The sequence below is a fragment of the Ruditapes philippinarum genome, unplaced genomic scaffold (assembly GCF_026571515.1).
Source record: "Ruditapes philippinarum isolate M1 unplaced genomic scaffold, ASM2657151v2 ctg2680_1_1_1_1, whole genome shotgun sequence".
NCBI lineage: Eukaryota > Metazoa > Mollusca > Bivalvia > Venerida > Veneridae > Ruditapes > Ruditapes philippinarum.
This window is the reverse complement of record NW_026855094.1, coordinates 373,770-445,858: the sequence shown is the minus strand read 5'-3', so window position 1 is coordinate 445,858 and position 72,089 is coordinate 373,770. Positions and strand designations below refer to the sequence as shown.

The 72,089-nt window shown below is 31.0% G+C and overlaps 2 protein-coding genes across 2 annotated transcripts; both read left to right on the top strand.

Annotated features, from left to right (window-relative positions):
- The first annotated feature begins 43,357 nt into the window (after nt 1–43,357).
- On the top strand, nt 43,358–68,849 carry LOC132742099 (transient receptor potential cation channel subfamily A member 1 homolog). Its single transcript, XM_060730418.1, has 18 exons — nt 43,358–43,522; nt 56,342–56,389; nt 58,218–58,261; nt 58,593–58,700; nt 58,989–59,087; nt 59,703–59,799; nt 59,965–60,140; nt 60,922–61,091; nt 61,579–61,746; nt 62,273–62,343; nt 63,374–63,585; nt 63,973–64,192; nt 64,754–64,888; nt 65,197–65,400; nt 65,856–66,026; nt 66,597–66,665; nt 66,959–67,126; nt 67,556–68,849. Exons 2-18 carry the CDS (start codon nt 56,342–56,344, stop codon nt 67,688–67,690), a joined length of 2,295 nt encoding a protein of 764 aa, XP_060586401.1. The 5' UTR covers nt 43,358–43,522; the 3' UTR covers nt 67,691–68,849.
- On the top strand, nt 46,102–51,357 carry LOC132742088 (RNA-binding protein RO60-like). The gene is made up of 3 exons (XM_060730379.1): nt 46,102–46,155; nt 47,205–47,341; nt 49,872–51,357. Exons 1-3 carry the CDS (start codon nt 46,102–46,104, stop codon nt 51,355–51,357), a joined length of 1,677 nt encoding a protein of 558 aa, XP_060586362.1.
- Nucleotides 68,850–72,089: the final 3,240 nt, after the last annotated feature.

Sequence of the window (72,089 nt, the reverse complement as noted above, 5' to 3'; positions counted from 1 at the left end):
AAAACAACATAGATACATGTGGGAGCCCAAAAAGGCGCAACAATCAAAATGACGTCTAAACATCTTTAATTGGATTATATATAACTATGTTATTACTTCTCGATGTCATTTGGTATAATTGCGTAAATATAATTCGGCAGAAAGCCATAATCGCAAATGAAGTAAGCTTTTTCTTGTTGAAGACGCCATGAAATGTCGATGAGTTTGAAGCACAGACCATGATGACTTCTGTCATGTGTTGGCAGGGGGTAGGTAATAGAAAGAGCATTGACACACGAGAATAAATCAGATTACCAGTTTTTTATACTCTTTCTCTTTTGTATCATAAGCAAAATAAAAATACGTTCCTTGTTGTCATTATATGAAACCCCAGAAAAAAGTAACCGATGAAAGAGCATCTGAATATGACAATTTTGTCGCTATCCTCTTCTCTGTCGTCACAATAAGTAAAACCCAGAAACAATGAGCCGATCAATGGGCATGCTCTTGAGTGCGGGTAACTGATACCTGCACTTAAGTTAACGCACTGTATATGTATATGAATACAATTTAACTCGGGCACATTTTCAACGGAAGGTCCCCAAACTATGATACATGAACTTTCTACTTTGCATCGCGTACATATTATTATGCACCACGACTTTTTGTTCCATAATATCTAAATTAATTAATGTAACTACTGAATAAGATATAAATACGTATGTTGAATCAGCATCTATATATGTGATCCGAAAAGGTTCCTAGGATATATTGACGTATGTTGAGCTCCATATCAATCCATGGTGAAATAAATTCCATGCGCACGTGCTAAATGTAAATAAACAAAGGAAATCCCGAAAGTATGGATAATATATCCAATGAAAGTCAGGATACCGCCGTGACGTCACAATGACCAGTAGGTTCCCAATGAAAATAATAACTTGGTCAACACTACTGTTATTTCCAAGATGCAAATCTTGTATCTCGTTGTAAAGCAATATCGTCTGTTATTTTTTTCACCAATCATGGACTTTTTGCGCCATTGACGTAGGGCTGCTTTGCATGTCATTAGCTAGCTCAGACTCTTTGTACAAATATTTGGTAGATCGTTGGGTAAAAATTGTTAAAGTAAACTGAAAACAATATAATATTATCATAGATAATTTATTATATATAATTTAGATTAACGTCTACACAAAGTGAGAAAAGTGACGGAATTCCATGATGCATTCTTGTTTCCCTAAACATAAAACATGTAAACAAATAATAAGAAAATATGTATTATGTATACAGGTCTATAATTATTTAGGGTATTGTATTTTACTTATTTCCAAAGATTAATTAACCAATTTATTATATTAACAATATTTCACATACAAATTACATTTTAAGCAAAACTAGGAAGATATAGCATCAATTACCTGAAAACAATTTAATATTATCATATATATTTTTTAAATATAGATAGACGTCTGCACAAAGTGAGAATAGTGACGGATGCAATGATGCATTAGCGTACCAGTAAATATCACTTTGTATAAACACTTATAAACGGTTTGTGTATGTTACTATAGGAATATAATAATAGGATAACGGGACTATTAGTTATTGAATGACTGACGTAGAAAAGAGAACTGTGTTTGACTTAAAACCGATACAGTTTGCCTCCGAATTAAATGTATCGCGGCTTCTACTTTCATTACAGAGATACAAAATGTTTCTTGTACCACTTTGGCCTTTGAAATTCATACAATAAACTACTGAGAAGTTAACACCAACCTAGTATAAATAATGTATCTTCATTATTCAAATATACGCCAGCAGCTATTTTATACGACAAATATATAGCACTGTTCGTTAATTATTTCAACTGTTTAAACAATGGTCTTGTATCATCTATGCATTGATAACATGCACTTTTTCCATTTCTGTGCCTGCTCATCTTGTTTGAATTGAATCTTCTCTTAAATGTAACTCATTTTATATTCCATTTTAAATGATACCTTTGCTTGATTATTTTAATTTAAAAGAAAAAAACATTTTGTTTCAAAATAAAGTACAATACATATATCTTGTATTATTTTGGAATATCGTATTGCTCAAAAAAGCTTTATCTTATGTCTCGTTATATCTAAAGAATCTTTATCAAGAATTCACTTTAGTGTTGCATATTTACAATAGCTGACACACAATAGCAAGCATGGCGTTTTACAATTAAATGTTACAGACTTTCCTAGAATAGTCGTACTTTAGACAAAACCTACACACATTTCCAGTAATATGATAATTACATTTAATCACGGAGGCTTAATTTCTTTGCACCGATTTCAAAGCAAATTAAGATTAAGATCTCGTGATATTATTGCTTGTAGAGCAAATATATATCGGGCTCTAAAATGAGTTTAGTGTCTGAACTTTTTATTACCAGCTGGCGTTATAATGTGTGTCCCTTATAAGACTCCACTTGGATCTGTTTCCCTTCAACATGCAATAATTTCACCATGATGATATATTCATCCATCAAGCAGGTTAGATTTTAGTGCTCTTATTTTGTTTGTGTTGTGTACATTTTTATCTGCTTGTGTAAATATTATGTTTTAATCAGAGTTGTGTAGATTTTCCGATTTGTATGTTTTGAAAATATACTTTGTATATTATAACATATGTAATATATGAAAATGTGGAAATTACAAAAATCTTGGAGATTGCAGTTGTGTGATACCTTTTGTCACCAGTATACACATAGTCTTATCTGCACATCCGTGTCTAGGATTGTTACAGTTGGTAGACTTACAATGTTTATTTCTCCAAAGATTCAAGTCAGTCAAACAAATTATAATTAGCATGTTATGTGTAAATGTGTTCGTGTTTATTAATCTATAAATGTTTAGAATCAATGAAAGGCAGTGCCTACGGCGACGCTATACAGTACTGGGGTGTACTTTTTATTAGGAATGTGTGGATATTTAAACATTAGAAGCTGGGTGTACGGAAAACAAATGAAGATATATAAAGGCATTCAAACATGTTAGAAGGAAAACAATACGGTGATTTTATGTATTGACATTAATGTATTGCTATTCTATGAATTTGAAAGAAGTTTATTGCGAAAAAATGAAGTACAGTGTTAAGTTCTGCTTAAGCCGGTGCTAGGGGGCGTGGCCGGTAACTTGCACTTACCAGTGCCGTCCATGAACAGGCTCCTGCAACATTTTGACGTTTTGGCTTTTCCATAGGGATTCTTAATTTCCCTATTTTTTGCATAAAAATTTTACGTCCGATTGATTTGCCAATCATTACTTAGTCTAACCAATTTGAGTTTTATTACAGTACTGTAATGATTCATTTTAGTGCTAATTTAAAATACATTGGAAACAAAATGTTGATTGACGGAAAACGTTGATTTTTTAGAGAGACAAATTTATAAGCTGTGACTTATTTATCTGGAATTAAAGAATCCCTTTGACTTAACAAAATCAGCATTTTGAAAAATGCAGACTTAGTTAACTATGTATTAATACGTCACGTAGATGTTTGATGTTAACAAGACGTCAGAAATGTTGTTTTAGAGCCATATAATGTTTGGTCTTACAGGGATTGTTTAAAATACATACAACATTTTCAATCCTAGCTCTCAAATTGCATGCATTTTAGACAGTTAAATTAAATGCAGTATTCATGAAATTATGCAACAATTGTCTTACCAAAAGTTAAAAGTGAACTTCAAAGCATAACCTATCGTAGGATAACTGGAAAAAAAACAGACCGTGTGCGTCATTCTGTTTCCCATATGGATCTATCACACCAAGAATTCTTAATAAATAGATGTAGGTTTGCTGAATATGTACTTAAATTTATGGTCGCCTATTTTGGCTACTAATTCAAACTAAATATGGTAACATATATTATATACTTATTTAGGAAACAGAATATTTCTGGAATAAGATAGTCAATCAATTAGATTATCGATGATGATTTATTGCTGAAATGGGAAACTGTAGCAAGGATTTGTTTTGGGTTTTACGTCACATCGACACAGTATAGGTCATATCGCGACGTTCCAGCTTTATACTGGTGGAGGAAGACCTCAGGTGCCCTTCCGTGCATTATTTCAGGCACAAACGGGCACCTGATAGAACCCGGTCCGACTTTTCCGAAAAGCAAAGCTGGATAGTTTTCCCTCACATAAAAACCCAAAAGTCCCTGCCCGGGGTTTTCAAACCCCACCACAGGGGGGGAAAGGGGAAAGGGGTTTAAAAAGCCCAACAAACCTTAACCACCCCGGCCACGGACGCCCCCGGTAAAAAAGGATTTTAGGGAAAAAAACATTTGGTTAAATTTAAAAATTTAGAGTCCAACACAAGTTTAATTTAAAGTAATTTAAACATTAACAAAATGGTTTTTACTTTGATATGATAAAGAAAAATACTTGATATATATATAAACGTTTTAAATTGTTTTTTTGTCGTAGCATAACTTACTGTTAAAAAATTTTATTTTTAGAAAAAGTTTTAAAAAACCAAAAATTTACAAAAGGTTTAAAAAAAAAAAGAGTTTTTTTTTGTTTTTTTTTCCTAAAGCCCCGGGATAAAAATAGACAGCTTAAAACCCCAAAAAAAGGTAAAATCTCTAAAATATTTCTTTGAAAAAATTTTTACTGTCAAAAAATTTCCTTTTTCCCCAAATTTAAATTTACAAAAATTTGGCACAGCATGTGCGTGTTTATTTTAAATCGAGTCAATTACTTGGGAGAAACTTTTTTATTCAGTTTAAGCCCAAAAAACCCTAATCGATTTTTTTAAAAAAAGAAAAATTTTTTAATAGGATTTTCGCCGAGTACAAAAGTTTTTTCTTTTTAAAGGAAAGCCCCTTGGCCCACAAAATTTCTTGTGACACCAAAAGCGCGTAGCGCTCGATGTGTTTCTGAAATTTCGTAAACCGGTTTTTCCCTAAACAAAAGTGATGTAGAGTCGATACAAACTTACACACCGTTAAAAAATAATTTTGGCTTGAGAAATGGCTGATCCGCCCGCTTTTTAAATAAAAATAAAACGCATTTGATGAAATGCACAAATAGTATCTTTAACACAACGCATATATAGGTAAGCTTTTATCAACGTTCTGCTTAAATTCAATATATATTTTGCAATTAAATTTGCTGTCCTTTTAAGATAAAAAAAAAAAATCTAAATGTGCAATTTGTCAATAATAAAGTGAATATATCTGTAATAGAAGGTATGTTAAATAATGAATAATTATGTTGATAGTATTTCGTATTAGACAATGCAGATTCTAGGACATTTGCCCCCGGGAAGTTACCCCCGGACGTTTGCCCCCTTTTTTGCCGTTGTGACTTGTCACTTGTCATCTCGTGTATAGACTTTTTTGTATGCCAATGGAAACATTTTAGTTTTATTTATTTATGGATGCTATTTTGACTTTCACAAATTTGCACGAGAGTTTTTATGTATTTAAGCACAATAAAATTTCGACAATAGGCGATGAATTGTGGCAGCAAACAATTAAACAATAAATATTTTTAGAACAGGGAGGGGGAGGGGGCAAATGGCCGCCCTTCCAAAGACATGGGGGGGGGGGCAAATGACCGCCACTAGCAAAAAGGGTTAAGCAAACTTTCGGGGATGGGGCAACTGTCCAGCAATGTGTGTATACCCAGCAGACCACGAAAGACTTACATATGTATATTGTTGGAAAAAGTGTGGGATACTATATTTTATATAGCAGATTATAAAATGTTCTAGAATAAAATATGATCGTTCATCATAAAATGTTTTAAACTAAATCACTTATAACTTTATTTACATTTTGAAATTGTAATGAGTATGCAGTGATTTCTGCTATATAGTTTCATAGATATGAACTTAAAGCATCCATTTTGTTATATTATGAACTTAATGACATAATTACTATTACTTTAAAAAATGACGCTATAAAATATATGTTAAATGTTTCCTAACTTTGATATGCTATCCATTATTTTTATTGAAAGATTTAAAATTGGGATGCTGTAATGGTTGCTTAGTTAAAAGGATTTTAATTTTTGATTGCATTTCATGTTTTCTTTGTCTGCGCATAGGCAGATCTATTTTTTCACGTGTATTTCATGACCGGGTCTGTCTGACTAGAACAGACCTGTTCACGTGCAAAATATAGACCTCATAACGGACTTTCTTTTGTTTAACAGGTCTATCCGAAAAATATAGACCTGGCACAAACAATAGAGGAGGTGTGTAAGTACATATAACTAACTCTTGTGTACCAACTGTTTTTGGCCTAATTAGTAGGTTTATAAAAAATTATATTTCTTTACTATAACGTTGATTGTAAAAATTACTTTCAACATTATTAATCCTAGCTCTCAAAAAGCAAGAATGTTAGGCTGTTAAAATAAATGCAGTATTTATGAAACTTTGTAATAATTCTCTTACCGAAAGTTTCAAATCGATACACATGTACCAAAAATGTATCTGACAATCTGTCGTAGGAGATGTGTTGTATTCAATTTGAATACAAAGATCATATGCGTCATTTTGATTCTTTAACTACATCTATTAAACCAAGATAATTCTTAATAAATAGATGTAGGCTTTCTGAAATATGTTAAAACATACGATCACCTATTTCGGGCTAATAATTTAAACTGAATATGGTTACACAATTTCGAAACAAAATAATTCTAGAAAAAGAAAGTCAATCATTAAGATTATTAAAGTTAAATCATTGTTTAAATGAAGAGGCACTGGGTTATTTTGACTTTCGAGCAACAAACTAAGGCTCTTATGATACATAAAATGGTGTTAGTTGAACTTTGATATGTATGACAGATTGAGATACCAAACCGTTTTGATAATAATCATCGTAGCAGAACTCTTTGACAGAATATTTACTATAATTGTTTTAAAGTTTAAAGCATCAATCAACACTGAAAATGGGCATTTCTTCCTTAACTAGTCATCCAATTTAAAATGTATGTGTGTAAACGGTTGAAGAAAGTTTGCTGCAAGCAGTATTTGAGGTCAGGAATTATTTTTAGACAGCTGCATGTGTAATAGTTATCTCATTTAATAATTTATTTTACATTTTCTCAGAATAACATTGTATTAGTATTTCTTTTAATTTTTCAACTTTATTTTCTTCAAAACAATTGTTTTTCAACATGTGTGGTCGCAGTGTAAATCTTATTGTACAGTTCAACTTTATACTAACCAATCGAAATACAATGTTTAAATTTTCATTTTTCTTGTAATTTTGCCATGTTATATTTTTTGTTCTCCTGTCCAAGACACTTGTGTGTTATTTGATGTTTCTGCTGTAGGACCACATTTAAACAATTCCTAATTTAATAATTATATATCATAACAAAATTATTGATGCTGAAATAACAGTGATTTGGTATTTGATCATTAATAAGTAAGTAGAAACAAAACAAATAAACATACCGATCATCCACATATTAAAACATTGAATAGTTATCCCCAATCTGCTCATACATCGAGTGTTAACGCATAAGCTATTTACGTTTGTCTCATAAATATGAACAGCCTAAAGTCTAGATTAAACATTACTAGAATAGCATTGAACTTTGTGCTCAGGGATTGTTTAATGAAATGTACAAAGTTGTCCCGATACAATGTGGCGTTTATCTATTCACTGTTTTTATAGTAACCAAACTCTTGTCTGAAAAACAATTCTTAAACAGCATTGCTAAGTTTAATTTTGTGCCATTACAAATGCTAAAAAAAAGCATCGACTCCGTGAAGAAAAATTCAACCATTTTAAAATCACGCATCATATTATGAATATATCTACTTTTTACCAATTTATATTAACTGATTTTACCATCATTAGCATTGTGCCACTTCTGCTCAAATTTGGTGAAATTGTTTGTCATAGGTTAGTGAATACACATTTGTAGAATAATAGAGATGTATTATAGAATTCATTATTTTTATTTGCATCCTGAAGTGCAAACACTAACTCCGTTAAGCGTCATTGGTATTCAGCATCACGGATTCCATCATTCCAATAGGTACATGGATAATTTTTTCCACGAAATAATCAAAACACCCGGACGGGATTAGAACCCACAGTGGCAAAAGTAACACAATTAAAGTTACCACATGAAGATATGGAAAAAAAAAACAACTAAAACAATAAGTCAAAATATTAAAATAAAATATTTAAAAATTATATTAAATTAATATAGATATATAACACTGCAGGTGTGGTTACTTTTTAATGTACACTTATACCAACCGAAGCTTCTATCATTTTACTTGTCATTCAGTTTAAGTTATTCAAAGACTGTGCAAGATATTGTGACACTCAAAATTTCAACGGCACCAGGCATAACAATACATTACTGTAACAATGAAATCTCTGAAATGTCTGAAAACATTTTATACTTCATACCAAAACAATTTGTGGAATCGTGTACCAACATTCTTACAAAGAAAACACAAGTGAAGCAACAAAGTCAGACGTTAAAATCAAAGTTTCAATATATTTATTGGAGTATTGTCATACTTGCAGTAAAGGCAAAATAATTATATGCATTAAACCTGGCTGAAATACATTGTTAAAATAATTCAGTATCCAGAAGATATAAAGCTTTGAAGTTAAGAAACTAAAATAACTAGTACCAAAGGAAAAATAAATAGGAAATAAATGGTTTTATTCTGAATATTCTTTAAACGAATATACGTATATCTGTTCTAAGAAATTGTCTATCAAACTTTGATTAATTTCGTCTAGTTATTCATTTGTATGCAAACGATACCGAACACACTAGATCAGTCTTTCACGTGACATTTCTTCGTAATAAATTTTAATATATTCCTATTGAATACATAGATCTGATACCTGCTTTAACATAAAAGGTTCATATCTATGTCCAATGAAACAGCTAAATTAATGAAGAAGTGTGCATGTATAACTGTACAAATTATCATGTTAATTTCAAACTATTATTGGATCCAAGGATTTTCAAAAAAAAACATTTAGTATATTGTTACTGAGTTTTTGACATTAATTTACAAACGAATGTTTTGACAAGTCAAAGAGCGACATTGATGTTAAGATCAACATAGCTAAACTTTGAAGGTCTATTTTTTATAATGAATACCACACATCTAGATACTGTTTGCGCATTTCTGAGCATATGCCAGGGATGAAAAAATAACGCAACAATCAAACTGACATCAAAGGCATCTTTAATTTGATTATGTATTAAAAGGATTCCTTGATGTCATTCGGTAGGGTTGCGTAAAGAAGATAATTCGGTTAATAGCCATCATTGCAAGTATAGGTTAGCTTTTACTTATGGCAGACGTATGTATCACGCTATTTCTGTGTTTTAAGCATAGCACAAAGTTACTCCTCAACAAAAAACTGATTCCGAAGAGCAAAAGAGCAAAAGAGCACACATGACTCTGTAAGTTATAAATATTGTGATGACATATACTTTATGAGAGATATGTATGGTTACAATGCAATTATAATACAAATTTGAAACCATATTAGCAATACAAAAGTAATTTGTTAATCAATCGAGAAAGATAAAAGAAAAAGTTAAACAAAAAAAAAACTTGTTTGTTTTAAAGCGATCGTTCGTAAATGAACTTTATAATATTAATATAAGATAAAAGAGAAAAGAAAAAGTTCTACAAAACAAAACTCTTTTGTTGTAAAACAACTGTTTGTGCTAATATATTTTGAAATGTAAAACCTATTCGTTATTGATGATAAGAAAGAAAACGAGCTATTGTAATTTATTGTTATACGTTTTCTCTTATAAATCATTGCCAAGAATTAAATTAAGAAACAATATTTGTTAAACGTAATACGTCTATTGGGAAAAGCAACAAACGATTGATTTCACTGTATTATGTGAATTAGATATATCAATTAATTTTAATTACTTTATAAAAAATCTTATCATATTTGTGGCTTCTTTAACGTAAAAAATGTCATTTAGCAACAGCCTTGTGTAGTAGAGATAAGCTTGTATACACATTATGATAATACGGTCTCATTTTAAAAAAAGAAGCCACATTCCCATGCTATAATGAAATTGATGATGACGTTATTATTAACGTTTGCGTCCAATTTTAACTATTGAGAAACTAAAGGAATGACAAACTATGGAATGCCGTTTAGACTAAGAGGTAGTAAAAGATAGCACAGCTCAATAAGGGAGACCGGCTATCATTAAACGCAGGCCGGCAATATCCAGCGACAAAGAACCCATAAAACGTAACCTAGTGGAATACTGCACAAAAATCGAAAAAGCAAGAACGGCACGTTGTCATTGTAAACAATTAGATTAAGAGCCAAGTTGTGATTGACACTAAAGAAATATTAAAACACTTAAAAATGCTTTCAATTTGATTGCTGAAGGAGAATAGATTGAAATTGAAAATGAATATGAAGACGTGAACAAGAATGCAAAATAGAAAGTTAAAGTGATACAAATATGTGACATGGTACTCTTGAGAAATTATCTACACTGTTTCATCTCAAAAGAATATTTAATGGCTACTTTTGCGGTTTTGTGCATAACACAATTAAAACAACACATACATCATGAGCAACCCTGATTGGCACCGCATTGGAAGGTCATCGGCACACAGCATTACTGGGTAGTTTAAACTCGCACCAAACCGCAATAGTAGCCATTAAACATTTTTTTGAGATGAGACAGTATTAATAAAGATATTCCCCGTCTAGCTAAATTGTTTTGGTATCACAGTTACGATGATAAAGTTTAGACGAAAAATATTCGCGTTATTTACAAAGCGGTAGCCCTGCTGTAGTAGTCTACTTTCAGTGTATATATATCGTTCATGAAATTCCTCCATATGACTACACGCTAGCATGAAGCGAGTGATAAGCTTGACACACATACAATTAAAAGAAGTCAAAGACAATATTATTTGTATCATTAAAAACGTGATGTAAGCCTTTGTATACAGGGACTTTCCTGGTCTAAGCCAGTTTTGTGTTGCCGTTGAAGTTTAGCTTCAATAAATTAATTAGTCCCATATTACAATAAGATGTATGTATGAAATTGCCACAACTGTGCAAAATTTAATAGAAAAAATTTAATTAATTGAAAACAATTTTTGATCGAACATAACTATATATTTATAACAACAATAAAGTTTGCATAAATCTGAATTAAGTGTTGGTTTGACACTTATTTGAAAAACTGAAATCCAACATTTTTTTCTTTTTATAATTATAACAATGTAATTAACATATAACTGAAAACAGTATATTAAAAGGTGTAGCTATAAATCAGAGACAAGAAGTCGCTGGTTACCACTGTCTTAATCATATTAATACTTTTGTCTTAGCTGCAGTTGTTTAAATGACCTTTCCACTGTGTTTACAGGGATTGTTGACTGAAAAAGAGCTGCTGCATTGACGGTGTTATCAAAAAACATCATTTCCAGTTTATTTTTTGTTGTTTGGTTTTTCGTTCACTATTCTTTTCTTATGCCATGAATAAAAATGTAACAAACGTTTTTTTTCTTTCTGAAATTAATTATAGCGATATTATGCTCATTAAAAGGTTCAACTAAAAAAGTAATGAATTCAAAATGATCGATTTTTAAAATAATGATTGGTCAATAGTTTATTGTAAGACATATTGAGGTAAAATAAAAATACATCTGTATAACAAAAAGACTGATCTACTTTTTTAAAATATTCAACGCGACCGATACATTCTGGACGATATTTTTAGGAAAAAATCTATGTAGCAAAATAATCGGACTATCCATCAACTTTAAGATTAATTATTTGACTCTATTTTATTGAGTCTATTCATTGCAGATTAAGACATCAATCATTTACCATAAAGCAAAGGTTTATTCATAGAAACTAGTTCAGTCAAGTCGTTAGCTCAATTAGTTCCTAATAAGTTTCCTCTCCAATGGATTTTCTTTGTAAAGATTACATAATTCACAATGCATGTCAGCAGTTTAATTTTCCACTTCCGTACAATTCAATTTCAGATAATAATTAAAATTTTGATGTTGTGTAATCGAGTGTTTCGTCTTATGGTATTGATAATTCCCTATTGGCGTATAAGAGTAAGAAAATGAATCATCTTAAACATTATCATTAAATTAAGCTATCATGGAATGTGTTTAAATCGAATTTGATATATGCAGTGTGTGTATTGTAATATGTTTGAAGTCTTTTACAAAATATGTGCCCTAATTTAGCTACAAAATGGTACAAAAAATATCAAATAATGTAGTCTTAAGGCGGCCTCTTGTATTTTATCAATTTTATGTCTCTGAAACAAAATGGGTCTTGCTGTTGAATCTTTAAATATTGAAGCAATCGTAATGAAATGTATTACTGATAACACAATTTTCTTGATATGTTATGCCTCAATAAAAGCATGTTGGTACATAAAAGTTGATTACTTCGAATAAAACGTCAAAAATACCAAATGTAGGATGATTAATTTATCCTTATTGTACTAAGAATTAGTACAAATATATATCGGACACTAAAATAATCTTGGAAATGTCTGAAAACTTCTGCGTATTCCTATACAATTTACATTTTGTTAGCAGCTGGCTTTAGAATGTCTTTCCCTTGTAAGGACTCCATTGGATCTGTTTCTCTTAATAATGCATTTTTTTCATCATAATATTTTTATCCATTTATTTATTTAGGTTTCCAGTTGTCTTAATTTGTTTTGTTTTTCTGCATGTATACATATTCTATTTTAATTAGATTTGTGTTGATTTCCCGATATCTATTTAAAAAAAATAAAACAACTGTTATGAGAATGTTGAAATTACATAAGTCGTTGGATATTTGTCTTTTTCAACATACCGTAAACAGTGTGAACTCAGAAAATCATCGCCCTCTGTCACCATTATAGAGATTCAAGCCAATCAAACAAATAACATTAGTATGTTATATGTAAATAGTTTGTGGTTGTTTTTCTTATTAAGGTCTAAAATCAATAAATAGCAGAGCTTGCGGCGACACTATAAATTACTGATGTAACATTTTAATTAAGAACAGGTGGGTGGATACTTTAATAATCGGAGCAGGGTGTAAGGAAAACAAATGAAGCGATACAAGAGCATTTTAAAACATGTTAAAACGACACGATGATGTCATGTATTAACAGTAATGTTTAGTAATTGTATAAATTTGAAATAAATTAAATGCGAATATATAAAACGAATAACAATGTTTACTTCTGACTGATTTGTTAATCCGAGTCTGATAACAGTACCGTAACATTCATTTTAGTGCTAGGTAAGGAAATAATTGACCCAAGAAAAAGGGTGATTTTTCAGGAAGGTAAATACATAAGTTTTGACTTCGATATCTGGAACAAAGGGATCCCTTTGACTCAACAAAATCAGCATCTTGAAAAATGCAGACTTGGTTAGCAATGTCGTAATACGTCACGTAGATATTTACAAGACGTCAACAATGTTGTTAATAATGTTTGGTCTTACAGGGAATGTTTAAAATACATACAACATTTTCGATCCTAGCTCTCAAAGTGCATGCATGTGAGACAGTTAAAATAAATGCATTATTCGTGAAATTACGCAACAATTGTCTAAACAATGGTTAAAAGTTCAAATTTTAACGTACCTTGTATATTTTTTCTATAGCAGAAGAACATGAAATAGCAGACCGTGTGCGTCATTCTGTTCCTCATATGGTTCTATAACACCAAGAATTCTTGACAAATAGATATAGGATTGCTGAATATATATACCTAAAGTAATGATCGCCTATTTCTGGCTACTAATTTAAACTAAATATGGTAACATATGTTCTATAATTATTTTGGAAACAGAATATTTCTGGAATAAGACCGTCAATCAATCATCAGTGATAATAAATTGTTGAAATAATATTCAATTAAATTATCGATGATTATAGTTGAAATGGGAAAATGTAGCAAAGATTTTTAGAGAAAAAAAACACACACGGGGTTATAAAAGATTTAGAGCTACAAGCCAAAACACTTGACATAGTTTATCGGTTGATATGATATGGAGGATACTTGATTGATATACAAAACTTTAATTGCTTTTGTCGTTGCAAAACTTTCTGATCAAAAACATTTCTCGTACCACTTTTGGCCTTTACAATTCATACAATAAACGATTGAGATTTTGTTTAAACGTAAACACATGACCTAGTATAAATATTATATGTTAATCATTCAAATATATGCCAGTAGCTATTGTAATATAACAATAAAACAAATATGTAGCATTGTTTGTTAATAATTTCTACTTTTTCAACAATGGTCTTATATCTATGCATTGATAACATGCCATATTACCATTTCTATGCCTGCTCATCTTGAATTTGTTAATAATGTTTGGTCTTACAGGGAATGTTTTAAATACATACAACATTTTCAATCCTAGCTCTCAAATTACATGCATGTGTGGCAGTTAAAACAAATACAGTATTCATAAAATTATGTCACAATTCTCTTTCAAAAGTTTAAAGTTTAAAACTAAACATACCTTATACATTATTTCTCCAGAAATAAATTTGTAGCAGGAGAACGTGAAAGAGAAGACCGTGTGCGTCATTATGTGTCTCATATGGTTCTATCTAAATACATGGATGTAGGCTTGCTGTACTTAAAGTAATGATCCCTTATTTCTGGCTACTAATTCAAACTTAATATGGTAACACATGATCTATATTCATTTTGAAAACAGAATATTTCTGAAATAATATAGTCAATCAATCAGATTATTGATGATGATTTATTGTTGAAATGGAAAACTGAAGCAAAGATTTTAATGGGAAAAAAAGACTTTGTTATTTAAGATTTAGAGCTACAAGGCAAGACACTCATTAGCTAGATATTAACTTAAAGGCATTGATTATACGTAATATATATTACTCATTGATTAAACATATACTATAATTGTTTTAAAGATTTAAATATAAATCAACACTGAAAATGGGCATTTCTTCCGTTTACTAGTCATCCAATTTAAAATCTATTGTGAATGTGTAAACGGTTGAAGAAAGTTGGCTGCAAGCAGTAATTATTTTTAGATAGCTGTATGTGTAATAGTTATCTCATTTTATAATTTTTTTTACACTATTTTTTTTAAAGTAGAACATAGTACTTTTTTTAATTTTCCAACTTCTATTTTATTTTTAAAAAAATGTTTTTTCAACATTTGTGGTCGCAATGTAAATCGTATGGTATTATTCAAATTAATACCAACAAATCGAAATATAATGTTAACATTTTCGTTTTTCTTCTAATTTTTGCCACTTTATATATTATGTTCTCCTGTCAAAGACACTTGTGTGTTTTTTATGTTTCTTCTGTAGGACTACATTTAAACAATAATAAATTTACTACTTTAACAACAAAATTATTGATGCTTAAAACAAAAGTCATCATAATAGTGATTTGGTGCTATCATTAATAAGTAAGTAGAAACAAAACAAACCCACATAATGATCTTCCCACATTTTTAAATGTTGAATAGTAATTCCCAATCTGCTCATACATCGGGTGTAAACGCACAAGCTATTCACGTTTGTCTCATAAATATGAACAGCCTAGGGTCTAAATTAATCATTACTAGAATAGCTTTGAACTTTGCGCTCTGGGATTGCTTAATGAAATTTACATAGTTATCCCGATACAATGTGGCGTTTATCTATTTACTATTTGTAGAGTTGTTACGAAACTTTTGTCTGAAATGCGATTCTTTCACAACGTTTCTTCAGTATCATTTGGTGACGTTCGAAATGCTAGTGAATGAAATTATCGACTCCGTGAATTAAAAAATATTCAACCATTTTAAAATTAAATATCATATTATGAATATATCTACTTTTTACCAATTTATATTAAGTGATTTTACCAACATAATCAGTGTGCCACGTCTGCTTACATTTGGTGAAATAATTTGTCAAAGGTAAGTGAATAAACATTTGTAAAAAAACTGAGATATATTTGAGAATTCATTAATTATTTTCATCCTGAAGTGCATACACTAACTTCGGTATGCAGCATCACGGATTCAATCAATTTTTCTACAAAATAGTCAAAACACTCAGGCGGGATTAGAGCCCACAGTGGCAAAAGTAACACAATTAAAGTTTACACACTTAGATATGGAAAAACAACAAAAACAATGTGTCAAAATATGAATTTGTATTTATGTATAAAATATTAAAATTAAAATAAGTATATCAAATTAATAAAGATATATAACACTGCAGGTGTGGTTACTTTCTAATGTACACTTATACCAACCGAAGCTTTAATCATTTTTTTCTTGTCATTCAGTTTAAGTTATTTAAAGATTGTGCAAGATATTGTGACACAAAACATTTCGACGGCACAAGGCATAACAATACATTACAATGAAATGTCTGAAAAATGTTTTATACGTCATACCAAAACAATTTGTTGAATCGAGTACCAACAATCTTACAAAGAAAGTACAAGTGTAGCAATAAAGTCAGACGTTAAGATGAAAATTTCAAATTATTTATTAGAGTATTGTCATAATCGAAGACAAAGGCAAAATAATCATGTTCATTAAACCTAGCTGAAATACATTGTTAACATAATTCGGTAACCAAAATATATGAAGCTTCAAAAATAAGAAACTACAATAACTAGTGCCAAAAGAAATATGAATCGGAAATAAATGTCTTAATTTTGAATATTCGCTATACGTTTACATGTAAACCTTTTCTAAAAAAATCTCTATCAAGCTTTGAGCAATTTCTTCTAGTTATTCGTGTGTATGCATACGATACAGAACACACAAGATCAGTCTTTCACGTAACATTTCTTCGTAATATAATTTAATATATTTCTATTGTAAACATAGGTCATATACTTGCCATAACATAAAAAAGTTCATAACTATGTCCAATGAAACAGCTAAATAAATGAACAAAGAAAGAAGTTTGCATGCATAACTGTACAAAATATATCATTCAACTTCAGTCACTTATTGGATCCAAGGGTTTTTAAAATAACCCTTTAATATTTTGTTATTGATTTTTTGACATTATTTCATAAACGAATGTTTTAACAAATCATTGAGCTATATTGAGATCAACTTAATTGAGAAGAATAAATACTACATATTGGATACTTTTTGCGCATTTCTGAGCATATGCCAGGGATGAAAAAATAACGCAACAATCAAACTGACATCAAAAGCATCTTTAATTTGATTATGTATTAAAAGGATTCCTTGATGTCATTCGGTAGGATTGCATAAAGCAAATAATTCGGTTAATAGCCATCATTGCAAGTATAGGTTAGCTTTGACTTATGGCAGACGTATTTGTCACGCTATTTCTGTGTTTAAAGCATTGAATAAAGTTACTCCTCAACATAAAACTGATCCAAGGAGCAAAATAGCACACATGTCTCTGTAAGTTATAAATACTATATTGTGATGACATATACTTTAAGAGAGATATGTATGGTTACAATGCAATTATAATACAAATTTGAAACCATATTAACAATACAAAAGTAATTTGATAATCAAACGAGAAAGATAAAAGAAAAACTTCAACAAAAAAAACTCGTTTGGTTTAAAGCAATCGTTCGTAAATGAACTTCTATGATATTGATATAAGAAAAAAGAGAAAGTTCTACAAAACAAAACTCATTTGTTGTAAAACAATTGTTCGTGCTAATATATTTTGAAATGTAAAACCTATTCGTTATTGATGATAAGAAAGAAAACGAGCTTTTATAATTTATTGTTATACGTTTTCTCTTATAAATCATTGCCAAGAATTAAATTAAGAAACAATATTTGTTAAACGTAATACGTCTATTGGGAAAAGCAACAAACGATTGATTTCCTCAGTATTATGTGATTTAGATATATCAATTAATTTTAATTACTTTATAAAAAATCTTATCATATTTTTGGGTTCTTAAACGTAAAGAAAATGTCGTTTAGCATCAGCCTTGAGTAGTAGAGATTAGCTAATATACACATTATGATAATACAGTCTCATTTTTAAAAATAGAAGCCACATTCCTATGCTATAATGAAATTGATGATGCCGTTATGATTTGGTTGAATCTGTTTGATATTAAGGATTTCGTATTTCCGTTCATATTGACATTAACGTTTGCGTCCAAATTTAACTATTGAGAAACTAAAGGAATGACAAACTATGGAATGCAGTTTAGACTAAGAGGTAGTAAAAGATAGCACAGCTCAAAGGGAGACCGGCTATCATTAAACGCAGCCCGGCAATATCCAGCGACAAAGAACCCGTAAAACGTAACCTAGTGGAATACCGCACAAAATAAAGAACGACACGTTGTCATTGTAAACAATTAGATTGAGAGCCAAGATGTGATTGACACGAAAATATTTTAAAACACTTAAAAATGCTTTCAATTTGATTGCTGAAGGAGAATAGATTGAAATTGAAAAGGAATATGAAGACATGGACAAGAAAGTTAAGGTAGACCATGGGTAATGCATTACCTCCACTTTGAAGAGTATTCAAATAGGCTAGAATCGCTTGTAAACTACATTGAAATTGAAGGGCGTGGGTTCAAACCCCAGGAGGGGCAACTTTTTTTTCTTTCTTTTTTTTCTTTTTAACATTATTTATGTATCTCTCTGTTCCCTTATGGAAGAAAAAAAGTTTTATTTAAATTATATAATTATTTTAGGTATTTTTTTTTTGCTAAATAATGCCAAAATTTATAGCAAATATGATACCAGATATTTTCAAAGTTCGATAAAATAAAAACTACACGGTAAAAGTATTTTATATTTCGCATGATCAACTAATATACATTTAAGAAAATTTAGGCAAACTTTGAAAACAGACCCTCATTTCGGTAAATTTTAGGGATATTTTTAATAAGGCATTTTAGATACGGAAATGGTAAAATTAGTGTTAAAAGTGGGTGGGGTAGGGAAACATTTTTATACATATTAACAACATTTTGTTTAGAAACAAACATTTTGCTTGTGTAATGTGTTACCTGAATGTTATTATTTGTTTCTGAACAATGAGCAATAGAAAAACATTTTTTATAATGATGATATTACAGATTATTTACAGTTTCCTCATTTCTGAAAATAAGCCCTTCTAATGGCAAAGTCTTAGTTCAGAAATATATCCATAACTCATAAGCCACACGGTAAATTTTATTTAAATTTTGCATACAGGTGACCTTGAAGACATATAACTGTCCTATGTTGTCAATTTTACAGTTCCTTATGGTGCCCATTACCCATGGTCTACCTTAAAGTGATACAAATATGTGATACTCTTGAGAAATTATTTACACTGTTTCATCTCATTACAAAAGAATATTTAACGGCTACTATTGCGGTTTTGTGCATAACACAATTAAAACAACACATACCTCATGAGGAACCCAGATTGGCACCGCATTGGAAGGTCATCGGCACACAGCATTACTGGGTAGTATAAACTCGCACCGAACCGCAATAGTAGCCATTAAACATTTTTTTGAGATGAGACAGTATAAATAAAGATATTCCCCGTCTAGCTAAATTGTTTTGGTATCACAGTTACGATGATAAAGTTTAGACGAAAAATATTCGCGTTATTTACAAAGCGGTAGCCCTGCTGTAGTAGTCTACTTTCAGTGTATATATATCGTTCATGAAATTCCTCCATATGACTACACGCTAGCATGAAGCGAGTGTTTACCTTCAGTACATATATTACGTTCATGAAAGCCTCTATATGACTACACGCTAGCATGAAGCGAGTGATAAGCTTGACACACATACAATTAAAAGAAGTCTTCTCTGAAGTCAAAGACAATATTATTTGTATCATTAAAAACGTTATGTAAGCCTTTGTATACAGGGACTTTCCTGGTCTAAGCCATTTTTGTGTTGCCGTTGAAGTTTAGCTTCAATAAATTAATTAGTCCCATAGTACAATAAGATGTATGTATGAAATTGCCACAACTGTGCAAAAGTTAAAAGAAAGAAATTTAATTAATTGAAAACAATTTTCGATCGAACATAACTATATATTATAACAACAATAGAGTTTGCATAAATGTGAATTAAGTGTTGGTTTAACACTTATTTGAAAAACTGAAATCCAACATTCTTTCTTTTTATAATTATAACAATGTAATTAACATATAACTGAAAACAGTATATTAAAAGGTGTAGCTATAAATCAGAGACAAGAAGTCGCTGGTTACCACTGTCTTAATCATATTATTACTTTTGTCTTAGCTGCAGTTGTTTAAATGACCTTTCAACTGTGTTTACAGGGATTGTTGACTGAAAAAGAGCTGCTGCATTGACGGTGTTATCAAAAAACATCATTTCCAGTTTATTTTTTGTTGTTTGGCTTTTTTGTTCACTATTCTTTTCTTATGCCATGAATAAAAATGTTACAAACGTTTTTCTTTCTGAAATTAATTATAGCGATATTATGCTCATTAAAAGGTTCAACTAAAAGAGTAATGTATTCAAAATGATCGATTTTTAAAATAATGATTGGTCAATAGTTTATTGTAAGACATATTGAGGTAAAATAAAAATACATCTGTATAACAAAAAGACTGATCTACTTTTTTTTAAAAAATGAACGCGACCGATACATTCTGGAAGATATTTTTAGGAAAAAGAAAATGTAGCAAAAATAATCGGACTATCCATCAACTTTAAGATTAATTATTTGACTCTATTTTATTGAGTCTATTCATTGCAGATTAAGACATCAATCATTTACCATAAAGCAAAGGTTTATTCATAGAAACTAGTTCAGTCAAGTCGTTAGCTCAATTAGTTCCTAATAAATTTCCTCTCCAATTGATTTTCTTTGTAAAGATTACATAATTCACAATGCATGTCAGCAGTTTAAGTTTCCACTTCCGTACAATTCAATTTCAGATAATAATTAAAATTTTGATGTTGTGTTATCGAGTGTTTCGTCTTACGGTATTGATAATTCCCTATTGTCATATAAGAGTAAGAAAATGAAACGTCTTAAACATTATCATTAAATCAAAGCTATCATGGAATGTGTTTAAATCGAATTTGATATATGCAGTGTGTGTATTTTAATATGTTTGAAGTCTTTTACAAAATATGTGCCCTAATTTAGCTACAAAATGGTACAAAAAATATCAAATAATTAAGTCTTAAGGCCTCTTGTATTTTATCAATTTTATGTCTTTGAAACAAAATGGGTCTTGCTGTTGAATCTTTAAATATTGAAGCAATCGTAATGAAATGTATTACTGATAACACAATTTTCTTGATATGTTATGCCTCAATGAAAGCATGTTGGTACATAAAAGTTGATTATTTCAAATAATACGTCAAAAATACTAAATGTAGGATGATTAATTTATCCTTATTGTACGTCTAAGCTCCTTTTAAATATTTACGTTTGTTCCCGTAAGTGTTGTTCGATTTCGTTCTAATAATTTGTAATTTTATATTGATCATCACTTGTAAGTTCTTTTGAAAGTAAGAAAAAAAATAAGCCCAGTTTGAAATAAAAGGACTTTCATAATTATATTTAGTTATATATAATTATTTGTAGAAGAAAAAACAATATTAAGTTTTGTATATGTTTGGATAAGTGAGAAATATTATCAACGATTAGGTTTGAAATAAGAAAGACAATCTCTGTCAACGGAAGCGGTCACCATCAGGTTAATAGTTTCAGTGTTTAGATTAACTTTTAACTGCTCATTTTGTATCACTATTTGCACATGTATCAATATACATTTTGAGTCGTCATTAATCGTATTTTATATCATAATTTTCCATATAAATCTTAAAATCAAGCCTAAATTACTTCTTGTATGGAATCATACCAGTTTTGTTAAAGAAATCTTGAAAATATTTAAACTTTTATTAAACGTTCTGTTATGATAAAGATTGATTCATACTAATTTTAAGTAAGCATACTGCGTGTTGATTTTGTGATTTTTGCCTACTAATTGAACACTTGACATGCATTTATACGAATTAGGAATCTGAGAAACAAAATAGTGCATGGAATATCAAATACAAATTAATAAGGCACGCACATGTGACATTCTGGTTGAGGAATGTATACCTAAATAGGAAGAATACCTAATTACTCAAGGATTTCAAACAATAAACATTAATTGAAACACGATATCCAAAAAAACACACTGAATTTCGAAACAAGGCCTACAATAAGATTGCTTCTCTCTGCTAGGATGAAAGATTGCAACTCAACCGATTTTATCTAAGACTGAACGTTTCATCTAAAAGTATATGTTTTAAAATAATTGTTCAAGACCTTTCAGCGACGTTCAATAACTGTTTCTCAGACAAATTTATAATCACTGTGAGGTATGGAAAGTATCACGTGTCATTGATATCTAACATTTTTTTTTTGGGGGGGGGACCGTGAAAACAACTGTCTGAGCAGTAAAAACAATGATATATTTTCTATTATTTTTTAGATTTGTTTGAGTATTTTACAGATGATTTGAAGACGTGCCTTTATTTGTCACTTCATAACGTTACAACATATGCATATTTAGCTTTCCTTAACTTATTGATTAATCGTAATCCGCCAATACATTTGAAAATATATAGACTGCTTCACATGACAAATTTGAACCTGCACGATAGACTTACAAATAAAGAGCATGAGATTAATATGATAGACTCTTAAAAGTTTCCAAAAGCTTCAACGCTAGATGATTCAAAGCAAAAAGTTTAGATAGATCTATGTATTGGAACGTGTTTTTTTATTTTTTTATTTGCCCAACGGAGACATGAATTCCTGCCAAGTAAGAGACACCGCATGCCTTTGAAATATACCACATCAATTTACAAGCACTGAACAAAACCAAGTACTTGCGATATAGATTAGCTTAATTTGAATTAATTTTGTGAACGAGACTGAACGAACTTTCATATTATAGTAAAATGTCATCGTATACATTTTGTTCGTAATAACAAATCATTTTTTTTGGTAATAATCTTACAATTATTACTGTTTTTGTTATTCTTTCCTTGTTATAAATATATTTGAAAATATTGTATTTACTTGTCCCGTGTGACAGTTGTTTGTACTGCCCTATCTGCGTTAACTTTGGACAGATTAAAACAAATATTTAGTAACGATGTCTGAACTGAAAAAACACAGCTAAAATTTAAAATCAGAGATGTGCTCAAAAACTCCGTGAATTACCCACTGTCCGTGACATCTTTGTTCTGTCTGATTGATATTGAAATAGTTTCAATATAATTAACAAAATATAGAGTCCGACACATAAAATCGTTAACAAATGCTTTCTTTTACTTGCAATGAATGAATGGTTCATAATGAACAAACGTTTTAAATTGCAAAGATTTTGTTCTAGCACTTCAGCAAATAAATATGTTTTCATTTCCTTGAAATTCTAATAAATCACTGTCATAAATTATTAAGATGTCATAAAATAGAAAGAACAAGTTTATTTTTACGTTATTTCAAACCGGTTAATTTAAATAAAATTGCAGTAAGTTGTCTAAAAATAATGTAATTGTCAGTCGGCATGCAAGACAACATATCCTGTAATTTGATCCTTTCCGTTTACACATGATAATAGGGAACGATAATTGAATATTGCGTCAGTTATATATTTCTGTTTCGTTGAAATGTAGATCGAGAACCAGAAAACAAAGGAATACCTTCTCAAACCAAACGAAAACAGTTTAATTTTCCATCTCATATGTGTTGAGTATTGACGTCATCTCCTTTTATACAACGAATAAGGCCAGCTGTAGCAAATAACTCAAGGAAACGGCTGGTGTGAATAAGTGTAATAAACACATGCACTCATATGTTATAGGCCTGTAGTTGTGTATACTTTTGTTTTAAAAGGCCGGCAATGTTATGTGTAATGAAAAACGGTAGCAGCTACAATTGTTTATTGTCTAAGTTTCTCGTACTAGTCAGTGAACAGAAGAAACTTTGCACTCTTCAACATATGAATCAATTGATCAATTCATTGTTAAATATTGAAAGAGAACCGAATCAACAAATTTCATAACATATGAACATTCAAATACATTTAATCAACATCATAACGTCTACAAAATATGCATATATTAATATCATGTGACAATTTTGTATGAAACTTTGTATTGATGTAACGACCTCAGTATTTGATAGATGAAATATATTGAAGTAGTTTCTTTCTTTTTATACATTTGTAATCTAAATTATGGCACAGGTCTATTGAATATTTAACATTGTATTTTTGCGTCATTTACAGTGAACAAACAATTATAACATTTATGAAAAAAATCTGTTTAAAGCTTTCCTAGATACTGCAAACAAAATTTAAAACTAGATGCGCAAATTACAGTCTTTCAAATGTAGTACAGAACCGCCGTTAATTGCATTATTTTATTTTATTTACATTTTTAGCCAAGACATAATGATTTTAACTAATTTTTCCACCACCGTTTTAAGCTATTAAGCATACTCTAAATACGTCATGAATTTATCACATTGAATATTAATATTTAAGTAAATGAGTCTTGTATTTCATAATTTTAAATATACACTATTCTAACTGAAAAGAACTTTCTAAGAAACAACCTTTCTTGACAAATATTTGGTTATCAGATATTTAGAAATGTCTTCGGAAAAAGCTTTATAATATTGTTTGTATTATATTTTATTTGCTTCAGTTTTGTTTTTGGCAAACGATATATTTTCGTCACTTTTTCATTAGAAGTACTTATAGTTACTTTATTTAATCGTAATTGCAGTATAAAATTATATCTCTAAATACTTGTTGTCTGTTGTTACCAAAAAGGAAATGCTATTTCTGTAAAATATCATTAACTTGAACCCAGTTATTTACTGGATTTAGTATTCTCCAAATAAACACCGAAATAGATTTAAAGCACTGGATATTTATTTTCTAACAAGATAATTTGCCCTTTACTATGTCTAAATCATTTGTCAACAAGTTTTCTGACGTAATTAATTGCTTGATTGTATACTCTACCAACAAAGTCGGGAAAATCAGAAATACACGATTACAGGGTCAGTTGTTAGTAGTGACACTTTCATGATTACTGGCACATTTATATACTATCTTGTTATTGCTTTCAAAATTTCACCATAACAGTATAGTGACATCTATTGTATAACACGTCAGATATGATTTATTTTACAATAATTTTAGACTGATTGATATCAATTCTTATTTATTCGCAGTACGCTTGTACGCTTATTGCGTATTAATACTGTAAATAACCGCCTGGCAAATGTTGGTATTCATAACGAAATCGAAAGATAAACAAATAGAAAGCATAAATATAAAATGCACGAACGATGCAAAATTATTACCACGCAAATCATGCAGTAAGATTTCTATATTTAAACGTTCCTATGTATGGGCATTACATTCTTGCAGTAAAGTCTTTTAGAATTAATTTAAAGACATTTATTACCAAACGATACTTATAAGAGAACTGTATTCCGATACAATGCTTTCAAGTATATTGCTTCTGTCTGCAAGTATGACAGATCACCAGTTAACAGATTTGATCTTGAAGGTGAATGTCGGATTTTATTGTTTCACTCGCACGTTAAAAGAAATCTGATCTACATTTCAAGTATTGGTATTTGATAGATGTTCCTCAGACAAGATTAAAGGAATTTACAGAGATTTTTCAAGTTTCATAGTTTTCTTAAAGTACGAATCCTATTTTGATAATATGGTATTTAAAGATTCTTATTTTATTAGCACCGGACAAATACAAAATGCAACAAACGCGCATACACCAAAAAAAGTTATAACGAGTTTAAAATACAATGTAAGGAGTAAAAATAATACGCTTTGAATCATATCCGGCCAGTTTGTTTGATTGTTCGTTTCATTTTACGCCTTTTCCCAACAGTATTTCAGTCATATAGGCGGGTAGTTTCCTAACCATCGTTCCTGGATAGTTACACCAGTACAAGACTACCTTCCTCCGCGCTAAACTACCAAAGCATCTCCCGGGGATCGAACCCACGCCAGAGAGGTAACTGGCTTAAAGTCATCGACTCTAACCCCTCGACCACGGAGGCGGTTCATATCCGACCAGAAGAGGCCACATTAATGTCAATGCATTATCAAAGAAATTGATTAAAGTAGCAGTAAAATAGATCACGTTTACGGAACGCAGCACTGTTTTCTTAATATCAAGCCGCATCCAGCCCAGCCGCATCAAGCTGCATGGAAAGTAAAAAAAGAGTGTCGCGTTCAGAAAGGGATTGAAAACCAGTTTGGTAGCTTTTAAAAACTTTTAAATCAGGGGAGACCCCCGGAGAGTTTTTTAAACAAAACGAGGCGAGGGGGACATTGTATCAAAGGGTTTAATTATCAATGAAACAAATATAATTTATGAACATTATGTTCATAAGACTTCAGTCAAAAACTTATATTTAATTAGCCTTGGCCAATTTTAAGGATGCATTAATAAAATACCTTCAGTAATTTTAAAGTTATTAAAAGAAAAGCATTTTGGGTACTATAAACGGAAATTATTCAAAACTTAAGTGATAAACCTTTATGATTCTTTGACACTATACTGACTGTTTCTAGTCTCTAAAACAAATGAAGTTTCAAATATAATTGATACTTTAGAAGCTATATTCCGGAGAAGCACTTGTTCGTAGGGGAGATGAATTATGCTTACTATACAATAAAGAGTAATGTAGATTTATCGTCCTTGGACAATATCACTTACTGTTGTCTTTCGTGAAGAGTTTTAATCAACTTCCGTAAACAAGTTATTATTGGACAAGAGCGTGTCGAACAACCTAAGAAAGGTCCGACAAGGCGGTTAACATATAAGTGCTTTTCCGTCGGAGAAAAAACTTATAAATTTTTTTAATTTGTATCTGTTTAAATAATTGTTATCATTATTTTGTTTTTACATTCTTATTGTTGTGTTACTCACTAAAATGAGAGGGTTCTACACTTTATCTGATCATTATAAATGAAATATCCTAAACTGTTATTAAAGTAAAATAATAAAATCCGTTACGTGGTAGAGGCACCGTGTATAATAAAAATTCGCTGTAAAATGTGTTGATATCTTGTTAGTGGAGATATGTATGTTTTGTTTTATTTGATGTTTTAAGTTAAACATGATATATCTTCCGTTTTCCTTTGTATAGGAAAACGTAAAATATGTAGATGTGAATGCGGCATTAAGGGATTATAATGCCCAGGACTGTCTTATATACACTATTTTTAAGGTGGTTTGTAAGTTATTTAAGTTAAAGTATGTTTTGCAATAACTTTGCCATTGATTACCTCAAAATATTTTATCAAATTGTTGTTTATTGATAACTGCCACGAATTGACACGTCAGACAAATACCTTTTCTTGATTAAAAAGAAGATCAAAGGAAACAGATGCATCGACATAATTATTATTTGATCAGAATTTCTATGTTTATTTTGTCAAAAGAATTTCTTCCTTTTCAAAAAGCCAAACATCTTAATAAAGAAATGTTAACCTTAAGCATTTCAATGAAATGCCCATAAGCACCTTAGAATAGAAGCTTTTAAAACCATTGTATGGTCTCGTTATGAAATCAGATTTATTGAAAAAACAACAACAGAAATACACAAAACTCAATACAATTCAAAAAACAATTAAACGTGTAACCTAAACCGATTGACCTCGGTAATGTATGAAAATCAGACGCATGCCTTTTTACAATTTTTAAAATTTGCTGTAGAAATGAATATTTAAAGCAGACGGAAATCATAAAATATAGCTGTGCACTATCAAAACGTTTCTATATGTTATTGGTGGTATTTGTGCCAATGATTTAAGTGTTTTCTTGGCATACACCTCATTTACGTCATTGTTTATTTAAAGACTGTAATTGTATTTTTATCTTATCCAAGTATAACACTTGTTGTCTATATATTACGCGATTCCTTGCGTCTGCCTAGAAAGGAAATGTTATTTCTGTGAATATCTAGAATGTAATTTAGTGTACTCATTGGTACATATATTCCGAAGAAATAAAATAAAAAAATTGACGCGCACAGACAACGTTTTCCGATTCACTGGGCACTGTTTTTTGTTTGTATGTTGCTTATATAGTAAAAAAAGATCACCTGACTTACTTCATCGGTGTTTTGGTATCAATTTTATGTAATAAAGACTTTTAATTATGTACCTTCATTTACTATATTTTAAAACCCCCAGCCATGTTGAGAGACAAGTGGTCTAAATGCAACTACCTTAACCATACGGCTGCGGGCGTCCCTGAACTTTTACACCGGCCATAAAACAATACCAGAACTAATGTTATGATCGTTAAATTTGCAATGTTCAACTAGTGTCGCCAGTAGCGAAAAAAAAGTATTTGACCTAGAGTCATAAAGCTTTAAAGAATGTTGGTCAGCAACAAGTTGATTTGCTTGTGGGTTTTCTCTGATTGGTAGAGTATTTGCTATTTACTTAGTCAAGACCGTTCCAAAATGTTGTGTCATGTGTATTTCAAAAATTGCTTAAGCTTGAACATCAAACTTTACAGAAATATTGATCGGCATGTTAAGATGTTCACATTGCATTTGGCGTGTGAATTATTTCAATTTTGCAAGACTTAGTATAAAATTGCATCTTTTAACTTGTGTCGCACGTAACCCGAAACATTACAGAAATGTTAGTAAGCATGTGTAGGTATTCACTTGGAATTAGCTTGTGGGTTAATTCAGTATTTGTAGAGTTACTGCCCTTGGCAGTAAAACATTTGCTATTTTTAACTTGTGTCGTGTGTAACTCAAAACGTATTTGCCTTGTGCCCTGTCCTGGTTTTGTTTTGGGTCCTTGCGGTGGTCCTGTGTCATTGAGTCGTTTTTGGGTTGCGTTCATTGAACGCCGCCCTTACCTGATGATCCTGTTTTTCATATTTGACCGAGTCATAAAACTACAGGCATGTTTGTCAGCAAATCGCAACTTTTAGGACCTTTCCGTCAGTCTTCGGAAAAGGACCTCGAACACAATAATATAATTACACAGGACGGAAACGGTATTTTGGTCTAACCTACGCTAAAAAACTAATCATGTTAAAAGATTCAAAGCTGGAGAAAATGGGGATATAGAAAAAGGCTGTCCACCCGTTCGTCTGTCGGTCCGTCCGTCGTATTTTCGTGTCAGTCCATAACTATGTCATTTACAAAGGAATTTGAAATAACTTGACAGAAATGTTTGTTTTTATAAGATGGTGTCATACGCAACAACCGGACCCCTTCCCCTAAGGTCAAGGTCACACTTGGTGATTTAAGGTCAACATTGTCTTTTTGAGGGTATATGTCGTGTCCGGTCCATAACTTTCTAATCCATTAACGTTTGTAGAAATAGTTGGCACAAATATCCACAATGATATGACGATATGTCATGCGCAAAATCCCGTCGCTAACCTCAAAGGTCAAGATCACAGTTGGAGTTCAAAGATTACCATTGTCCGGTCAATACTTCTTCATATACGTATAAATACGCACACATGTTAACAATCATAAGACAATGTGTCATGCGCAATCATCAGTCACCTACCTCAAAGATCAAGGTCTCCGTTGGACGTCAAAGATTAACATAGTCTGTTATAAGTATATTTTGTTTCCAGTGCATAATTTTTTCACCCTTCAAGGGATTTTAAAAATGATTGGTCAAGGTGACACTTAGAGGTCAAAGCTTAACATGGTCTTTTATAGGGTATATTTTGTGTGCAGTCCATAACCCTTTTATTGTTCAAGGGATTTTGAATTAACTTGGCACAAATGTTCACAATGATAGAACCATGTGCCATATGTAACAGCCAGACTCCTACCTTTAATGTCAAAGTCACACTTAGAGGTCAAAGATAGAGGTCAAAGATAAACATGGTCTGTTCTATGGTATATTTTGTGTCCGCTATAATATTATATAACTTTTTCATCAATCAAGGAATTTAAAAAAAAACTTGGCACAATTGTTAACAATGATAAAACGTTATGTCATGTGCAACACCTAGACCCCTACAAGGTCAAGGTCACACTTGGATGTTAATTCCTAAAGTAGTCTGTTACAGACCTGTGAAAATAAAATGTCAGTTGTGAAATGCCCACATACCTTGAATGATGACTGAACACAATTGTACCCTGTAACCGACCAAACCCTGTATTGTTTTTGTATTTGTCACATTTGTGGCTTTGAAATAGCGAAAACAAATAAACAAATGCATTTCTGTTGATACACACACATGAGTTATTTCATTACATTTTTAATGAATTTATTTTTATGGCATGTGCCGATCTAGCATTGATCAATTTGTTGCTCTGAAAGTCCAGATTCATACCTCACTCTTTTAAAGGTAGCACAATTATGCAAGTATGCTTCAAGTAAAACTTTCCTTAGGCGGGGGACGTTGGCACCTCTGTTACAAATTCTTGTTACAATATTTGAACAAATTGTTACACTATTTTTCTGCTGAAAGTTAATTAAGACATTTTAAGTTTTTCTTAAGAATTTTTTTTAGCTCATTGGGTTAAAGTTTGAGAATGTACAGTCAAAAGTAAAACAAAACATATCCAAATACAAAGGTAATGTTATGCTTTTTTATTCAAACTGTACAGAAAAAACAAACATGTATGACTAGGATGCTACAAGATAACAAGTTATTTCAAGGACATCTTGCAAGTTTATCATTTTTGTCATAAGCTTTTGCCAATTCACGCGCATCCGTTTACAAAGACACTTATTTTTCCTTATACGGCGACAATACGAAACACGAACCTAAAAGATATTATGGTTGTTTACAACAAAAATCCCCTTAAACTTTAAATTGGTCATCATTTAAGTAAATTGGTTGGTAACCGTTTTATATTTTGACCTGATAATTACTTGCTTCCTGTACTGATTTATTTAAGTGTTTGTAAATCTCCTAAAGGATATGTGCTAAATATATCAGAATTTGCTTCTTGTTTTCTTTTGTGTGTGTGTGTTTTTAGTTTCGTTGTTTTTTTTAAATTCATTTCAAAGACCTCTGTGAGAAGAATTTTGACATTTTCATTGGGTCCTTAAGCGAGCATGTTATTATATAGTATTCAAAAGTGTACACGAACCGATTCATATGAGGGTATGTGTTCTTTTAAACATTGTAAGATTAATGTTATTGTATATCTTTATTATTATATTGAAATTAGATTGTCTTACTACAAAAAACGAGACACAAAGTATTATTAATAAAATTATTCAATTCATCTATTTAAACCACAGTAAACTACCCACACTCGCTGATCATAGGAACATTTCATCTTCCATAGAGCATTACGAATGTTTTGTCACTATAAACAAAGGCAAAGCTTGCTCTGTATTGTAGTCTTACTACATTAATATTTGAATATTTAAAATTATATATAATTTGTAATTATGAATGCAGGCAAAGTCAATGTATGTTAGCATGATTGGCAATGTACATACGTTTCATTCAAATAATATTTTGCATATACAAAAAAATTCATTTATATAGACTGGCTTTTTATCGAAAATGATTCATATATGAGAAATTTTATTACGGCTTTGCAATGTTTAACTTATCGGTATTTTTGAGAATTTTTTTAAATACTAGAAAGACATTAAACACATAATAAATCAACACAATTTGTATTGTAGTTGAAGAAACAGATTTGAAAGAAAAAGATATGTTTGAAGTTTTTATTCATGTAATAGTTTTCTATTTTTACTAAACAACGACTTTAAGAAATCACAGGAATGTTGACTGTGCAATTTTATATGGCCATATATGGCAATGATTTCACAAATCTAGAGTCAAGGCTACCGAATTTCAGCTCTTTACGTTTGATCATGCGCACATAGAGTGATACGTGATGTTTAACATTTATTTTGTTCGCAATTCTATTTGTAAAGCGCAAAATGACAATTGAATGTAATGTATGTTTTCTATTCTTAACTTTTTACATTATCCTTATATGGCGTGATGTAATTGAGGTAGTCAGATAAGACGGATAAAGCAGGAAAGAAAAACATATGTAAATGGTTAAGTTGAACCTGTTTGAAACTTGGTCCAAGTATTTCCCTTTTTAATATAACTCAACGTAAAATTCAACACATTTAAGTTATTTTGTAGAATTATAAATGTAAAAGAACTGAAAACATACAGTAAAAGATCACGTTATGTTGTCATTTAACAGCTTTGATGGTTAAACGGACCATAAACAAACAAATAACTTTGTTCTGTGTCTCCCGGTATGTATATGCGATATCCAGTAAGGTTCTGGTAGATATATAATCTATGTGCAGGAACGCGACAAGGTTTTCATTTTTGGTTTGCGATTTTGGATTGTGGTGAAGCAACTGAGAAGAAAAATCGACCTTCATAGTTTCCTGACATGAACTAATCAAAAGTCTTTGACGGGATGTGAACCCTCAGCGGTGATTGGCGAGAAACTTGAAACTTAATCACTCGGCAACAGAGTTCCTGCAACAAATACAAACTTTGATTTCCTTTAAAATTTTGTTTAACCACTTACCTTTAAAGTCTGGGGGCAGAGAAGTCATTGCCTCAGATGCCATTTATTATCACATTATAATGAAAATAAAGCAACATCCATCTTTTAATTTTTAAATGCAATGTCATGAAGATGTTAAATTTTCCGGAAAACTTTATTTCGGAGGCAATGGCTATATGTTTTCTAACTGTCATGCAAGAAATAAAGACTGCCATGTTAGTGTCTAATATTACAAAAATAAATGATCAGGCAAGGCTATGAAAAAAGAAGAGCGAGTTTCATTTTGTTCGTGCCAAGCTTGATAATTTTTATAATATCTGACACTTGTTGGTGTTCTTTTAATCATGTTTTCAATTTCAATATGCATTTCTTCAATAAAATTTCAAAAGAAACAAAAAACCTTTCAAGAGTTCATGCCGCGCGTAGTAATGTGCATTGAGCAATATCTTCAAGAAATATTTTTAAATGTTTTAAGTCTTATATAAGAGGGACTTTAAATTCAAAATTTCTTTTCAAATCAAAGTTTATCAGTTTAACATTTGAATTAAGTTATTCTCTTTATTCTATTTCCATATTTCTTAGGGTAACAGATACGTTATAACAAAGAAAACCAATACGATATTCTCGTTTCAATTTTAAATTATACCATATGGCAATATTAAGTGCAAGATATTTAAAAAAAATTACAATGGGATATTGATACCGAGATCCAACATGTCCTGATACAAAATGTTAGACTTGAGAAAATGAGACACATACCTTTCCCACTTTGACAGTCTAACATATTTGAAGTGTCTAGACATAAACGACCGTACAGCACATTGATAGTTATTAGTTTTGAAGTCATTTCTTTCTACGTGATTGCCTTATAATCATGACGTTTAATGCATATAGAGTGTCGCTTTTATAATACTAATTACTAATTAAGTAAAGAAGATAGATTATAAGGTTTTTAAACAAAGCATCGTTTGCATAATTGTTCCCTATATGAAAATTCTACTTATCTTAATTAAGAAATAGCCTGTTATTGTGTTTGTGTCTTCTGTATATTAACCGTAGGTAAGGTTATAGTTTATTCAAATTGTGTATACAATATGTACAATTCAAAACACTGTTTTGTTTGCGTTTTTCTACTTTCAACACAAGTGTATGCACATTTAGCGCTGTTTTTGTCAGGTAATAAGTATGATACATGTTCTTTATGCCGGCTCGCCACGGCGAGCCGGTATTACGTTAGTATTTTACTGAGAAACAACCTAAACCTCCGAATCCATCCAAAAATTTAATCGAAGCTTGGCTTCCAGCTTTCTACAAATTTATTTGTTAGGGCTGGAATCCAAAATTTTCACGCCATTTTTAAAAAAGCAGCAAGTATTGCTTTGAGCGCAGAGATATAATAATGATTAAAACGTTTGTTTTCATGAATTCTTTTCAAATAATCATATTAACACTGACTTTTGATTCAGCGATTTCACCTGTTTTCTCTGTAGTAAGTTTTCGTTTGGTTAATTAACATAAGTGTACATCTGGTTCTGTGTGTTTTTTTCTTTTTCTTTTTTTCCGGTCATTTTATCCTTTCCGGTATTTAGGGAGGGGGAAATCCCGGGATCCGGGATAGTATAAGATATATAGGGAAAAGGAATAAACTATATTTGTGTTGATTATTGTCGTTGAATCTTTGTACAGGAGATGATCATTATACCAAGCCCTCTTATAATATAATTCCCTTTTATGCTCACTATGAGCAAGTTGTGCTCTGGTCAGCATAAACAGGAATTGGGATCCCTATTCATCTGTTGTCCCTAATGTGTAATTTAGTTTCTCTTGAAATGATATCTATGAAACCAAAGACTGCACATTAACCACACTACAGGATTCCTCTTTCATAGTTGTTCATATTGTTCTTCACATAGGTCAAGGACACGTATTATAGAGAAACACATACGCACACCTTTATACCTTATTAATGCCTAAACCTTAAATATTTGGCATGTGGTATTGCCTTGTTGACCACTTTAATATTTTGTTCATGTATCTACATCATATCCATTTGTTTAAAATGTTTCACATACAAAGATGAAGTGGACATAATTTTTATTAAAATGCTTAGGGAAAATATGTTAAAGTCTTATTGATATAAACTTCAATGCCTCCAGCTTTAATATTGAATATGTATCAATGCCTTGAGAACTTGTACAAATCAAAACTTGTACAAATCAAATGTTAATCATGCCCCATGAATCTTAAGTCGCCCACACCCAAGAGAGTTCTTCAGTAATATATTCCTGTACCGGACTTGTGTCTGCACTAAACAACATATTACAACTTAAAGAGACATCTTTATGAATTTTACCTATCTAACATTTTTTTGGTCAAGGTCAACAGGCCATATAGTAAATGTGCATAGACATAAGGACTTCATTCTATCTGTTTACATGCATCTTTATATATACTCATATTCCTCTTTGTTAAACTGAGAGAACTGGCTTCCATAACTTTATATCTCACTTTTATTTTGATGTTCGCTGAAGTCTCTTCAGCTAACAGAACTGTCATTTTTATATTTAAACACACCCCTGGAAAAAAATTACTAGCTTTTTTAAAAGCTAACCTTGTCCAATATTACAACATAATTGAACACCTGTTTGCAATTTGCTTTTGTTAGAAAAGGAAATAATATCTTTTTATTAGGCTTTATGTGCCTCCAAACAGATTTAGTTTATATATGTCAATGTTTAGTCACCAGAAAGTGATTAGATGTGTGTTGTTAAAAACATTCAAAGTTAAACTTTTCGGAAGATCTTAAATGACAAATCAAACAGCAGGGACCAAACACATTTTATGAACGTGTTAAAATAGTCAGACTTTTTTTACCAAATATACGATTATTGTAAATGTTTAACTTATCTATGATGTACCGATAAACAAATGCTCGTTGTTTACATTAACTTTGTATTTTGCATTTTAAATTGCAAATCGGTATGATAATCATGCGAGTTTATACACCTAGCTTATTTACATCCGTGTTGGGATGTATAGCGCTTGCATTTCAGCAGAGAATATTGAAATAAGTTTTGTTCATATTGTTTGAGTTCAAGTGATCTAAATTGATCTGTTTATGTGCTTATGGTTCACTGGTCAAATTTCGTATTATTGCGAGATTAATTTTGTTATTATTGAGTGTTTTGTGTATTTCAGTTCAATATACATTAAATATGTACAATTGTCCTTAAAATGCTGACTAAATAAGGACATACATGTAAAACTGTTAACACACCAAACAAACACTGGATACTAAATAAATGAAACTATACTCAGATATATTTTGGTCAAAGGAGCTTATTATCATTTATTTTTTAACAAAAATAAATATAAAATCAGTTCATTTCAGTTTTGCTATGTTACTTTAGGCTCCATTCATTGTTTAATGTTATCTACCTTTATACATGTTGGCTGCAACAGAACCTTTTCGTGCGACAAGCCCTAAGGTTTGATCATTATCCCTACTTTTGTTATTCATTACATACATTTCAGAACGTCTTTGTTTACAAATTGGGTAGTTGTGTCTAGATGTACGAAAGATTAGCATTTAAAAATTGTTTCGTGATAGGTGTGAATAAGTTGGTTGATGTTTGGACATTTTCTTTTTATTCTTGTTACAAACAATTGATACTATCACGCCGATGTAAAAGATAAACAGCTGTAAATGTTACTTAACTATTCATGTTTTATTCTTAATTGTTTGTAAAACGCAAAAGAAAAAGAAAATCTGTGAAACTTTGGATCACATTTTTTCTAAGTATACATTAAGCAACTGACTCCATCTTTCAAACTAGTTTTTTTATATATATTGCTTTGATTTATCATAATGTATGCAAACCCAAAATTGGCAATAATATAAGTATATGTATACGGTTAATGAACTCAAAGAAACCTATAAAAATCATGTACATATTCCTTTATTTATAATGACATAATGTATACATTTTATCTTTTTTATTGGAATTAATTAGAATCTCCAACGTTCAGAAAGCTGCCTGGATAGTTCCCACACATAGAAGAATCCAAAGACCCTATCAATGTTTAACACAGTAAAATGTTTGTTCACTATAAGTTCTTTAGTTTCAGTTTTTGTTTCATGTTTCTTTAGTCATTTACTTTAAACTTCAAAAACATGTTTCTTATCATCAACCCCATCATATATGACAAGGTTCACAAGTCCAGCAAAAAATTTTAAGAACAACTTAAATTTAATGAAATAAAAAGTTGTCTTTATTTCTTAATCGATCTACTGCAGTTATAATAGCTATATGTTTCTTATTATCACTCAAGTCATGTGTGAGAAGATTCAATACCTTACTTTCAACTTAGATTTGTTTCTTGAAAATATGTTTTAATCAATCTTGTTCACTATTTCTTAAAGAATCAACTTTATGCATCAGTTATAGTATGACAAGGTTTATAAATATAGCGTCCATATATCAAGAATTGCCTAATCCTTAAACTTTTAAATTTCCTTATTCATTTTTTTAATTCCTCATGGATTTACTTCAAATTTACTTCAATATATGTTCATTATCAACATTTACAAAATATGTGATTAGAAGTCTGGTGCCTTGGTTTACAGGATTATCTTCATTTTGAACTTGAGCATTGTTATAATCTTTTTTAATTTTCTTGTATGTTACTATAAGTGGTATATTTGAAAATTGATTTTTTTCTTCACTTTTCTATAATAATTCTTTGTTATCACTTACAAAATGTAAGACCGTGTTCATAAGTTATATGTTCTTAAGTTTAAACATTTTCTTTTAATTAGTTCTATTCTGGTTTTTAAAGATTTACCTCAGAGTGTTTTCAGTCCGTCTGTCTCCCCGTTTTAGAAAACTGTTTCCTGAGATCACATTTAATGAACTTGAAATTTTCCAACAAATTTACTAAAAATAGAAAAAAATCTTTTAACATAAGTTATATATATTCGTCCTGACAAAATTGTATAATTTAAGTATCTGTTGTATAAGCGTTTTTTCCTTACTAGGCAGGAAAACTTAACTCTTTACTATAATACAGACAAAGCACGAACTCAAAAGATTCGTGTCCATTCACTCCTTAAACAACGGCATAATTGTATGGCCCTTTAGAATGTTGCAGATGTTCTAACCGGTAGGGAACTTTTCTATTTGTTTGTTTTTTGTTGTTTTCTTTCTTTTTTTGTTTTGTTTGTTTGGTTTTCTTTTTTCCTTCAAACATGTGAAACAATATCGGTTTGGTTTTAAGGTGCACCAAATTGAAAAAGGTCATATGGCGCCGAAACATCAAATAATTTTGTTGACTTATCTCGTGTGTTACAAAATTAAAGCAACACAATGGGTCATAACCACCTCAAAGAGACATATACTTTAGTTGGTCGAACCAATTGAGTCGACTCTCGAACACACAAAAAAGAGACGATGGCTGCATTTCTGGTGCATCAACTCATAAAGGCAACCCTCAGTCACAAGGGAGAAACTGTGTTAGGAATTTGAAAATATAAACCAGATGTACTTTAAACTTTATCACTACTTCTGAACTGTGCGAAATATTTGCACTAATTGCACTAACATAAGTTAAACAAGAGCCACCACCAGGAGGGGGTCAACGCTGGACTGTTTAAATTTATTTTTTAAAACGCAAACAAATAAGCTGTTAAAATAAGTCTTTAAAAAGACACTTCTAGGGGAAGAAAATGTTTTTCCTTAAAAGTCTTTTCACACTTGATGTTTTGTCCAAGTATGAATTCTTTCCATAAATTGATAACAAAGTAAAGAAAAACATTATCAAAATTCAATAATTTGACGGTCAAGGTTATTTAATGGTCAATGTCATATCTTAATTATTGCACATATGTGTTTGGTCACAAGTGTTGTTTTGACCACATATGAATCAAATTCGTACATAAATAACAAAATAATGACAACCTAATCAAATTTCAATATTTTGACCTTATTTGTCAAGGTCATTGAAAGATTAAGATCGATGTTAATTCAAACTTTAAGAATTAAAAATGTTGTTTTGTCCGATGTGAAAAAAAAAAATTATTAATCACAAAGTTACAGCCAATAATCGCAATAATCACTGAAGTTGAAATATTTTTACCTTCACTGTCAAGGCCATACATGAATCAAAGTCAATGTGAGTTTAATATCCATGAAGGTCCAGACTTAAAAATGCTGTGTCTAAGTATAAAGTTAATTCATTTATAAATAACAAAGTTAGGGTCAGTAACAGAAAATTTCATTAATAACACCTTAATTGTCAATGTCGTTCAAAGGTCAAGATCACATCTTATTTATCCAATTTTTGTGCTCAGTAGCAAATATTATTTTGTCAAAGTTTAAATCATATCCGTACATAAATAACAAATTTATGACAATTGAACCAAAATTAAAGAATTTGACCCTGATGGTCAATGTCAATTTCAGTTAAACTTTAAAGAAGGTATAGTACAAAATGTTGTTTTGTCAAAGTATTGAGATAATCCATTTATTAATAATTTCAAAGATACAGTCGATTATAGCAAACATCTAAAAAAATATAATAATTTGATATTCAAGATCAAGTTCATTGAAAGCGAAGGTCAATTTCAGTTTGATATACATTAAGATCTTATCCTAAACAATGGTGTGTTATAATATAAAGTCAATGCATTCAATAATAACAAAGTGATAGCCAGTTACAGCAACAACAAACAAAAACAATCAATAATTTACCCTTAGGTCAAGGTCAATTATGAGTGAACGTCTAGATGATTTGTAAAAGGTCTATCCTAAAAGATTAGTATGCTTAAGTTTGAAGACAAGCCATTCAAAAATAATAAAGTTATGGCCACTTCTAGAAAAAAAAGCAAAATTTAGACATTTTACATTGAAGGTCAATGTCATTTACGAATAAAAGTCAAGGTATGTCTAGTCTGCTTCAAGGTCTGTCCTTTAAGAATACTATGCGTAAGTTTGAAGACAATCCATTCCAAAAAAAACAAGGTACAATGTACAGCCACTTATAGCAAAAAGAACTAAGCAAAATTTAAACATTTCACCTTGAGGATCAAGGTCATTCAAGGTTAGTCTAGTCTACTTACAGGTCTTGTGCTAATAATTTTTGTGGACAAGTATGTAGACAATCCACCAAGAACTTTTAAAGTTATGATCAAGGCGCAAGTTTGCGAACGCCAACGGCTACGACTACAAACTAAAAACCATTTCCTTAACTGCTATTTTGCACTTAGATATTGTAACTGCATTTTACTAAGGTTTTCTCTCCTTTATAATCATATACTTTTTCAATAACAATTCATTACTTTCGCCGTAAGATTATTTAAGAATGAAGCGATTGATAAAATTCTTTTTACTTTTAACATTGTTTTAAATTTTCATATTATTTACACTCATCCGAATATATAGGTCATGTTGTAATGTCCTTGTCTTATGATTTCAAGGAATGCATGGTTTTCCGTGAAATGTATATTTTCAAAGAAAGAATGGTTAACGCTATTCCGGGAAATGGACCCTTCCTCTAAAATTACTTTAAGTTCATGTTGAAATGATTTTGTCTTACAATTTCATAGAATGCTTGGTTTTCAGCGAAACATATTTATTTTTAGAAATAATAACTTTTTTCTTTAAATGAACACCACTTCCTCTATAATAAATACTTGGATTATGTTTTTCAAAATTCTTTTCAACCCAGTGATATTTTCCTCATAAAAAAAAATTACATATCATTGCACGAAACAACCTAGAAATATAGGTTAATGCGCAAAAGACATTTTTTACTTACATACGTCTATTTATCTAATTTGTGTACAGTGTTATGAATACGTACGTAAACATCCGATAATATGTTATCAAACATTCAATCAATTTTCCTTATTTGAAAGCTGAGGGTATTATTACAAAAGTATCACATTTGGTACAAATTAAAAAAAATATCTGTGGCAGAAATTTTCATGTAAGACCTACAAAAATATTGTTTTCACTCCTGATACCTACGAACAAAATCAGGGCAACCCAAAAAACATTATTGTAAAACAAAAACTCGATAAATTGAGCATGGGAGAAGTATCGTGTTTTTACATTGTAAATATTATGTTGAATAAAACTGTAAGAACAGAAGCTTATCATTAAACGTCTTTGAAATGCATTTACATTAAAAACGTCTTTGAAATGCATATACGAGTAGTAAGTTAAAATAAATAAAATAATAATTGTTACATTTAATAAAAAGATATGTTGGATTAAAACATTATAGACCTACCTACATGTACTTTTCTTACTCAAACGGGTGGGAATGGAATTACAACTGAAATGCAATATGAGAGGGGCTGAAGTGCGCATTGAAACAATATTTCACATACTTTAATGCAGAAAAATCTTTGAACCACTTATGTGTTTCACAGCCTGACAAAAATACCACTAAAATGCATCTTGAATACAGGAGCCATCTTATTTAAAGTTGTGCATGCCAAAAAAATAATCATTATGGATTTATGTTTTAGTCGAGATTTAATCAGCATTGAATTCATAGATAATGTTTAAAAGGATACATGATTGTCTTTTGCATCTGCTTTTACGATTTTAATAATGTAATGTAGATCTTTAAAATTTGAGCTATTATTTAAGTGACTATTCTGCTAAAGGCTTACACCTCACTGACCTACTCGGGATTTTTTTTCGGATTTTCCGAGCAAACCCAGGAGAACAAATTTTTGTTTTTGTTTTAAATTTCGAAAATTAGCACAACGGGTTTACAACTCTATTATGAATGGTAGCGCGCCTTGAATCTATACAGATAAAAGTTTGCACAGGTGGATAAACTTTGGGAAAGCACAACACATTTGCCAATTTCTGTATATAGAATACAACAAACTGTTAAGTCGATTGACCTTTATCTAGAATTTTAAAACTTCTTTTGCAATATGCGCTTTGGCACTGTAGTTAAATATTATAGTTCTTGATACTTGGAACCATAATTACGGCCAGATAGCCCAACTTTGTAACTTATAAAAGGTACTTACTTCGTAATTACCCTGCCCAAGAAAGGTGTGTTTTCTCACTTCCAAACTCTATTATACATACCCCTTATAAATCTATGGACGGCAGTTCTTTTCTTCAATTTCCCATGGACGAAAATAAAGTAATAGAATGTGTTTACATCATGGTTGTTAGATTATATAGGCCAAAAACGTAATTAAAATAAAAGTTTTCCCGAAAATATGCTGTGTCACCACGTTGAAGGTTGATAAACATCCGTATCATATAACGAATCTTAAAGAGTACTGCAGACCGTGAAACAATAAAATAGGTGTTCTAAATTTTGACAAAAGTTATATTTTTTAAGCTGCACGCCTCCAGATGAGCAAACATATTTCGATTAAATCAAACCTGAGAAAATCGTACAAACATTTTATAAAAAGTATAAAGATTCCAAATTCTAGTATTGATTTACATTTTATGTGCGATTAATGACCGATTTTTCAGTATTTATATCTATATTTCTACTGCGTTACTTACGCAGTAAGGGCTATTTTTGCACATTTTGACCTCTTAATGGTAATTTACGTGGGTTGTAAGTGCCATTGATAATGTGTAACTTGCATTCTTTTGGTAACTTCACAATATTATACTGTTAAATACATTTTCAAATTTTCATGAAAATTAGCATGAATCTGGAGGCGTGATGCTTTAAGCGGTTAGTTGAAATATTTAATCAAAGTATTTTGTAATTTCATTATGACTTTGATATCATGTTGATTACCGTACATCACATTAAATTCAAAACATTTTGATGAGAACTGGGGCAAGGGGAATCGGAGGGAAGGAAGTAAGATCTTATTTATCATTAAGAAAGTACAAGAATAGTACGTCAATGTATAAATAAAAAATAAATGCATGTTAATGTAGACATATCATTTTAGGTGCAGCACATGAGAGTGTCCATAACAGTTGTTAATATATAAATAAAAGTGTTCTTGGTCATGTCGTTTTTTTCTTTGTTTTGTTTTTCTTGTGTTTTTATATTTTTTTTTTGTTCAAATAGAAAATAATCAAGCACCTTCATACAGTACCGATCGGAATCATCGGCTTTTATTATGACCGACTAAAAGGCTCGAGAAGTTGCTGTCGCCCTTTCACAAAATCTGATTTCATTCCATAAAGGGGCGCCGCGCTTCGGCGCGGACGCCAACAAAACATAAAAAGTAAAGATGCAGTCCATAACAAATATACTAGAAAAATAATTGAAAGATTTGGAAATAATTTAAAATTGCCCATTAACGTAAATTTACATGCAAATCCGAAATATTTGCAAGAGGTATTTATATGTACTTGCGGTTTATAAAACATAATAATACCGTAACGTTTCAATTAATAATAAACTTCAATAGCAAGTGCCCGTTTTTAATGATTGACAATATTGACCTGGAAAAAATAAATTTTCAATGACTTTCAGTCGGTTATTAATTGATATCTTGTTTCAAGTTTGTAGTGTAGTAAGCACATACTATCGTATTCGATCCATGGAGTTCGAGGTCATAATACACTTAAAGTACAAAAGCCTATGAGAAAAACAATTGGCTTTAAATCTAAAACCTCAAATGCTCATAATCTATTTATTTGACTTTGTGTACCCTAATATTATCCTTCAGAAAAATAGATTTTAAAAATAATGTAACCAAGCTGAAACTTGACCCGTCTTAGCTAATGCAGTTCTATATTATAAACCTGTCTCCTATCGACTTCCTCCTGGTAAAAAGAAATAGTTTTAAAACGAAATTAGGGTTTAACATTACATTATAGGACAAATACATCATTACATTTTTGAGTTATGCTCTGATTATTATTTGTCGGTATAAAAGAGCTAGCCTCCACGGTATCAGGGTATTGCTGACATTACATGAAACCCTCGTCTGGTTGATATCAAGGTAAGTTTGTTTGTTTGTTTGTTTGTGTTGTATTTTAAGTTATTTTTTCAATTTGTTGTCAGTGCCATTTGATTAAAACGTTTTTACGTTCTTCAAATTTCTCACTGTTTCTGTTTTATTACTGGGAAAGTGCATTAGAAAACACTTTGAATATTTTATGCTGTACCTGGAGTGGGGAATATTGAAGGACATGATAAGTATATTTTTCAGATGCATGTATTAAATGCTCTTTATGTCGGTGCTAGTTGGCATGGACGTTAGGTTCCAGTGCAATCTATAAACATGCTTAATTAAATTAAGCCTTGATCATTTACAATTTTGTTGTTTTGGACGTTTCTCTAAGAGTATAATTTTCTCTTTTTGAAAAATGTGCTGCTCCAGAAATATACCTCAACTTAAATACAATCAGATACAAGAATACAAAAAAGTTGAATATTTATATATATTATCTATGTCTAAGTTTACTATCTTGTTTGAACAATATTGATGAATTAAGTTGATGTGTTGCATCAGTTATGGAGGTCAACAACAGTTACACTAGTAAAAGATAAATTTTACTTATTTCATTAGATTCTTACTTCAGAAATGGACCAAAAACATCCATTTGAAATTAAAATAATTACAGCCAAGAAAAGCACGTCTCAACATATTGAGATAAATTGAAATCGGTATTTGTCAGATTTGATTAAACAGAAATAGTTTAGGTTCAGAAAATCAGTCATATTTTCAACTGTCAAATATCGTATTCATCTGAACGTTGCAGGCATAAAAAATGTAGTTTTTTTATAATTCAGTTTGATGGACTGTGTATCATCAGATGTCAACACAAATACATAAGATGTAAGAAAATAAATAAAATGTTTCAGTTTTCGTTTCCGTCACTAACAAGTCCTAGAGTAGAAAGCAAATGTATATATTGACTTAGTTCCTCAAGAAATAAATGAGATAAATACTTAAAACTAATATTGTATACATGCAATTCATCAAAAATTATTTATTTAAAAAAATCGCTTTACAATTTCGACAATGCTGTACAGGACAGTACATTTGTTTTTGTTTTTTTTGTTTCTTCCAAGTGCCACATCGTCGGGAACGCTTTTGTCATGTGTACTTTTATATCCCGTCAACGATTTGTAATATCTTTAAGGTTATATCTTTTGTTTGACAAACCAGATTCTTGAGTTGTTGTTTGTTTGTTGTTTTTTTGTCATATTAAATGTTTCTGTAAGATACTATTGAGACTGCCGACAAATGTTTATGACAGTGCTGTTTTCAGAAAGCTTTAATGACAACCGTAACGTCGCAACTAAAAACTTCCCAATAATTCACTGTTCAAATGACGAAAAATTCTAGCATGACATTTTCGGATTTTACACCAAGATCCGGCAAATGTTGGTCAAAATTCGTTTTTGTGATCAGACATTCTGATGTAGTAAAAATATCAATGAGCTTGCCATGGTTATTTTAGGCTACATAAACCGTTCTGGGTGTCATTTAATCGATCATATTTTGGGATGAAAAAAATGACACGTCAAAATTTTCGCAGATATAGATTTAATAGAGAAAACACGAAATTTGTTAGAATTTTAAACATATCCGGTTCATCATTGATTATCCATCATATACACATTTTATGAAATTTGACAGTTAACAAAGTGATTTACCATTAATTAGTAGTTACAGTATTTATCTTATATTTTGATTTACAGAAAAGTGTAATAATGATACCATCGCTGAATAAAGGCCATTAAAATTGTATGTCTGATTTTGATGATTTAATTGTATTTTAATGTACTTTTATTCCTAAACATGTTTTTTCCTTGAATCCAAACTTGCTTTGCTCGCCTTTAATGAAGTAGGACGTAGAATGCCTAAAATATTTATTGTTTGCATAAAAAAAAACATTACAAATGAAATTTTATGTCATTCAATGTACGCAATCCTGTATTATGTGTTGATGTTTTTAAAATATGCGTATTTTAAATGCTGTGGATAAAACCAATTTATACTGTATGAACTGAACCTTAATGGTCTTCTAAAACGTAAAAAAATATAATTCTTAATTTCGAGAACAATATATTATGAGACGTTTAGAAGTATATAACACTTTTTAATCATTGCTTAGTAATTATTAGTTGAACTGAAGTAATGTGTGTTATTTATGAATCCGAGCTATATAAAACCTCAGTAGCACACATTTTGCAAGTCTTAAGGTTAAAAGCTTGCAATTTTTTACGTATTTTATAGTAAACAGAAGGGAGACAACATTTTAAAATGATAAAAACGAATAAATATGCTTTGTTATAATTATAAAAGTTTCGGCTGTGCAAACATGCTACAACAAGTCAAAAGCACAAGAACAAAGTGCATTCGATGATAGAATACAGTAGCAACAAAAACAATTGAAAATGAAAATGTAACGTAAAACAAACATAACAAAATTTAAAGGAAATGGCAATTAAACAGTTATTATATACCGGTTATGTTATATAAACAAAACATGTTTAGGCGATTATTTATTTAGAATATGATTCGAACAGATACGTTATTTGGACATTGGAACAAAGAAGTACTCCAACATGGGCAATCATGAATCCAAAACGGAATGGCGTCCATCTGCATCAAAAAACCCGGTAAGATTTATACAAATATATCCACTGAAATATGTTATTTATGAAGGTATGGGTTAAATACGGGTTTGCTTATTAAATATGGTATCATTAAAATAAAAGCAAAAAAAACTATTTACTGTTATTTAACATTTTATAATACTTTTTTCAAACAATTGCTTATAGATGTAATGAATTCGCATTAACCATTCCTATTGAATATTTTATAAAGTTTCTTTAACATTTTTTTTTAAATAAAAGGACGCATCACTTAATTCAAGTGCGGCATGTATGCATTTTGTAATTTATTTATTATACAGTATTATTTGCATACACGCAAGACTTGCATTACAAATAAAAGCAGAAAGGAAGTGTCTTACCTGTATCTTCAAATTTTGCATTATAAAAACTCAAATTATTTTCTTTAATACAAACATTATGTTTCAGAGTGTGATCCAATTTTGATCAATTACGCAATTATTTTTCAAAACAAAGCCGTATTACATCACGTGTCAATGTAATCTAATTTCTAAGAGGCAATTGACGATTGTTTTTTTTTTTTTTTTTTTAGAATGATTGAACTTTTTTAAAATATGTTAAACGAACTCGACAAGTCAAAGTTGCATTCAATGAACGCAAAGGCTTCCCATTTATTGTTATACATTTTCTCATAAAGCCGTCCTTTTTTTCGCATCATGATACTGAGGAAATGAACGACATAATGGCATGTTTCATACTTAACGCTAGTTATACAAGTTTTCTCAAATTTTTTGAAGATGTTTAAAGAGGTTAAAATCAAATTAACAATATAAGCCATGAGGTCGGTTTGATTGAAACTATTATTATGAGACAATACAAGCAGTATCTTAATCATTACTCACGCCTCCAGTTCGGTCCTCAGAGTATTCAATCTTAAAGTACAGAAATGAATCAGTCCATCTGACCTGTCATACAGATAACAAGTTGACTTTTGTACTTCCTCCAATTATTCTGTATATTTTATAAAAGCATATCTTTGTCACGCACTGACTCTACATCAATATGGATGATTCTTTTTTTTTCATTTATTGCAGAGAAAAATATATGACGAAAGTACGCACAAGTTAAATGACTGGGGGTCATTAGAGCGGTTTATATATATAGGGTCTGAATCTTCATACAATGCGCATGACAAACATCCAAATCGTAAGAATGCTGAGTGTATAGACAGGTTTGTATTTAGAATTTTAAAGAAATATTTGTCATATATTAAGAAGCTTTTAATCATCTCTGGAATGAAAAACAAGTCAACAGCGCAGGCACGAGTATCGGACCTGGGAAGAAAAAATGTGACCAGATTGATAATAAAACCTGTGCTCATCTTGACTTAGGGTCGGTCTCATTTGGAAGCTTAAAACAAACGTGAATTAGTGATAGAAGTTTTTTTTAATTGTCTGACCAATTGTTTTCACAACGGCCCGGGAAATGAATCGCTTGCTCGTAGGCTCGAATCTGGAGTTTCCGGCCTTCTCTTAACTTATAGTATATTTTTAAAGGGGGTCATTATTTACATTTTATTTTTGGTTTTTGACACTTTTAAGATAAACACAGGTTTTATTATCAATCTGGTCACAGGTCCGATACACGTGCCTGTGGTCAACAGTACTACACCGACTTGTTGGACTGAATGTGTATAGTTTATATTGTACTGGTAAAATAGAGGCTATGACACAGTACTTAATATATCTTATTTTTTAATGATATGCAAAACAAATGAAATTCATTAGAACATTAATGGATGCAACAGGAATTACGAGTATAAATACAAAATCGTATGGAACATAGATATATCAAGTAAGATATGTGAAAAAGTATACATAATCATGGCAAAATCTATGAAAGACTGGTCGAGAATATAAATAACAACCTTTCCCAAAAACATTACTTTCTTTAACCAAATCTGAATTTTGCTACCTGTAAGCAACACTTCAGGTCTGAATAAGATCTTGTTTCCGTTTGGTCGAGAACGGGTGAATATAGCGAATTGAAAATTGTTTCAAAATTTAAAAGATCAGTCTCGGATGAAGAAGAACTTGCAAATTGACCTATGCTTTATTTAGCCTACTCAACACACAACTTTTGCACAATCGATGATTCGCTTTAAATCAGGTGTGCGATTTCAGGTGTTACTGTTGTATGCTACATATTTCTGATTTATATTGTTTAAATCAAATATTTCACCAAGAACTCCGCTGAGACGGGGCAAAATAAGATATGAGACAAAGTTATGACCAAAATTGTGTCGGTTAGAAAGACAGCAGTGTTTCTGTAAATGGCATTGATTAAATGTATGAAGAAAAACACACCCTTTTTTCTCGGTAACAAGTTAACATACATGGCCTAGATATTAAAGATAATTGTTCAATATTTTGACTTAATTTCATAATTTGATTTTTAAAGACGAAATAAAGTAAATAAAGTTGCAAATCGCTGATTGTAGAGAAAATCAAACTTGCTCGCCAAACATAAACACAGTGAAATTCTTTTAAAGTTTTTTTCTCTGGAAATTAATTATTTCGCAGAAAATATGCTGAAAATGGATCGTAACTTTCTAAATAATGATTTTTATTGCATTATGATAACAAGAAATCTGCATGTAAATTATAAAGAATCATGGACTTCCTTCAAAAATGATTATCACCTAAAAATTGCTTTAAAAGAATGATGCAAATATTAATGAGCTAATTGCAAAGAATATGACATGTGTTTTGATACAACGTATTAACATGCCAATAGTTTCACCTAAAATGCTTTCAAAGGGAAATTATTATTAATAATAAGCTAATCACAGTAAGCATAACCTGTGTTTTGATATAACGTACTTACTTGCCAAATATAAACACAATCACTGAATCTTTCAAAGATGTTATGTGAATACCAATAACCAATTCACAATAAACGGGCACAAAATACCATATAGACATAACATTATAAAGTACAGTGATTCCCATCATTTCACTAAGTAAACAAAAAATTAATGTCGCGAAAAATTGATTCCACACAAATGCAGACTAGCCGATTTTTCTTTGATATTGTTTATTAAGTACTGATACTTCAACTCCGAGTCGCAATTTGAGCTATATTTTATAAGTTTATCTATCAACGTACTGAATACCACTAACGGAACACTTTAAAAGCACAAAATGGTGTGACCTATTGTCTGTTAAAATCCTCAGCCCCCATTTGTTGTATAACCTTACCTCCTATAGGTCGTCCTGCAGTATCTTGTACTGTTTTTGGGTCTGCAATTGCTGTACCATTCATTGCTCTTATGCAGTCAGCCAATACCGTTTTATAGCTTGCAAACTATAATATTTGTGATAGAAAGGAATAATGATATATTGGAGTTCTCTATCATTCAATTGTTAAATAAAAACACATAATATATATTATATACGAAATATATGAACACCTGTAGCCCTAATACAAAGTATATCATTCTTTAAGTAAAACTTTGCTGTCAAATACGCGGATATTGATACACTAAATTCAATATATCAGTTTACGATTATTTTATATGCAAACGAAGACTGACATAATTGTGTTTCTTTAAAATAAGGAATGTAAACAAACGGGGAAAAAGTTCAGATAATGTACCTTTTTCCACCATTAGTTGTTAACAAAATTACAAATTATTGTTTCAAAACATTTTAATCTGTTGAAAATGCGTTTACTTTTAATTCAAACGCTTATAATTTCAGACTTATTAGTGATGGAAAAGGGGTAGAGGTGGTGCAACATTTATCGGATATTAGTCGATATGGCGGAACATTGCGACAAAATAATTTGATATTTGCGCTTGCCATATGTGCAAGATCCAACAATGAAGAAACAAAGAATGAAGCATATAAAGAACTAAGCGCGATATGCCGAATCCCAACACATTTCTTTTTGTTTGTTAATTATTGCAAACAGGAGAGTTTGCAGTCAGGATCAACAGGCTGGGGAAGGGCACATCGTAGAGCTATGATCAAGTGGTACGAAGAAAAAGCAAAACATCCAGTCGGCTTGGCTCGACTTTTGACTAAATACAAGTCCCGTAGAATGCAAACAACTAATAAGATAGGAGAGACCTGGTCGCATTCTAAAATTATGCAGAAAGCACATCCAAAGTTCGAAGATGATTTCATGAAAGTAGTTCAACAATACCTTCTATATGGCTTTAAAGGGGCACAACGCCTTGCATCAAGTAGAAAAATGACTACTGAAAGTATTTCAAAATTCCTGACTTACATAGAAGGTACAGAGAAAGCCAAAGGATGCACTGATAAGGAAGCGCTCGTGGCACTTATAAAGGAATATGACCTTGAGCGAGAACATATTCCAACACAGATGGTGAAATGTCCCATGGTTAGTAAAGCGATAATGTCAAACATGAAAGCGGAAGCGAAGGTACGCAATATCAGTTTGATGTCTTCTAAAGGCCTTTGTAACGAGGGATCGGAATGTGAAAAAGAAATCATAGCGATACTTAGTAACGAGAAAGCTTTACACGATGAAAGAGTTCATCCAATTAGAATTCTGATTGCTCTATTGTCGTACAAAAAAGGCGAAAACAAGAAAACTAGATGGAAAAAGGGTAAGGTCAATACTCTAAAATGGAATGTTAACCAAAACATCTGCCAGGCGCTCAATGCAGCCTTTTATCAATCATTCATCACCGTTCAGTCGAGCGAAAAACGTTTCTTGATAGCGATTTCCTGTAGCGAAGATATGGATAAGCCATGCAATGGTTGCCCTGTCATTAACTGTAAACAGGCCGCAGCGGCGATGATGATGCTCACTACTCGCACTGAAAAACACTGCAAAGTTGTTGGATTCTCTGATGGCCTGACAAAAATAATTATTGATAAGAACGACTTACTCGAGGACGTCACCGAGAAAATAAGTACGTTAAAGGGCAGTGAGACTGATGTATCTATTCCACTACGCTGGGCTCTGGAAAAGAAAAAGAAATTTGATGTTTTTATAGTATATTCAGACAACATAAAAACAGAGGGGAATCAGGCGATTGAGGCTCTAGCGGAATATCAAAAAGAAGTGCCTGATGCAAAATTGATCGTAGTTGCGATGTTAGCCTCTGACAACATTATTGCAGATAAGGGCAATCCTTTCATTCTTAACATTGTTGGTTTCAACAAAAAAGCTGCAGTGCTCATACAAGAATTCGCCACCTCAGAAATTTGACTTAACGACGAGTAAAATAGAAAATGTTCGTAGGAATCTATTTCGAAATTAAGTACGCACTCAAAAATGTGTATCTCAATATAATGACTAGGCAGAAGCCACGCTGAGCTTAAAAATACATTTATGAAGTAAAGTTAAATCTATTTAATTAACGTGACATCTACGTTTAAATTATTATACGTCTGGCTCAACAAAACGTAATGTCAAAAGACAAATTACTTTGTACACTGCAAACCGAACTACAAGAAATGTACATACAAAATTTAGTTGTTTTGACTGTTAGGGAAACAGATGGACTTTTAGGGAAGCTTCAAACAGACATTTAGGCAGAATTTAAATTGTACAATACAATTTCCTTAAACTTGGCATGTTGATACAATATAATTATAACAGAAATATTTTAAACGAAACAAAAATGGGGAGTCACTGATCACATTTTTGAGTTATATGCCCTTGAACAGAAAAATTTACCTATAACATGGGTCATTTCAAGGGCAGATAAATGCATAAATGGACGTGAAAAAATAGGCCATTTTTGTGTAAATGACTCAAACCGAAGAAAACTACAATATTGGAACAGCATGCCGCCAAATTTGCTAAAACTCTAGTGCACCGTTTTAATGTGCCTATATGAAAACACTAAAACACTTTTTTAACTTCTTTTCACTGCATAATTAATTAAAACTGCTTTATAACTTAAAAATATCTGCTTTATTAAAGTATATGTACATATTTTACGTTTTTGGTAGGCAGAAATGTTTCCAATATAATCCGGTTTTATGTTCTGTCTTCTCAAATATCATATAGACGGACTACTGTATGGGATGTTACATTTAACTGGGTGCTTGATAAAAAAATTTTAAATATTTTTCCAATTATGTTTTTTTTATATTTACATGTATTATGTTAGATTCAAGAAAACGAGACGACACAAACTGTCGGCCGAGCTTTGTTACCACCTTGAACATTTACTGGATATTTCGAAATGTACTAACCTTTAACATTTACTAGTTATTTCGGTCTAAACTTGTCTTGAACATTTACTAGTTATTTCGGTTTCTTCAAGCCTTGAACATTTACTAGTTATTTAAGTATGTTCTAGCCTTGAACATTTACTAGTTATTTCAGTCTGTACTAGCCTTGAACATTTACTAGTTAATCCGGTTTGTACTAGCCTTTAATATTTACTAGTTATTTTAGTATGTTCTAGCCTTTAACATTAACTAGGTATTTCGTTGTGTACAAGCCTTGGACATTTTCTTGATATTTTAGTATGTTCTAGCCTTGAACATTTACTAGATATATCGGTATGTACTAACCTTGAACATTTACTAGTTATTTTAGTATGTTCTAGCCTTGGACATTTACTACTAAGTTCGGTATGTACTAGCCTTGAACATTTACTAGTTATTTTAGAATGTTCTAGCCTTGACCATTTTCTAGTTATTTCGGTATGTACTAACCTTGAATATTTACTACATATTTCGGTCTGTACTTCCTTTGAACATTTACTTGTTATTTTGGTAAGTTCTAGCCTTTAATATAGACTAGATATTTCGGTTTGTTCTGGCCTTTATCATTTACTAGTTATTTTGGTCTGTACTAGCCTTTAACCTTTTCTAGTTATTTTGGTCTGTACTAGCCTTGAACATTTACTAGTTATTTTGGTATGTACTAGCCTTGAACATTTACTAGTAATTTCAGTCTGTACTAGCCTTGAACTTTTACTAGTTTTTTAGGACTGTACTAGCCTTGAACATTTACAAGTAATTTCGGTCTCTACTAGCCTTGAACATTTATTTTTTTTTTTTTGATCTGTACTTACTTTGAACATTTACTTGTTATTTTGGTATGTTCTAGCCTTTAATATTGACTAGATATTTTGGTTTGTTCTGGCCTTTATCATTTACTAGTTATTTTGGTCTGTACCAGCCTTTAACCTTTTCTAGTTATTTTGGTCTGTACTAGCCTTGAACATTTACTAGTCATTTTGGTATGTACTAGCCTTGAACATTTACTAGTAATTTCAGTCTGTACACTAGCCTTGAACTTTTACTAGTTTTTTAGGTCTGTACTAGCCTTGAACATTTACAAGTAATTTCGGTCTCTACTAGCCTTGAACATTTAATTTTTTTTTTATCTGTACTTACTTTGAACATTTATTATTTATTTCGGTCTGTACTAGCCTTGCATATTTACTAGTTATTTTGGTCTGTACTAGACTTTAACATTAACTAGTTATTTAGTCTGTAATAGCCTTGAACATTTACAAGTTATTTTGGTCTGTCATAGCCTTGAACATTAACTAGTTATTTTGGTCTGTACTAGCTTTGAACATTAACTATATATATGGTCTGTACTAGCCTTGAACATTAACTAGTTATTTTGGTCTGTACTAGCCTTAGGATTTACTAGTTATTTTGGTCTGTACTAGCTTTGAACATAAACTATATATATGGTCTGTACTAGCCTTGAACATTAACTAGTTATTTTGGTATGTACTAGCCTTGAACATGTATTAGTAAGTTTGGTCTGTACTAGCCTTGAACATTTACTATTTATTTCTGTCTGTTCTAGCCTTTAAAATTTACTAGTTATTTTGGTATTTCTTGCTTTGAACATTAACTAGTTATTCCGATCTGTATAAGCCTAGAACATTTACTAGTGATTTCGTTCTGTACTAGCCTTGATATTTTTACTAGTTATTTTGGTATGTAATAGCCTTGAACATTTACTAGTTATTTTGGTCTGTCCTAGCCTTGAACAATAACTAGTTGTTTTGGTCTGTACTAGCATTGAACATTAACTAGTTTATATGGTATGAACTAATCTTGAACATTTGCTAGTTATTTTGCTCTGTCCTAGCCTTGTACATTTACTAGTGTCACGGTTCAGAACTATTCACTAATTGCGGGAGAAAAGCGGCGGGATAGTTCAGTCGGTAGAGCCGCGGAACGGTATTCCGAGGGTCCCGGGTTCGAGTCCCGGTCAGACTGCACATTTTCTCACCCTGAGACATTTGGCACCCAACGGAGGGGGCCGTGACTGATATAGCTCAGAGTTTAATTTACATTGCTCTGTAACTTTGCGGAATTTCGAGGACGAATTTCAATAAAGCAGGGGAGTATGTCACGGTTCAGAACCTTTCACTAATTACGGGGCAAAATGTGTAAGCGGCCGGATAGCCGATTCGGTAGAGCCGCGGAACGGTATTCCGAGGGTCCCGGCTTCGAGTCCCGGTCAGGCTGCACATTTTCTCACCCTTTGTCACTAGTTATTTTGGTCTTTACTAGCCTTGAACATTTACTAGTAATTTTGGTCTGTACTAGCCTTGAACATTCATGTACTAGCCTTGAACATTTACTAGATATTTTGGCCTATACTAGCCTTGAACATTTACTAGTAATTTTGGTCTGTACTAGCCTTGAACATTCATGTAATTGCCTTGATCATTTACTAGTTATTCCGGTATGTACTACCCGTGAACAGGTACTACTTATTACGGTATGTATCAGCCTTCTTTATGTATTATGGTAATTTATAAATATGATAGTAATAATATCAATAAATGTAAATATAATGAAAACAAATATTGTATTGTCAAGTTTCATAAGCATAATCTATTTTTGGAAAACCTTTATCATCTCAAAATTCGTACCATTTGCATACTTTCATAAAATTGTATTTTTGTTGTGTAACCTTTGTTGTTTTTGCTTTTGTCTGTTTCTCTTTTTGTTGTTGTTGTATCTTTTGCGGATGGGAGTAATCCTTTTTTGTGTGATTCTTATTCTCGTCATTTACTATAATTATCTTGATCATTCATCTTTTGATAAAAATGATTTAATGTTTGTCTTTGAATCTTCACTATTTTAGTTTAAACATGTCTAATTGTGTCTAGTTAACGTAATACTGCTGTTTTTTTGTTTGTATTGATATGATAACCAGTGTAATATATTTAGCATCAATAAATAGAGTTATATCTAAACAGTCTGTTTCTTATTTGTCAAACGACATTTTTACGTGTCTACTGTTTATCAGTTTGAGGGAGTAAATCTTAGTCAGTTACGAATTTTATTACTTACGAAAATCATTTAAATAATATTATATAATTGTTTGTCAATAAACTTTAATAACAGTGTAAGTTTCTAACTGCTACTTAAAAGCCTTCATGTTAAACCAATCAATGTGTGGTGCAGTCGATTTCCTCTGCATGCATTTCAGTTGTTTCGTTTTTTCAATCCTCATTTGCAAAGGTGTTCTTAAAGTTATTCATAATTCCATTTTGAAAGAAATCTGCACATTTAGGCATCTACCAATTATCTTATTCAGTGAGATAATAACATCTTAAAGGTGAAAATTGGGAATTTGGCAAATAGTAGTTAAATGCTATGTTATAAGATTACGTCCTCTTCAATAAATATGTGAGGGGAACCATGCCATAAAATATGGTATACATACTTTGTTCTGTGTTGATGTCGGTCCATGGATAATTGTTATATAAGTTGTTTCGTATGTCAAACGCGCGCATTGTATATGATTCTGGGAATTTCAAAAGAAATATCAGTTGTAGTTCACTTTGAGTTAATCTGGGAATTTCAAAAAGAAATAGCAGTTGTTGATCACTTTTAGTTAATCATCATCTAAAACAGCAAGTATTGATTGCCTCCTGTTATCAAACATGCAGTAATTTTTGGGGGACTTGCTTTTTCTATAAAGTACAATTGCTATATCAAGATTTGCTTAGCCACTGTTATCACAATAACTCACGTGACGATGACAATAATATATCGGCCTATTTTAACGGTTTGTTATTTTTTAAACATTCCTTTATCTTTTTATGTATATATATTTTTTTGTAAATTCAACATAATAATTAAGCGAAAGTAACATATTAGATATACAGTAATACATTTAATGTCAGATTTAAAAGAAAATAATCGGTTTCGTGGCAGACGTATTTTTATATTTGGAAATAATATTCCAGATGGCTACAGCAAAACTACTATCTGAAAATGAAAGAATAGAATTAAAGGTAAGGTATATGTTCACAGTTTTCAAATCGAATATAAATTTATGACCTATATATACACTTTTTGTTTCCCGAATTTAGGAGACTGCATTTAGATTTACCCTTGTCCGTCATTTTACAGGAATGTTGATAGGCATTAAAGGTGTGCACCTGGGGTTTCGGCTATGGATTAATTCAGTATTTGTAGATTAATTACCATTAACTTTTTTAATAGTCCCAATTTTCAATTCGTGTCGTGCGTAGTTCAAACGAATTTGACTTAGAGTCATGGAACTTTATAGGAATGTTGATCCGCATATGCAGTTGTGCACTTTCGTGTTGCTTCTCTAGGATTTATTTAATATTTTTAGACTTTGACCGTAAAACCCGTTCCAAAATGTTGCGTTGTGTGTACCCTGACGAGTTCTTGAGCTGGAATCAATCAATTTTACAGAAATGTTGATCATTGTGTTGATCAACATGTCAAGCTGTGCACCTGGGGATTTTTAGGCGATTTTTCGGCCGAAGGCCGAAGGCCGGCTAATTTCACATTGACTTCCGCTAAAAAATAAAGTAAAGAAATGATTGTAGGCATAATTTCCATTGGTCATTTCAACACTAACAGCCTGTGCGTTTGATACTTTAGAAGAACTTTCGTTATAGAAAGAGGTCTGTTCGATTGCGTGATGGCAAGAAGTGTTGGAAAAAGATTTAGGTCAGAATAAATATAAAAGGACAATAATGATATTTTCTAGATGGTTCTAACAGCTTTTCTATAAATATATGAAATAAAATATGACACATCGCCTTTTTGATACTTTTACGTTCGATTGGGTTTCTCTTATAAGATGTTCTAGTCATTATATTCTCTTCTCAAACCAGGCATAAGACGATTGAAACGAACTTTCGACTAATTAACAGTTGCAAAATTCTCCGTGGAATTAGTGTACAGTAATTACTAAATATTTGTTTTATTATAAATTCTTATTCAAATCAAATTCTGTTTGATTAAAATCACAGATATTTAAACAATATTTAGCTCCATGATTAAAATCAAATAATGTAAGTAATATTGTTTAAATCTAAGATGACAATCAAGGGGGTAAACATTGCAGGTAAAAATGAACTGAAATAAAACTATAGAGGCAAATAAAACGTTCTGTTTGCGGTTAGGATGGTAAGTAGTAACTTCTCCTATGCAACTTAATAAGTTTGACTTCGGCCGAGTATCTTTTTAAAGATACTTCCTGATTCAGTTGGTACAGAGTTATTGCTCTTGACTTTGTATAAATTTGCACTTTTCAACTTATTCGTACATAGCTCCAAAAGTATTTGACCTGTAGTCGTGAAATGTAACAAAAATGTTGGTCAGCATGTGCAGCTATACACCTGGGTTTTGTTTGTTGATATATTCAGTATTTGTAGAGATTTTTCTTTTGACTTAGTAAAAGAATTTTTTTCAACTGTCGCGTGTAGCTAAAAATATTTAACCTAGAGTGTGTAGATTTGCAAAACTGTGCACTGTGGGGGCACTCGTGTCCTCTGGACACATTTCTAGTTAAAATTTTAAAAAGTTTTCTTTTGCAAATTGAATATCAGAGAACACGGTGTTTGTTGTTGTTGTTGTTGTTGTTGTTGTTATTGTTGTTAATTACCTGTGACTTGCACTGTTGAATTCCTACAAAAAAAATGATCTTAGATTTAATGAAATTTTCAATATATTTATTCACCTGATATTGTCTACCTGTTAGGTCTCTGTAAATTAGGTAAAACTTTTTTTTAAGCTCAATCCACCATTATCAGTGTCTTTATTTTGAAAATAATTAAGAAAAAGTAATAATAAATATTTCAGGAAATGAACCAAAGTGTCAGACTTGCACTTCCTAATGCAGAAAGGTATTTATGTTGTTCAAACCTTTTTTTCATATGTTTACATACTCATCACATCTGCAGCTGTTTTGATTAATGCAAGCGAAATTCTAATATGCAAAAGATTAAAAACTTAGTACATTTGTATAAACATTACTAACAAGATTCTTATATATCATAGTAGATGTGTATGGACACTGTTAAAGTTTAATACTACGAACAAAATTCATATTATGATAGTATACTAAAGTATAGTCACCCATCAAGTTTCACATAAAAACAGGTCAGACAAAACTTGTATTGCATATGTTTCAATATTACAATGTATTGAATATTATTCCATGATTTGATTTAATAGGCAAGATGATGACAGGAAAATATACGAGTGTGTCTTTGAAAATGGTGCAACAAACATTGATTATTTGACAAACGTTATTAACATTGGAAATTCAGATGTAAACTATATGTGAGTACATGCCAACAAGTAAACGGAAATTTAAGACATAAGGGATAACTTAATATAGTCTGTAGATACATTTGTATGCGTTGACATTAGTATTAACATTAATTTTTGTTATTTAACTTTCTCCAAAACACAACATTTAAAACTAAAGCAACATTTATTTCTTTTGCTCATTTCATAAATGAACTTAGTAAAGAAGAAACCTTATTACTGTCTTGACTGTGCCATTGTTGACGAGGACTGATCAAAATCGTAAATTACTGATGTAATATAAATTGTTATATTTTAAAGAGCTGAACATGGAAGAACGGCTTTGCATGAAGCAGTAAGGAAAGGTGAGGTTGAAACTGTCAACCTTCTAATGTCAGCTGGTGCGAGTTTGGAATTCAAGTAAGTTTTATTCTTGCCATGAACATTTTAGTGCACATGCATTCTTTTATGGGGGGGGGGGGGGGAACATACGCCGCATTTCATAGAATGGCACTATCGTGAAACATTGAAGGTTTAATAATATTAACCGCCTTATGAGATGATTAAGGGTCCTTTTTGCGTTCTTTAGGGATTTCGTTTTTCTCAAGTATCCTACTGTTTCTCAATGTGATTCACTTCAGATAAGTTGATTTTTTATTTGTTTAGCTTACAGGAGTCTTAATTAATTAAGCTTATAACATTACACAAGAATACAAGAATAACTTCTTTATTCATGGTTATAATTTCTTTACAAATGATGAATGTTTAAAAATATTTCAGGTAGTATGTTTTCATGGGCAAGACGTGATATTTACAGGATGGAAACAATAATTTAAAATGACTATAATAATTAGATCGAGATATGCTTTTTGAGATAAGCCAAACAAGAACTCGTTTATATATATTTTGTAAGATGAATTTTACTCTTAGACTATATATTTAAATTTGGAAAAATTATATTTTCAATACCATGACTGTCAAAATGTATACATAAAACCTTATATAATTCTAATTCTAAAATCAATGTACTTTCAGAGATGTAGATGGGAATACTGCTTTACATTATGCTTGTTTGCAAACAACATGGCATAATTATAAAGACATTTTCAAAATTTTATTTCCCCCAAAAAAGGTACGATATATTACTTCTTGCATACTGACACTGGATACATGATATAAAAGATAATTGTTACCTTTTAAATATCAAAAGTATATTGTGGTTAATTGCATATCATGTACTTTTTAACAATAGTTTTGACAAAATGCAAATCATTACTTTGACACTGTCTTCTTTTAGAACATTGAGAGCATTAGAATAAGTCAAACCAGAGAGAGGTCCAAAATTCAAAAGTGCCGCTATCATACAAGAACATTTGAACAAACATGGTTTGACGCAGCAACATCTACAAATGAAAATGGGGATAACATACTTGACCTTTTATTAAAAGAGGACCGTCTCATCGAAAGTAAAAGGTATTTGAATACTGATTTTCTAAAACGTTGTTATACACAGCATAATACTTGTAGCATTTGAAAATTCTCTAGTTTCTCTTATTTTAGAAAACTTTCTTTCTTAGTAATTAGTTTAAAACAACTGCCATACACGTGTTCCATTTTTATTGGTACGTCTGTATTTCAAACAGTACATCCAATGTTGTCCGACCCTCTGTAAGGCTAAAACGAGGACCGTATTATTTTTTTATCTAAAGTCAAAGTTAGTCTTCACATTAGACGCTTCTAGTAACACCTCTAAGAAACAAAGTATTAATCTCTTTATAAATATTGCTCTCCAGTGGAAACAATACTTTAAAAAAGTATCTTAAAATATGTCTTGTCTGTTTGTGTGATTTCGAATGTTAATTTTTATTTTGCATTGAGATGAAATGATTTATCACATAGTTTTAGCTCATTACTTTCAAACCAAGTTTAATATTTTCATTCAAATTTTGTTTTTGTTCCACCCAGAGTCATCTCTCTTTGTACAATCATATTGCTCAGGAAAATATAAGTGATTCAATTAACACGAAAGATTCCGTACAAAATGTCCAGTATCTAATCTTTGGATTCCACAAACGTCTGGACTAAAGGCATCAAATCAGCCTTCTATGCTAGATTTAAGTAAAAGCAATAGTGACCTTTGCATTAAGTTAACATTTATAAAGAATTAAGATCCCTTTGCAGAATATTTTCAAATCAACCAGGTTAGTTGATGCACCAAGCTTATAACAAAGACCTTAAATTTCAAAATTTTCAGGGAAATTGTTCAGTACCTGGTCAAAGAAACAGAGATGTTTTACCTCTTAAAACTTCTTAGAAACACACCACGTATACAGAACTCAACATCTGAAGTTGGAAGACCCTTTGAAAGCAATGACAACAATTCAATTAATACACCTTTAAGACGGCTTTTACAGCTTTATCCAGGTACGTGTTTTGCAAGGGTCTTTGTTTCTCCTCCTTGTTGCTCGTCATATGAGAGTCGAATCGCATTTTTTTTTATTCAAATGCTTTTCTTTAGCGTACAAAAAAAATCACTTACATTATGATAATTCACAGTGAATCTGTACAGTCAACATGATAGCTAAAATCAGACAAAACAACTCAATAAAAATCTTGACAGAAATTAACATTGTCGTTACTAAAGTCAATTATAAAGTATCTTAATGTAAATGGGTATTTGAATTCTTCGAGAATTTCTAAAGAAGGAAAGTGCATGTTATAACCCTAACAAAATAAGGACAACTCTTACATATTAAGAAAGTAAAAGACAAGTAATAACTTATTATAACACATTTCAAAGTGATTGAAAATAATTTGTTTTACTTTAAACGGGTCTGGATGTTTGATTTCTATAAAGATCCAAGCTTCAACAATCATTATGATAATATATAATCAAAACATGTGCTTTCAGAAGTTATCTCTGAATTATTGGATAGATGCATAGTAAAATGTACAGGAAAAGTTAATTACCACTTTGAGCTCCTGGATGACACTTACCTTCTACATACATGGCCACCTCAACAGGAGTACTACTGCAAATGGTTATATCAATCCAAATGGGAACATATTGATGCTGAAGGTACGCACTTAATAACAGCTTGTTATTGACATCATATTAGCTTCTGAAGATGTTCAGGTATGAAAACATCAATTTTAGAAAACTGACAGTAGTTGCATTTACAAAAATTAAAATGACGAAAATGATATATGCCCCCGGGCATACCGGATACCGAGATTTTTCCGGACCACTGTTGTGACACGTGACCGTGTTAAATGAATTATCTTCTCCTATCTATATTGGTCACTGCGTTAGTAACGTAGTAGATTATGCGAATTAAAAACAAGATATATTAACGTTTTTGTCAATAATATTTTAATAAAGATGGACTTACACATTAAACCTTTTCTATTTAAGTATTTACCGGTCACTTGAAATTTTATGTCATGATGATTTTATGATTTAACACTGTAGGTCAGTGGCTTTAATGATTAAATTAAACATTATTCACATTTTATCTTGTCATGGGTGTTTTCCGGATATTTATCTTATACATTTAAAGTAAACGTGAAATAGTGTTATAGTACTATAATTTACATAATTACAGAAATTGAGAGCCGTGAGGCTTACACAAAACATTTGTCGCAAATAAGAAATAACCACCCTGTTATGTTAATGGTAAGAACAATACTCTCTATTACAGTTATGTTAAAAACTATATTCCAAAAATATTTAAACATTTAACTTAAAGTTTAATAATTTTGCTTAAACAAAGTACCAATATGTATATTTCAAATATAATGGCAGTCAAAGAAAACGATAAGAAAAATCAAAAAGTCATATTTGTTCCTGGAATGATGGATGTGAAGCATAAGTGACTGCCAAACAACTGTTAGCAATATTGTAAACCTTCTTCTATGTATAAGAAATGAAATTGCCTGAGGTGTTCTTCACATCTATAACTAATGGAATAAGAACATTTAAATGTTGTTTATTTCCATTGGCTTAAATATTACACTGACTTACACCTTTCGTAAAGATCGTCTTAATTTAGTACTTAATTCTTTATTAGTTGAACACTTGGAAGAATCAAAAAAACTGAGAAGCATGATGTATGCAAAAAAAATATTGTTTTTAACTTCTTTAATTTGTTTCTTAACTTTCACATTTTCTGTATTTTGTAGTCTTAATCACCTCGGGTGTAATTTCGAAATTCCTTTTAATATAGGTCGCTTGCTTAGGGCATACGCATATTTTACTTAAGTCATATGCCGCTTGTCGTTGGCACGAACGAACCACTTTCAAAGTTTCGATGATCCCCGGCGATTAATCACATCTGCGGATGTTTACAATTCAAAGTTTCATCAATGATATATTTTACTGGTGAATGCTTCCTTTACCGGTGTACAGAAGAGTGGATGGTAGTTACCACTTACCACTTGTCTCCATGAACAGAGCAAATTAAACCATATTAGCAAGATTTTTAATTTTGCTGTTTTAATGTTCTTTAAGATATCCAATTTCTTCTACTTCAGTGCCAGCAGTACATAAGTCATGTTAAGAAAATGAGTATTTCAAAATATTTGTTTCACGTTTTTATCTTTATCGATGACCACAGTAAATTTCTTTTTATTAAATGTTACATGAAGTTCCAGGTATAACGCTCATGATTAACAATGTTTCAGAGAATCACATATCTTGATTTCAGCTGAAATATAAAAGAGATACCTCTAAAGATCCCGGTAAAAAGGAAGTTTACAGACAACTTGTCGATCACCCACTTGTTAAAGCTCTGATTAGACATAAATGGCATCATATAGGCAAAAAGCTTCACGTCATGAGCTTGAGTCTATACCTGGTATTTCTATGTACTCTGACAACGTTCGTAATTGCTATCGACACGCTATACGAGCGATTTCAGTAAGTTCACAGAAAAACATTATTGTCTTTATTTCTATGGAATATGCTTATTATTTTAAAGAGAATTGAGAAATAAATATCAAATTATTACTAGGCGATTTAAGACCTTTAAGGGTATTATTGATTCAAGTACTGTTATCACCTTAAGTGTTTAATGAAACATGTAAAATGAAGTCCATTTCGGCTGTTTTGCTCTTAGTTTACTCATGGGAATCATAGTTTTTTATTTATTTATTTTGTTGTTGTTGTTGTTATTATTATAATTATTTGTTCTGTTTTTGATGTTGTTGTTGCTTTTTTTCCTTTTTCCATGTAAGATATACTTCAAATGTGATTTATCATAACAATTGGTATTCCCTAAATCTAAAGCTTATCTTATTTTTTCAGGGATTCGGGAACTAAATCCACAGCTTCAAACAAAACAGGCAATTACTCAAAGGATTGCAACAGCACGACCCTTTGTAACAATAAGAGTGAGTCATATAATGTGACAACAACACCAACCGCTAATGATCGTGTCACATGTGAAACGTATGGCAATTATCCAATGATTACTGTCTTGCAAATAGTGGTCATATTCCAGGCAATAATCTTGTTATTAAAAGAGGTATTGAAGTTTATAAATAAATCATAAGCTTACCGCTTGTCAGTTAATGTTACCACATTTTCAAGCAGTATAATATGCAAATAAGTTTTATTGACAAATTTGTTATCTTTCTTCCTTAAAAGTGGTCAGTAAAAATAGGTTTTAAACAATTGGACCAGTACATGCGAAATCAAAGTTTCCTGTCTTTTGTTTTTCTTTATTTCACGACTTTGAGATGAGAGGTACAGAATGATAGACCGTGATTGCTCGATAAAACATTGAGCAATTCTCTATTTTTTCATCATTTTCAAATCATTTTAATCTTTAATACGCATGTGTTATTAATCATGAAACATGCTGATCACCGATACTAGAGTGATGTTTAAAAGCTAATGTAAAACGTCCATAAAATACAGGTAAGTTGTGTATCACTATGTAAAAGTCATTTAATTTTTTTTAACTTTTGAAGAACAACGAATTTGTTTAGCGACCCATAAGAAACACTTTACCCCTTTTAAAATTACTGATCTAAAACTGAAAAAGAGCCTTAATAATTGACTTTTCCCTATTTTTATTCCACAGATTCATCATATTGTGATGACCTTCGGGTTGGAGTATTTTAAACATTTCAAAAACTATATTAAGTGGACAGCTTATACAACAGCATTATTTTTCCTGATCGACTTATCGGAGTGTCCTAATACAGGCTATAGAGAGGTGAGCAAACTACATATTATTTAAACTTTACTAAATTCGTCAAGTGGACTTTCCCTGCTTTAAATTTGGATAATATCAATCATACTGTGAGGAATTTCAATTTAAAAATTGAGATCCGAAATTAATCCAACCTTCTAACCGTTATATTATCATCGGTTTTATTTTTTCATCATTCAAAAAAAGTTTGCGCATATGTTTGAGTGCGTGTGTGCATATGTGCCCGCGTGTATTCGTATTATATCACGATCGGCACTTTTATCATGTCTCGTCTTTTTTTTCTTATGCATAATAATGTATCTATTTTTTAGACATGGCAATGGACTCTAGGCACAGTGGCTATTTTCCTGTCATGGGTCGATCTGTTAGCTTATTTAGAGAAATTTGACTGGCTTGGGATTTATGTGTCTATGCTTAAAAGAATCACAATAACGTTTTTACGTAACATTTTCCCAATCGTTGCTATTTTACTAGTAGCTTTCGCTTTAGCGTTCCTGTGTGCGCGCAAAAAGCAGGTATGTTTGTTTTTGTTTGTTTGTTTGTTTATTTCGTTATTATAATGATATGAATTTCTAATTTTCTAGTAAAGAAGTTACGAATAACTTATCGTTGTGATTCGTAAGCTTACTTGATATATATAACAAAAAGAAAGGAAAGTAACATCTTTATAATATTTATTTACACATTCACCTGATTTCGATATCCTTCTTGTCCGTCAGATTATTGATAACAATGTTAAGGATGGAAGAGTTTAAGCGTGAGAGATGTTCTACATTTTTTCCCTCTTAAATAGACTTGAATCGAGTCTTTATTTTTTATATACTTTTCTTAAACGGAAGATGAAACTTTTTGTTTTGATGTATTTCTCTATTGGTGAATCTGCCTCTTTAAAGTTTACCTTTACACATGTTTTAAACAGAGATATTCCGGGACTCAACAAATGTTTTTGTAGTGTTTTCTATTGTTACAGGATGAATTTAAAAATATCCTAGTGTCATTGCTGTCAACATCGGCAATGATGGCTGAAGGTTTCGGATATGAGGATCTCAGTGAAGAGCACATTGTTTATTTAGCTTTTATCAGTCATTTGGTTTCCAGCATCTTTTTGATTATTATGACTATTATAACAATGAATTTAATGGTAATTATTGGATTTGTTTGGTTAAATATGTCTTGTTCAGAATATGTACATGTAGACAGTTGACTCAATGATTCAGTATGGAGTTGGACAGCGAAACTGCGAACTGCGAAAATCCATAGAAGTCTTCTTACGATTTAATTCCAAACAATGCCTTATTCTCAACAATGATTTTGTTGAATCGATCATGCAAATGTAAACGAGATCAATATCGAGCCAAAATATTCTTCTTTATATTCATAAACATACTCTTCATTATACTTATAATAGGCATTCATTTGCGTACCGTATAAATATGTAAGATTCGTGTTATGGATGTAAAACCATGCATAGAATTTTCATTTGATATTTTCTTGTTGAATATAAGCAAGTCGTTTTTTTATAATTAACAGTATGCTAGACATGTGAATCATAACATGTAAATTATATTGTACCTGTTTTTAAAGTCTTATTTATTTTGTTAAGCATATACAATCAGATATGTCCAAATACTTCAACAAACGTTTATCATATGATAAGAGCTATGTTTCTGAAATTAAAAAGTACTTGACCATCAATGACTCTAAATGATAGGTTGGCGTAGCTGTAAGTGATGTCAAAGAAGTTTACATGCGGGCGATCGAATCACAATTCACATTGCAGGTTTGTGTTCATCAGATAAGTAATGATTGCTCATATTAGAAAATAAATACTTAGTACACGTTCAAAACCAAGTTCGTACAAACTCAATATTTTTTCATATATTTGAAAATTACTTAGGTAAACTATCAGCTTATTTTAGAAAATCACACCATTGCAATTCAACATACTGTATAATGAATTGTCTTTTTATATCAGACGTATTGAAGTATAGACGTTAACTTCCTAGCTAAAACTCAAAACATTCACAAAAACCTATCAGTTTAAAATTTGCTGTTGATATCAACTATTTACAGATTGAAGACATTTTAGAATTGGAACGTATCTGCCAGACTATTCTTACCATTTTGATAAGATTTAGATGTACAAAGAAGATTGGTATATGGCTGAAGGTCAAATTCATCCAGCAGCCTAACAGAGAAGTATTAACTGGCCGATTAAAATCCGAAGAAATACCAAAACATGTACACATTTCACAATACATGCAGAATCATAATTTAAATAGTAAAACAACGTAATCAATTAAAGAGAACTTTTGAAAGGCCCATTAGGCTACTGACTAACTATCATTTTCATTTCTAATAAAAATAAAAACGGTATCTTGTTAATTACCGTTTCCCAAAATTAACATTTGGACATGTAAATTAACTACTTTTTGCTTCTCTTGTCCTTTGGCAATTGGTATAATTATAGTTATTTACATTGTGCCACCTTTACGGTTCATAGCCATGATCAGAGCTATCTTCTGCAATTGTTTAATATCTTACATGCTCTGAATCCATTACTTTAAAGTTTTATTACAAATGTAAGACCTTTTTCAACAATTAAAGATTTATTGATTCTGATGCATACTGTTTCTTTAATCTGTCATAATTTTGTTTCATATACGCTAGATTCGTGATAAAGACCAGAGTGAAAATTTAGGACAGAAGCTGGATGAATTGATATCATTGAAAGAAGATATGTGTAATCTCATGCGACTGATGAAAGAAGAACACGAGCGTCTCCGAGAAATAGCAGTTAGATAGATATATCCAAACATATTAAAATAGATGACTTTAGTGGATTTGCTTAACCTAGAAAGAGCAGTGAACTGATGATTATATATGCTAGTTTGGCTGCTGAGTGTTTTGATTATGACAAATTTACCATATAAGAAAGAGTATGAAGATGTATATAATAATCATGTACATATCAAATGTTTGTATAAATGTTGCAAACTATAAAATAATACTTCGAAATCGCCTCAAAAGTAAAACGGTAGTATCACAGTTTATTTAACTGTTCATGATTGAAGTGGCGAATTATATGCTGACAACAAGGTCAATAAGGATCGAAAAGCAGAATTTTTGCAGATGAAGAGTTTCGAGTAAACTTTGCTTTTTCATATTTAAATTTGTATTCTTTAAATCAGGTTTTGATTGAATGTTATCATTTTAAAGCTGAATGGTATTTTGCTGCGCTACACATTATATCCATTTTTGTATATTATGATAAGCAACTAAACATAAAACATATTTTTAAAACACAATTATTTTTTAATAGTTTCAAATAAAGTAAATAATTTCAATTTATAACAGAAATTTATTTAATTGTTCTGAAAACTTTTGGAATGTGTTTCTGTATCCAATAAGCAAGTCTGTACATATTTTCTAGGACTGCCTTTTACTATTTATGAAACAATATTTTAAAATCATACCTGCTATTACACAGTTTTGTTTCCTGCATTCAATAAAACATGTGACATAAGTATTCGGTTGATAAGGGAGTAAACGTAAAGATTACTGTCCACTAAAATATGACAAAATAGTTTGCGTAACAACAACCATATAACACATTCAATAATCAAGTCTGCACCTTTGATCGTTCTTATTTTATGTATCAACGGACTACTAATAGTTTTTATAATTCAATAACTTTGACCAATATGTCTAAATGTTACGCATTCAAGGACAAATGTATGTTGTATGAGTATTTAAGAATAAAGATCAACAAGAAAAGACGTATCCCTGAACGCAACATATTTATGAATTGTGTATATTATATTTTAGTTAAAAACTTTATGTTTTAAAGTGAATTGGTCAATAATGGAAGACTTGTAATTATACCATAATTAATATTAAGTAGATTGTATTCCGTAGTATTGCAAGGATCAGGTGGTCTAATAATTCTTCTGCTTACTTTATTCTTTAATTGAGTATTTGCCTGTGTAAACTTCTTATTACTACTAAATGATTTGAAAGTGGGGGGGGGGGTATTGTTTACATTTTTTTAATATCAGTGATAAAGCTTTTACCGTTCCATTTAACGTTCAAGGTTGAATTACCTTCTAGTGGTAGACTTTATCCACATTTTTGTATGTCTGTTTATAATTGTTATCTACTGTTAACTTCAATTTCTAAAGATATTGGATAATTTGTCTGATTGTGAGTTACCGGCATGTTAACAACATTTCTGTGTATTTATTACGTTTATGTGTATTATGTTTTTGAATTTTGCGTTCTACGTCATCGATTTCTCGTGGGCGTTTCTCTTGTTTATAAACATTGGGTTTTGACAGCTAACAGATGATGTTTTCAGAGTATGTCATATCTTAAGTAATTGATTTTAGTCTTATATAATATTGTGTATATCCAGTTAAATTGAACTTTGCATGATTAAAATTTGAATATGTTTGTATGTAATTCTGCAAAATTCTGCTGAATTCTGCCACTATAATTATTTATGAAATCACACTTTCTGCCAAATGCTGGCAGAATTCTTGTTGTATAAATAGAGATGTTTTTGAATGAGAATGTAAGTTGGTTCTGAGATTTCAGAGATGAATTAGTTGATTTTTGGGGTGGAAAATCAGAATAAGATAATGCAAGTTTAGAACATTGATTAAAGAATATTAGAGCATAAATAGAATAAGGTAATTTAACAGAGATATCTGTTGAGAATAAAAGAAATTGTGAAAATTAGATTTATAGTTTATAAATGAATATTAATATATGTTAAAGGTATTATTGTTTTTATATATTTGTTCTAACTGTTCAATAAATATTTTTACATTTTAAAAATGTAAACAAAGGCTTTTCCTATTTGTATCCCTTTAACTTAATATTGTTTAAACCCAAAACAGTGTTGCGACTTATACGATACCAAAGTAAAAGTTTATCATATGAAGGTCGCCACAGTAAAGTTGGATAAAACATCTCTCAGTCTTGTTTCTTGTTTCGTATCCATTAACATTAAAGCCAGGGGCATAAGCAACAAACGCATAAACACATAACTTGATGGTTGATTCAATTATTTGGTGTGTAAGGTCTTAGCGTAATTCAAGAGGGTAAAACAAATCAGACATATGGTCGTGAAGACCATAAAAGGAATATAATGAGTGCATTTGTTTATTGTGAATGGAAGCAAATCAACCTGTATAAATAGGCAAACAGTTTTTTTATTATCAAAACATAACCTGAATATCAAATGAGTAATGAATGTTTTCTTTTAGTGACATTTCGCTGTTTGCACACACCACATGTCACGTATTTTACCTTGTTATTTCTTATGTCTATTTATTTGAGATTTTAAAGTACTGTTCTATTCTGGTCTGACTACCGTTTTGAAGAACTTTACCGTTTTAGAACGAATCCATTTATCAGAAAATAATATTAGATATCCGTCGTTCTTTCATATGTTTACTCAAAATTCTAAAATATATATAATTTTGTATTACTTATTTTGCAATCAAAATTGTAAAGACATTCAGTGCTACCCAATATAATAATACTGTTATAAACGATGATTTGGCGCAAATTGAACGTGTCTGATTGCTACAAACGTCACGTGCCGGTTATACAGAAGATTAACTATCCAACAAGTATGCTTATGTAAACCTTATCCGACTTTTCAATATCATTATTATTTCTACGACAATTAACGAGTTCTTTGGACAACTTAAAATGATGTATAGGTAGTTTCATATTATATTCAATTTGTTGTCATTTTGAAATAATACTTCACAGACAAAGAAATAGAACGATACTATCAAGCGAACAAAAAAGAAAAAAATAGGTCCTGTTATCCTTATTGCAAGTGTCAAAACCCTCGGAAACATTTGTAACATAATCAAACAAGAATTATCTTTGAAAAAGTACTAAGCTGGCGTAAAACTTGTTAATTTGAGTATGTTTGATCTTAGTTTTCCATACAAAATAAAATGTTTGCATATATTACATAACAATGACGTAGTAATTTCTTGAAGGGTTATTAATCTTAATTTCCTATGAAACAATAAAAGATGTTTAGATATTCATTAAACTTGACATTTTTCACTATTTGAGACCTCAAAAGGAAGGTAGAAAGTGCCTTGTTTTGCGTTTATATGAGGTAAAGGGTAAATGCAAATCCTCCTATCTGAAAGTGCGTTCATTTACTGTAAAAAGAGGTGTGAGGCAATCTTTTTTTTTTTCTCCTTCATTTATATAATTCAGCTATATAGGCCATTATCGTTTTATAGGTAATAAGGTGTTTTGGCTAAGAGATTAAATTAGTTCTTTACCACTTCATTTTGAGTACTTATATCTGAGCCGAACAAAATGAAGGAAAGCTGTTCCCGTTTATGAATACTAACTAGCAGTGCAATATATTTTTTAATTTGTTTATCATTATCACATCGGTCTAGCAAAATACTCTAATACACTTTTCTTTAAAATGCAGCTTAACCGACTACGGTTGATGTTGTTGATATTTCCCTTCCGACTCATTAAGAGGGTATATTACTTTTATATGTATACCATTTGTGCAGTCCGAAGTAACCATTCTGAAACTGAAAACAGTGATCTGGTACGAAATGTAAGAAGAAAATCGCTCACGGTCTCATTTAATAGACAGATGCAACTGTCGGTGAAATATTTCATTGTCTGGATTGTTAAAAGGCGATTGAGGCTTGTTTGTTGAAAGTTATGGAAGTGATGTCAAAAATCCTTAATATTTGTGTATATATGTGTATGTGCGTGTGCGTGCACGTGTGCGTGTGCGTGTGCGTGCATTGCGCGGGTGTGTGTGTATGATTGCGTACGTGTGTGTGTGAAGTTTAATAAGGATCTATCCGAGAAAATAGTGTGGGTTTATATGGCTATGAAAACAATAGGTTACAGTAAATGTTCTTTCGCCCTTTTCATTCCGTTAAGTTGTGTGTGGTTTTTGGTGGTTTATGTGGCTTTTTAGAACACTAGAATAGTCATATTAAACGAAAAAAGTTCAGGCACTGAGAGTGAGGATCACGGACAGGTCACCAATCATGCCCTTTCTTTACATTTTGGGACCAATAAGATACTCATATATACCCCCAAAATTAGACGAAGATGAATAGCCTCAAATTATTCCCTTTGAGCATATAAATCGTAAGTCAAAACAAAGAACAAAAAGGGTTGCAATCGAATG

What these genes read in the sequence shown, in the direction of transcription:
- LOC132742088 (XM_060730379.1), top strand. Translation starts at nt 46,102, where the DNA reads ATGGGCAATCATGAATCCAAAACGGAATGGCGTCCATCTGCATCAAAA. An exon ending in CATCTGCATCAAAAAACCCG is followed by an intron (nt 46,156 to 47,204) that starts GTAAGATTTATA and finishes CATTTATTGCAG; the next exon opens with AGAAAAATATATGACGAAAG. An exon ending in AATGCTGAGTGTATAGACAG is followed by an intron (nt 47,342 to 49,871) that starts GTTTGTATTTAG and finishes TTATAATTTCAG; the next exon opens with ACTTATTAGTGATGGAAAAG.
- LOC132742099 (XM_060730418.1), top strand. Translation starts at nt 56,342, where the DNA reads ATGGCTACAGCAAAACTACTATCTGAAAATGAAAGAATAGAATTAAAG. An exon ending in GCACTTCCTAATGCAGAAAG is followed by an intron (nt 58,262 to 58,592) that starts GTATTTATGTTG and finishes TTGATTTAATAG; the next exon opens with GCAAGATGATGACAGGAAAA. An exon ending in TAATCTTGTTATTAAAAGAG is followed by an intron (nt 64,193 to 64,753) that starts GTATTGAAGTTT and finishes TTTATTCCACAG; the next exon opens with ATTCATCATATTGTGATGAC.